Below are 72,089 nucleotides of genomic sequence, written 5' to 3'. Positions count from 1 at the left end.
CCCTCACCCGCGGCGCCGCCATCCCTTTAACTCCATGGCGGGGCCGCCATATTTGTTGGCCACTTGAGAGCAGACGCCCTCGCTACGCTTCAGGGCGCTCGCTGCAGTTTGCTCTTGTTTTCGCGCCGAAATCGCTCTTTGGTAGCATTTATAGGATTTCTAGAGCCCCGTTTTACCAACAGGCACTGAGTGATAGTGTTTTGTTTTATATTTTTGTCTACAAGGGGATATTTGCGGGGCGGATGCCGCTGGCGCATACGCACAGCGCGGTTTTTGTTTACGTGTGCGGCATTCTGTAACACCTCAGGATAGCTCGTGAATGCGAAAGGATCGAGCGTGGACATTTCAAACTGCTCTGTTACGGTAGTTCCGTTCTTGCATTCGCGTGACTGTGGTCGTGCAATCACTGCACAGAGGTCTTGCGCACGGTTCGCGGCAGTATACAGTGCGCTTCATTCGCAAATGCCGTAGTTCGAGCGCTGCGCTGGCATCCTTGCACTCGCCTTTCTTGCGATAATTGTGTATCCTCAGCGGCGTTCACTCTGCGCCCGCTTTTACTAACGACCTACAGCCTACCTTAATTACGCGCAGTTTAGAGTGCTTTGCCGTTTTTGTAGAAATGTTTCCTTCACCTTCATGTCGTTATAGGCTGCTGTGAGTAGACTAAAAACATACACATGCTGTTGTGCGTGTGTGCACGTACAGCGACGTGAAAAGCCCCTGCTTCCCCGACTTCGCAGCCGGATACACTAAACTACTCGCGGCCGTACGTTCATGTGCGAACCTAGTGAAAAACGCAGACTTGTAATTCTGGGAATACGCGCCAGAGAAGACTGCGATCAATCGATCGGGTAAACTGAAATTACAGTCCCTCTAGGTACAAATTATGTAACTAGTTACTGCAGTTAATTAATCATGCAATACGTTTTTTCACCGGGCGCGGTCGTTTACAGCCGTTATTAATGGAGGCGCCAGGACAGAATTTTGTGCTGGGATATATTCTGGCAGATTTGTACATTGCACTAACACAGGGATACACCCGAAAGAAATTCGAAAGAGGACCAATGTCACGATGATTATCAAGAGAAAACAATAAATCACAAAAATGAATTGGTGCCAGCAAATAGATATTTTATTGGAACAAACGTCCGTAATGACGTCGTACAGGTGGCTTGTGCTGCTGACGTGGCTTCCCGTGAGAAAAAATGTTGGGAGTGGCATTTGGGTTTAGTTTTTTTAACACCAAGCTTCTCCAATATCCGTTGCTCAAATTGATCCGTGAAATAATCCTATTGAGAAGGGAAAAGAAATGTCGCCACCGAGTTTGAGATGCGCCACAAACACTCCGCAAATATAGGCAATAATGCATTGCAGAAGGGAGTTAGTGACTGTTCTACCGTAGCATGGTCAAATTCGTGTTCGCGCATCTGCTCAGTGCCGCGTCCGCTCAACTCGCTACACTAAACCCGTTTAGCAAGCGCTTTGCTGGACAAAAATACGTCTGCTGAAAATAATATAGTCGCCCAGTGTGTTTTGGTTCAAATCGCAATGACTGGATACGCTGCGCCATTGACTACTAAGATGAAGTAAGCGCGCACACTGCAAATGTACGGCATCACGTGTAATGCAAACGTAAGTCGTAATTAACGTTCCTCTGTGCATACACGGAAGAAAGGGCGTACAGCCGTTACGGTGCGAATATGCATTTGAAGTGCTCATTCAAACGTGCGCGAATTTAATAAAGCGATAACAGAAATTGCGCATCAAACGTACGTCAACGGCGCGGTCACTATATTAGCTGACCTTAAATTGTTTTACCTAGCCGCAATTTTTTTTTCTCGCAACAGCCTCAATTTGCGCCGCACCGACCAAGCCCATATTACGCAGCAAATCACTCCGATGTCATAACAACGGGATTATAATACCACCCGGGTAGCTAACACACAAAACATGACTTCACGCCAAAAAGAGCGTACACGCACTCGGAACGCACACGATACATGGTCAGACGCAAGCTGCCGTCGTCCAAAACAAGCATGAATTCAGGTGAACAATTCTCGCGTCACGAAACCCTTACGACAACTGACTGAACATGCTACGCCGCTGATATTGATGCTGGAAGTTAAGCGCGCACATGACAAATACACGGCCTCTTATCCAAACCAAAGCTTACGACTGGACGAACTCGGCGCTGCGCGCAATGCCTACTCAGAACAAAGCGTGGACGACGGTCGCGAAGGGAATACGCATTTTTTCGTAAGTGACCGCTCAAGCTCGCGCAGAATTTAACAGAGCAAGAACAAGCATTCAGAAACTTACCTCGCAAAAGAGTGATGGTAGCGTCGGCCTGAAGTATGCCCGTTCAAATCTATGCAACCAAACTTTTCTCCTTTCTGCGCCGCGTTTCCCGGACGGAATAACGAAGTCTTGTGCCCTGCCTGACGATATTCGCGCTGCCTAAGGCACAACACATCGACACCGAGAAGCAACCTAAAACGACACCGGTGCGACATTTTTTCGAAGCGAGCAGCTAATTCCGGTACTGAAGCACGGTGGCAACGGTGGCTCGGAAGCCAGCAATGGCGTCGCAGCGGCGGCGTTGCGCAATGTCCCAGCCGGCGAGGCATCGGCGAGGCGACCCGGCGGCGGAGCAAAAAAAAACATAACCACGTGACTTTTCCCTTGGCCAATGGCGCGCGGCCTTCGCCGGCGAAAAAGAACATGGCAAAAAACGAAGTAAGAGTGGAGCGCGGGCGAGGGCGAAAGGCGGCGAGATCTAAAGATGGCGCTACCTTAGTAATTTTAGGGACCTTAGCCTCGAAGGCGTCGGAGCGCCGCCTGGGAAACGCTAGACAAACTCAACTATTTTGCATAGTTTCCGAGACGCGGCGCTGGCTGGCGGACATGAATGCACGCAGGAAGGCTACGGAGCGGGAAAGGGTAGGAGAGAGCAACAGGAGAGTGGCTGTTTGGCCATTTTTTGCTCACGCGTTAGGCAATGTTTATACAGGCGGCGTTGCACAAGCATGAAGCCTTTTACACCAGTACATATTTCTATACGTGTACCTGCCTTTAGAATTGAAACCATCGAGTTTGAGAGCTGTATTACGTGCATTTTTCTGTTAAGGAATGGTGGTAGCTTTTTAAGGTCAGTATAAAATTTGTATACGAACGTTTTTGATGCCAAAATTTGTCCACCACTTTTGGAGGGGCGTTATGCGCTACACTAGTATGGTCAAGAAAAAGAAATGTACCCGCATTTCCACCAGTTTCAAATATATGTGCCAAAAAGTGCTATAAAGTAGCATTCTGGTCTCGGGGTCTGAACCGTGTAGCGGTTTTCTTGTTGGTTTGAAATGTTTATTCCTAGTAATTATCGGCCTCTTTGGTGCGGTGGTAATAGTTTGCGGAACGAGGAGTTTTACAGATCAGTGTTCGGAATGGTGTAATCCAGGAACGCTTTCTTCGGTCCGTCGGGATACAGAACGAAGACTTCAAATATTTATTTTGAATGCTGTGTTTTAATAGCAGTGACTGCTTGGCATTAGTTTAGCGTTCATTCGCACAAACACGCATCTCTATCAATCCGTTCCTGCCGAAGTAACTGTATGCCACCACTGTGTGCCTAAACTGCAAACTAAGGATATTATGTTGATGTGCTCCTGATTATAGCGAGGGTGACGAGTAAAGAAACATTGCCTGTATTTTTACGCATGAGATAATTAGGGGAGCAGAGACAATTCACAATAGGTTTCTTATCTTTCGCCTCCACGGATGGGAAGCTTCATGCAGTCGCGAGACTTTTTCCGTCTTTGCCGGGTCCGCCAGAGTGCCTTTTAGCTCCATGCCTTTTAGCTCCAAGAGCGGAGAATCCCACCTATTTGTGAGATCTTTGTGACACCTTAAGGGCAGAGGCGGGAAACATCGCTCTGCTGACTATGCCCCGATTCCCTACCTATTTATTGAAATAGTCTGAGCCCTCCTAGGCTTTAGAGGGTATTCACGCTGTAACAGCCGGTATTCAATAGGGTTAACAGTTGGGCTTTCGGGACCTTCTACAACGCCCCAATCGTCTACCAAACAACTTGCGGTGTATCTGCTTGCTTCTTTACTAATAATGGCCAAATCCGATCTAGTTTAACCGTACTCTTAGACAAAATACAGCAAAATTTCGACCAAATAAGTCCGTTTGTTTTCGTGCGCACAAACACGGACTCAATGTTCGTCCCCGCCGATCAATACAGAGTAACTGGAAGCCGAAACGCAATGTGTAATCTCGTTGCCGTGCCATTGATTCCCTGTAAAGGCGCGGGCATTGTCGCTTGGCGAATATTTTTGTGCACTGTTTTATATTTCCAAAACAGGACTCATTGCAATCAGCGCGTGCTTTATATAGTTTCATGCGGAAAATTATAAGAAAAACCCCAACGCCTAATTAAGCGGCATTTAAGTGCAAGGATCGGCGATGTGCCATGGGCAAACGCTTCTATGTGAGGTTATGGTAATACGCTGTTCTGCGTAGGATTGGGGCTATGTAATAACGGCCTATGAAATATATTACGCGCGTCAACAATGAGACAAAGATTAGTGAAAGCAGCAAATGTTCTTCCCCAAGCGTTCATCCATTTCCAGTCAATCTTTGCTCCCCTTCCCTCCGATGCTTCTGGAAAGTCACTTTCCCTAGGTTTCCCCACTGTTACTCTAATACCCTACCTCGACCGCTCAACCCCTCTTCACGTCTCCTTCTTTAGCAATCCCCCAGGCCGGGCGTCACCCCATTCAGGAGCCCGTTATGATTTCTGCCTCTCCCTCACCTCGTCCTTCTCCTGCTGCCCGATGCTACCCTCTCTCTACACTTTTACTCACGCCCGTCATCTCCCCTTTCCACTTCCAGGTCGCGCCATACCCTTCCAATCTCCTTCCCAGTCCCTTCACCCTCCAGCCCAGTCTCCATCGTTCATTTGACAGTTTGTCACCCTTCGTACACTAACCCTCTTCTAATGTTCTTCACCATCGCTTTTTTTCCTTCCCCTACGCTGTGCTGCCTCCTTCACCCCAATATTTCTATTTACACGTTCCTAGTCATTCACCTCCTTTTCGTCTTTCCATTCTTCCAATTCATTCCCTTGCTGATGCGGTACTCCTCTATTGCCTTCCCGCTTTTCTTCGCTCTTTTATTTCACTTTCGTTCTTCCCCTTTTCACTACACATACTCTGTTTCTCTATCTCTCTATGTCTATCTGTTTCTCTATCTTTATTTCTCTATAATTTATTCACCATTTGGTTGTCTGCGTTTCCAGGACATCGCATATATGCTCCGCTTTAATACGTTTAGTCCGCATGTTGAGGAGGCGGAGAGGCGGCGCGTTGCGGTCCCTTGTGTTTTATTGGTGGGGCGCGTCTACTTTCATCTTGAGCGCGCGTACAGCCTCAGCCCTCCGCCTCCCGCAATGCGAATGCACCCAGGCTCTCGCTCACTCAGTTAACCTCTTCGCTTCTCTCTACTCCAGTGATCGCCTTCCTCTCCCAGCGTCGCCCCATCAGACAAACTGCACACATCGGATATAATCTTCCGCGTTAGAATTTATCCGGCTTACCCTTACCGGATGTGACCGCAAAGTTGGCCCTGAATCCACATCCGCTAGGTCATGTTTGAGAATGGCTGCTAGTCACCTATAGTGATCCGGAACGTTGGTGCAGTTCAGGGTCTACTGCATAGACGTCTGGCTCGAACCTTTACACAAATTTTCGAGTTTGTAGGAGTGTTTTGTTTATGACTTACCTACATTTCCGTAATATGAACATGTCATTGCACCATAAGGAGAGAATTTATTCTTAATACTATGTTATCAAACGCCTTCAAAAATTCGTTATTGTACTGAAAAAATATCTCTCTTTTCCAACGACGTGCCTGCAGGAGCTGCATCAGTCATGCCACTTTCGTAGCTTTATCTGTTTAAGGTAGTAGGGACCACGTTGCACTCGTGCCTGCTCTATCTGTCTCTCTCACACACACACACGCACAGACATTACGCCACATGTTTTTTTTTGCGTCAGCTCTTCTGTGTCTTGGACCCCGGATGTTACGGTCTACAATGTGAATTTTATTAAAATGGGAGTTTTTTTTCGTCTTGATGCTTTCTCGAATCAATATTTTTTATCCATTTTATTGTCACTTCTCTTGTGCAGCCGATGTGAAGTAAGTACCGATGTCTACATTCATAGTTTTCAGTTTGAAGCCCCATTAACACAACACTCAGGTCTGTCGTACTTTTTCGTCAATAAATGGTTTGTGCTTAACTAGGCTAGCGCCAGAGTTATTTCTACTGCGGCTGCACGTAAACTGCAACTTGATCGTGACAGTAGTGCGCAAAAATTCCTTTATACTGCATACTCAATCCCGTGAAATCTTCCCCAGCTTTTCATTTAACAAGCAATCGGCCAGTTGTCATTACATGCTTTCTTGGAGCTGACTTCTTCCTTTTTTCTCTTTCATAAGAGATGGTTGGTTAAAACGCGAAGCTTCGACGTGTCGGAATGGCGGGCTTTATCACGCGAAAAACACAGATTCCACTCTGACCTCGGAAACCCTGTTTTCTAAAGACGCCTACTGTGCCTTTGCTGATTATCATTCTTTTGTAAAACCCAGTGTGTCAACTTGGCTTTCCTGAAGGCCGTTTTTGCGCGATATCGAATCGCATCAGTGAGGCATAGAAACTGTCGCCTTAAAACAAAGCTGCACTTCTATATTACCAAACCCAGCGGCAAGTTGGTAAAAAGCATGCAAAAATGGAAGCTTTTAGAATGTAACAAAACTATGAGCGCGCTTTTACAACTTCGTATCAACACGCCCGTAGCTCCAACCGTTGTTCCAACCTGTTTTCAGGTGTTTTTGCTCCGTCCTAATTCATCATCATAGAGTGAGGAGTCCTAATTCCAGCACAAGTCAACGTATTTATTACATCGAAGCTTTAGTGTCTCACTGATACCGTTGTACGCCAATACGTCCTGCAGGAAATGCAACCTTTTCTGAAGATGATGATGAATTATCGTGTGTTAAGTGGAAGAGGAAAAACGCTGATTGTTCCATTTAACCATGGTCGAAGCGAACGCCAAGCAGGAGGTACAGATTCGCGCCGTATACCCCAAACCCAAACGTTAGGCCTACGCAGTGCCCGCTCCAGAGTTGCTGTCGGTATTATAGAAAAGGGGTGCGTACGCGCAGAGTAGCTCGTGCTCGCAGTGTCGGATTAGTCAACCGAAAATTTCATCACCAGAAATCCTCGTGAAAACCATTCTCCTCGTTGGAAAGAGGAACGATTTATTTTCTAACATGGCCTGAGTCTGATTGTTACGAGCGACGCGAAAACATATCTGCCAGTTGCTTTGGTCTGTCGGAGCAAGAAATCCCTAGACCACTACGTTTTTGAGGGTACGTTGCGTTGAATTGTCCGAAAACGCGACGTAGCTGGATTTCCAGGAAAGGACACAACTTATTCACGGAACTGTGTTGTACTTTCGCAGCAATTTACTCCATCATGTCACATTTTTCTGCATGTGTAAAAGCAGATGTTAGCCAAACTTCACCTTTCTAAGTTTTATTCGCTAACTATCCTGGACAGACCCGCTGCTGAGCCAAAGTAATGTTTACCGTGGAGCTTAGTTAACTTTACCTTCAAAGTTGCTGCTTGGGCGGAGAAAGCAGAAAGGTAATGTTTTTTATTGCCTTGCTTTTCATTTCAGCGACACTCGGAAAAGCGCCAATACGGTAAGACCACCCGCATTGTGCCTGTCACCATTCGTGAATATGCTTAAGCCATTCATGTTTACATCTGTGCCTTCTTCATTGCCAGAAGAGATTTGGTTATAGTATCAACCAAGAAAATTTGAAATTCGGGAAATAGCGAGTTGGTAATTAATAAATACAGCTGTATCTGACGAACTGTACAATTGTTCAATTTTATATGTTATGAACGGCGAACAATGACTTTAAATTTTGTGCTGGTACAAGAGCTCTCATAGTAAAACATGCGGGTGTATGCCACAAAATGAAAAAACAAACTTTTGGAAGTGAGGCTGAGAAAAACCATGGGAGATAATATAGGATCATCTTACATAAAACCACACGATCTACATGCATTGCCGCTGTTGTAACTGTTAGGTGAAAGAACTGAAATATTTGTTTGGGTTCCGTTAGCCATTACGGCAGCACGCGGTCGGAAAAGTGCCTGAATTTGATTTCCTCGTATTTTTAGACTTATTTTATTATTCAGACATGAGCTTGCCCAGGCGCTCGAAAAGTAATGTGGAAGTCATCGCCCGTAGAGGTCTCGTGGTGTTCTTGATCCTTCGCCAGGTGTGTTTTTTTTTTCAAGTTTATTTATATGTACAAGCTGGTCCTGCAAAAAAAGCTCTGACCTGTTAATTCTTCCTCAATTTTGGTTACATAGCCACGACGGCGAGGAGCTGTCGCCGAGACAACTGTTCCAGACGAGCAGGTATTGTACGCTTCATTTCTACTACCCACGTAACCATCTTCTTATCCTGTCAATGCCATAAACACCCTTTACGTATGCACGACCAATAATAAATACCGCGGATAAAGATCTGCAGAATACTTGCTAGTGTTTGAAGACATCAATTGAGACGGGAGGTCAGGAAGACATTGCCACCAGGCATCATTCCAACCTGAATACGAGAGAATTATATGACTTTCGTTCGCCTGTGGCTGTGGGTGTGCTCCGCGTTGATTCGGCCCATTGCCGCAATAAATTTTCGAATGGGAAGATTTTATTTAGGGGCTGCTGCGCCGTAGACCCCGAAAATTCGTTAGGTTGCATTCAAAGATGGTTTAACTTTATAGGTGAGCTGCTCCGATGTCATCTCATGTGGACCGCGATAAATACTTGGGGACATTTAAGGTTACGGCAGCACACAGAAGGGAATTTCGTTTGCAATCGGCGTGCCTGCTTGACGATGCGGTTCGCGAAAAATAATACTGCCACGAACTAGGCATTGGGTTTGTGTGTTTGTTTTATTTTTAGTGCCCGTCGGCGCCCAGCTGTGTTATCTGTGTCCCAAGCGAACCGCGCTTCCCATTCTTTATTTTTATGCCGCACGGGTTATCTCATTCTGATACGGAGAGCGTTTCGCCCTAACGTCACTAGCCTCAAATAATCTTCTTTGATCTACATTGTTCTAGATGTAAATCGACAGTTCGAGAAACACTCGCGCCGAAATATAAAAGCCTGCAGAGCAGACGCGCGGCATTCCGATCGCCGACGCTCGCTTGTGCACGTCACTTTGCTGACTGCTGCTTCGCCACCTGTGTATTCTTTGAGTTGTTAGGGGTGCACAAGTTCGCTGCTATAAACTTGTTTTTCTTGAAGACAACTGCGTCGTCTTTGGCTTCGTGTCAATACGATTACTTACACTACTGTAACGTTATATGTGGGTATAAATTTCTCGGAGAGAACGGGCCTATTATTTACTAAACTACACGCGCAGCGAAAGCAGACAGTATACATGGACGATAACCTCTATCACGTTTATATTTTGTGCATACAATCTTGCCGGGTTCAGCTTAATTGTCGTTTTTGTTTCTATGCTTTGTGCATTAGACTTCCATGCGCAACGGCATAATGTCTACTTTTAAATTTCTGTCATATAAAAATCACCCACTTTGTAAGATTGAGGGCCTGGTACCACATTTCTGGCAGCTGGTAGTGCTGCTCGGGTGGCCGTTCCCGCAAAATAAGGAGCCGTTTTAGGTGTACAGACCTCATACATTGCTGTGCTCCTTAGCAGCCCCCTTGAAAACCTCTGAAGCCACCGTAGAATACGTTGGTGTTGTCCGGCACTTGGTTGTGAATAACGCGACAGCTGCAAGCCGTTGCCGAAGCAGCCCCGTCATCCGCGTCGATGTTGGCGCACGCGTTAATTTTAGAGCCTTCTTCGGGGCGAAAATGAAGTTTTCTGAAGCGAATCTGTAAACCTCCTATTTGCCTCGAATACTTTTGGTTGTTTAATTTCTGAACAATTGCAAAAAAACTTTTGACTCAGTTCCGCAGCGACTTTCAATGACACCGTCGATGGCGTAAAGTATACCTTTAGCTTCCCTTTCCCCGCTTTCACTTTCTTGCGCTCGAGTGTGAGGGCCCAGGCTCTTTGACTAATCAGTACTCTGTACGTTGGCGGCCCATGATGCGGCCCAGGCTTCATGTCCAGACTCTACATAAAACTGCTACTTGTTGCTCTGCTTGTTGGCTTTTTAAGGGTTCCAGAAATTTTTATACTATATAATTAATGGCAACTGTTATCTTTTAATTGTTGTGGTGCATGCTACAGTAATTTTTCAGCAGTCATCTTTTTGAAAAATCTCTTGACAAACGTATCATAGGCAATAAAGAGAAAAGTATTTGGTAACGAGAATATTCAGTTGTATTCGATTTTAGTATTCGGAGCCGCTCATCGGTGAAATAATTAGTATTCCCATATTTTACAGTGTTCCTGTGTTTAGGCTATGTTTAAATACCTGCATTCCTTGTAATGAAAGAATGCGAAGCTTGCAAAAAAGGTGCTTACGATATTCAGCCGGAAGAGTTATTCCTCGGGTCTTATTAATGCAAAGGATAATTCGGCGTGGCGCCTATGTCTGCAGGACGGGCTCCTCACTGAGCTCGAAGACTATATGGAAACAGAACGGGTGCAACCATCGGACACAAGCGGGGGAGAGCGGTTCGCGCGGTCCACTAACCGCTCGTTTGGCAGCCAACCCGCGGGCGACCCAAACGGTTACCACGCTACTACCTGACTCTGTGGAGAAACATTGTAGCACCATTTTTCTTGATATTCCTTTTTCTATAAAGACGGAATTTTATTTGAGAATAAAATTGTATCGAATGGTTTTCTTAATTGGGTGTTGGAGTATCGTTCAGAAAAGTTCTGCCTGAAACGCTAAAGGTTGTTCTATTTAATCTGGACTTGCTCTTCGCAGACTGAGTATTTTTTTCATAGATTCACTGCGTAGCAAGGCAATGGACTGTTCATATTAGGGACAAGCAATCAATAAACGCTGTTTCTGCTGTGACGGCATTGCCATCTTTCGAACATTATACGGCTTGGTTATGCAAACGGGTATATTTATAGTGATTGGTGGACCTCGGCTGAACGCTGTCTGAGGAATGCGTAGGTTTTATGCATTGTATAGTTGTACTCAAAAAATAGCCCCAGCAATCAATCCCATTTACCTGTGTACTTCAATGAAGACATCTGCCACGGAATCGTAGGCAAATAAAAAACGAGCAATGATCAGCGAAGGTGGTCTGAATTTTACCTTCAGGTGTTCGAGTTTGGGGAGCCTTTCCTCAAAGTATTTTTTCCCGTTGGCTAAAGAAATGTTTCGCTCAATTCTGGATTCCCGCCCCAAAAGTCTCCTCTTGTAGCGCCAGGGGACCACAACAATGATTGAAGCCTCGGCCAGAGAAAATTGCAACTGGCTCCCTTGTCGCGTTGCGCACTTCACTCTCAGCCTTCAGCATCCTCCCTCATGCGTGAACCATAAAGTGATTCCGGCACGCCTAAAAGGTGCGATGGATATAAATCATGGTCATCGTCTTCATCATCATCATCAGCCTCCTCAGGTCCACTGCAGGACGAAGGTGTCTCCTGTTGACCTCCGACAACTCCTGTCCGGCACTGCTTGCGTCCATTCATTGCCTCCGAGTTCTATTATTTCCTCCCTCCGTCCAGTTATTGGCCTTCTCCTTCTCTTAAGCAATAGAGAGTTTTAGCAGAGCGGGCCAGCGGCCAGCGGATCGGAGCGGACGAGCGCAGCGCCAGCGGAACGACGCGTGAAAAAAAAAAAAAGTTTTAGCCATGGAGGAAAAAAAAGCTTTTTTTTCTTCAATGGTTTTAGCTGAGCAATCGGCTGCCGCCTCCAGCGAAGCGTTGTACTGCGCCATCTGTCCGTTCACAATTGAACTACCCTGATAGGAATAAAAACAAAAGTTTATTTTTAGATGCTAAAACCACAAAAAAACACGAATTTTATGTTTCAGTACATATTATTTTACTTTATTTGTTAGTTGGATTTTTTAGCGAGGACATTAAACTAAGAAAACGTGCTCCACCAACGCCAGCTGAAGCCGAAGCTCCAAGCCAGCTTTTTGTTGCCGCGAATTTTAACACACAGTTTTTGGGCTTGCCGCTGCAACTTGCTGCAGACAACCGCTTTCCACGATGCCCAAAAGCAATCTTGAGGACTCCCTGCTCTTGACTCGGCTGAAATGGTCGGACATAGTCGACGCCGTGTGTTTAGAAGTACTGGGCGAGACACGGCGTGACCCGCTGTGCATGGGCGGTCTTTTGAACATTGACGCGTTCGACAGTGGCCTCTTTCGGACGTACTCTCGTTTCGAAAAGGACGACATACCGAGGCTGCAGAGAGCATTGTGCATACCTACAGTGCTAACAACTCCTCAGCGAGTGTCAGCTCCCGGCGACGAGGCCCTTTGCATCGCGCTTAGAAGGTTAGCGTACCCTAACCAGCTACGCGATCTTGAGCACCTGTCCGCCCGACAGAGCTCCACGATATCGTCGTTGACGAACGAGGTGACGAACGTGATAGCTGCGTGGTGTACATGGGATAGCACCAACCCCCCAAACACAAAACGTTAACGCAATACACCCACCCCCTATGCGACGCATTTACTCGAGTCCCCCTCGCGGGGAGATGGGCCCATTTTTTTATTAATATTAATTTGAGGTTTAACGCACCGACGGTACGCAGCCCATGCGGCGCGCCATAGTGGAAGGCTCCGGGTTAGTTTTGACCACCTGGGGATCGTTAACATGGGCCGAAATCTCAAAACACACGGCCGTTTTCGCCTCCATCAGAAAAGCGACTGTCGCAGTCGGGAATCGAACCCACATCCTTAGGCTCAGCTGTAGAACGCCTTTGCTACTGAGTAACCGTGGCAGGTATCGTACTAAATTCACGCTACTGGTTCATCACACTGTAAATGACATGTGCAGAGTCAGAAACGCTAAAGCTGTGACAAATACTAAACCAAAAAGTATCATAATTTTCCTCTTTTGTTATCAATAAAGGAGCGGAACGAGCTGCCCGAGTGATTGTGACGATAAATAACCCGTATGCATTCCAGTCTGCACTTCGCACATTTCTTGATGTCTAAAATGTCAACTGATAATTCTTGTGCGCAGTGTTTTTTTAATATTAGTGTAATATTTCCACCCAACTGCTTTGTGTCATGTGTTTCTTTGAATTGAGATATGTACTGCTAATGTTAAATGCACCGTGTATTATCTTCCCGACTTTTTTTTCGAAATGTATCTTTTACTCAGATGTGCCCGACTGTGGTGTGCGGTCCTTGTTACGCGTATTGACGCATACCTTGTATAAAGTTATCCCCCCATGTAATGCCTCTCGGGTACTCAAATAAAATACTGTTTCGCTTGCAAGGCATTTTGATTTCGTTCAGTGTTACCAGTGATTCTGCTATACTGGGCTAGTTGCCAGAACATTACTGGCAGTCTCTAATTAACCATGCTTGTACTGAAAGGTTTCTCTGTGCAGTACCAAATGTTTGTCCAGCGCGTAGGTAATCAATCATATACTCGGTCCTTGAGCCACCCGCTCTCAAAATTTACGTTTCCCCCATGGCAGTGGTCCATGACGCATATCTTTAAAAAGAAAGTCTTTATTCAAGAATTGCATAGCGTATGAGAGGACGGTGTTGTCAGGTTACCACTGGAGGTGGGATTCTTAGGCATTACAACACAAAAGAAACAAGTAACGAAGGCAAGAAAGACCACAGTCTATCATTAAAATTTGCTTTTTCCTACATGACGACCGCTATGTACAACTCTAGCAATTTTCCAATATTCAATGATATCAGGATTATTTAGGCAACACGTCTCAACACTGCCAAATACAATTGGATACATTTAAAGACCACTTTCCAGAGCTGTTTAGCAGCCAAACACCTATTTAATAGAAGTGTATGTTTCCACCCCGTCGGCAATGTGTACCTTAAAGCATAAGTAAATGCAGGCGTGCAGTTATGTTTCCCTGTCGGCTCCTCTATAAAGGAACGATCTGCTAACAAAGGCGTCTTCGAGTCTGAAGTTTTACGTCCAAAATAGGCAGATTTGAGTTACTTCTACAAAAGATTATGCGTCTGCACATTTGAAAAAATCTGTTTGGAGAGCACGCAGAATTTAGTTTAAAAAAGACTGCAAAAACTGTGGAAAAAAATCGAAAAGGGCCACCATCCCCAGAATTTGAGGATTCAAAGTTATGCCACTTTTAACTGAGTGTGACTGTCCAATTCAACGTGCTGGTAGTGGTTGTTCTGGAGTTTAATAAACTAGGCCACTAGGTTGAACCGCATACAGTTTTAAGCTGAAAAAGCCTCCCTGTAACATAAAACTTTAGTTGAAAGCGAAACTTTAGGGCTAAGTAGCGTTCATATAGCCACCGATTCTGAAAGTAGGCATTCATAGGCCCTAAAAAAACCATAAACACCCTTCTGATATTCTTCCGAATCCAAGTGGGGCGATAGGAGCGCAAGGAACAAAACAGGCATTTCCCCAAAAATGCGACCTCTAGGTAAAACTAGGTAAAATTCCTACAGAATACCGGTCTGGTGTGATAAGCACTACGCTAGCGGCGGGGCTATTTTCCCCCTCCAATTTCTGGGGTATTTATGTCAATGTAATTTTTTCCTGTGCTTGGGGAGTATATATATACATATATATATATATATATATATATATATATATATATATATATATATATATATATATATATATATATATATATATATATATATATATATATATATATATATATATATATATATATATAAATATATATACACACAAAAATGGTTTCGACCACGGTAAAAAAAGAGAACAGATTTAATACCGTTTCGGCCGAGGGACCGGCCTAAGGCCTGACGAACGCCGGTCCCTCGGCCGAGACGTTATTAAATCTGTTCTCTTTTTTTACCGTGGTCGAAACCATTTTTTGTATATTCTACCAGCGTCCAGGAAAACTTTGTTCCTGTATATATATATATATATATATATATATATAGATATATATATATTGTAAGCGCGAATCTTAAATGTTCTGTCATCAGGCTATAGCTCAGTATCATCACTCGCAACAAGATCACTCGCAAGGATGTTTATCCGATGCCGCGCATCGATGACGCACTCGACACCTTGCAAGGGGCACAATTCTTTTCTAGTCTCGATCTTCGATCGGGATACTGGCAGATCCCCATGCACGAAGCCGACAAAGAGAAGACAGCTTTCGCAACATCCGATGGCCTCTACGAATTTAATGTAATGCCATTCGGGCTTTGCAATGCTCCCGCTACATTTGAAAGAATGATAGACAATGTCCTTCGTGGCTTTAAATGGAAAACGTGTCTCTGTTACCTGGACGACATTGTCATCTTTTCCTTCTCATTTGCCGAGCACCTTCAACGCCTGGGCCAAGTATTAACTTGCCTCAGCGAGGCCGGTCCCCAACTCAATGCAAAAAAATGTCACTTTGCAACCACGTCCATCAAAGTATTGGGGCACGTTGTGAGCAAGGATGGCATTCGCCCCGATCCAGATAAAACGAGAGCCGTAATAAATTTTCCCCGACCTCTTCGTCTGAAAGAACTTCGCAGTTTTCTTGGATTGGCTTCATAATTCCGTCAATGCATTTGGAACTTTTCGGCAATAGCTTCACCCTTGAACAAGCTCTTAGGTTATGGCACACCGTTTACCTGGTCTAAAGAATGCGAAACAGCGTTTCTGGAGCTCAAACAGGCTGTTACTTCTGCACCCGTACTTAGCCATTTTAATGACAACGCTTCGACTATACTCCACACCAACGCCAGTGGACATGGTCTTGGTGCTGTGCTCCTGCAACGCAATGCATCATCTTTGGAGCACGTGGTTGCCTACGCCAACCGGACGTTGACGCCAGCAGAGCGTAACTACGTGATAACCGAGCAGGAGTGCCTGGCTGTAGTTTGGTCCGTTCAAAAGTTTCGACCATACTTGTATGGTCGTCACTTCACCGTTGTAACGGATCCCCATGCACTCTACTGCCTATCCTCCCTCACGAATGTAACCGGACGCCTTGGCCGCTGGATACTTAAGCTGCAAGAGTACGATTTTGACGTGGTGTACAAATCTGGCAAAAAGCACTAGGATGCCGATGCACTTTCACGCTGTCCGCTGTTGTCGACAGAGGAAAGTTGTCAAGCGCCACCTCCGACAGAGCCAGCTATTACTATTGCCTCCACCGAGCCCGTCAGCCCGGCGTTACCTTCTAATCTTCTCTCCTCACAACGAGCTGACACATACTGCCGCAGATTTATTGACCTCCTAGACGGTTCAACCCAACCTCTCAACAGCCGTTCGCGTCGACAACTCAACAGATTTAAACTCATGAATGGCGGCTGCCTTTACCACGTCAACTATCATCCTACTGGCGACAAATGGGTCCCTGTGGTTCCGCGTTCCCTTCGGCAAGAGATATTACGAACTTTTCACGACGATGCCACCGCTGGTCATCTTGCCTACATTAAGACATACAGTCGCATAAAAAGCCGCTTCTTTTGGCCCGGACTTTCAACAAGTGTCGCCAAGTGTCAACAAGTGTCACTCGTCTGTAAAAATACAGGCCGTCTTAATTCAGTCTAGTTTCTGCAGCACATACGACCGGCAACAAAGAGAATCCTTCTTTATACATAAATTTCGGACGTTTGCCCAAGGAATAAATGAGACCAAAGGGAGATTGAGTTGCTTTCGAAACTGCCGTAACCACCCTGAGATGTTTTGAGGGAGGGCGAAACAAATAATCATCCCATAGTTTTTTCTCTTTTTTTTTCCTCCCCCTTTTTTGTCTCATTTAAGTTCGTAGAGCACATCCTTCGCCCCTAAGGGGAACGGCGTTGTGCCGGCATCGGTGAGACGAGGGGGTCGGTGGGGGGGGCGGAAGCGGGAGGGCGGGTGACGGTGCGGGACGGTTGGCGTGGCGACTGCCCCTCCGGCGGCGGTGAGGTGATAAATCCTTCTCCGCCTGTGGTTCTTTCCAAGGCGTAAATCGTTTTCTACTCAAACTTTCCGGACCATTTCACTCAGACGGACCCGTACGAGCCTCCGCGCATTGGGGACTCACTGATGCTTTTTTTCAAGGCTATCCACGAATGTTTTGTTTCCCGATCAGCTTCCTTCGGGCACCTGCGGCCATGTGGTTCTTGTCTCTGTCTAACGACGGTCTCAAGCCGCCATTAACAAATGCCTCTTTTTCGTTCTTTTTTACCATTCATCACCAGTAGGCAGAGGTTGGCATGCTTCTCTGCCGTCCACAGACTTTTCGTTCAGGCTTTCGAGCTTCGACTCTCCAAATTTCATGTATCTCTCTATCTTTCCGTACGCAGACGCAGCACGCCGTTTTCTCTGCAGACACACATTGGTTGAACTTTATGCGTCTGCTTTCCGTCTATCAATGCCGCAACTGTGCTTCCTTCCCATTTACAACTTTCCTCTTTCCCTTCCTCTTTTCTTGCTTTTTCCCACCTTCTGTAGTATAGTTACAACATGTTATTCTTACTCTCCCCCTCTGTTACTCTCCCCGAGAGCTCTCATTGACGAGGGTGAGGAGAAAGGGAAGCCCTCGGAGGCAAAGTGTGTATAAGCGTTTTTCTGTCTATTCTAAAATAACCACTGAAGAAGAAAGGTTCTCCTTTCGAAACTGTTGGGAACAATAAAACCCTTGTTCTGTGTTTCAGTGTTTTCCAAGTGTCTGCACCCAAGTTTTGCCCTATATATATATATATATATATATATATATATATATATATATATATATATATATATATATATATATATATATATATATATATATATATACCGTGCCCTCGCCCTTGCTACATTTTCTGTATATATATAACTCTGAAACGAACCTATTTGGCACTCTGAAGAAAGGGAGTCCTCTCCCTGAAACGTCAGTAAACGTATTTCTGTTTTCTACGTCTTTCTCGTTGGTCTCTGTCTCTACTAACCTTATATATATATATATATATGTATATATATATATATATATATATATATATATATATATATATATATATATATATATATATATATATATATATATATATATATATATATATATATATATATATATATATATGAGTGATGTTATCTCGGCAGGATCACAGGACCATCAGGGGGTGTCATGATATCTTTAAAATTAGACGGAGCTGGGCGGTACGCGTCAAATGGATTATACGATAGCAAAATCATGGAAGCGGAAAACACAACAGTTTGGCAGTTCTGGCCCAAGGGCCCGGAATTCACGGGTGACAGCAGCGGCGACCGAGGTCCGACAGCGAAACTGCGGCGGAACAGCAGCGGTCGGCGGTAGCGACAGCGCTCCATCCGCGCCTGACGTCCAGACACGCAGGACTTTGTTGATACCCCATTCGTGGAGGCTGTACCTGGTGAAGGGCAGTGGCGTCGGCCTTGTACACGGCAGTCCGGTCGACAGCCGCAGTGGTTTAGTCCCTCGAACCAGGCGTCCGAGGGGGAATGGAATTCCACGACCGATCTTTTAGATGCGACGGCATCTCATTCTCTCGCCTTGTCCCTGCATATGGCGTCGTCGGCGTTGTTGTCGGCGTCCGCCCTTCACCCATTCTCTTCGCCGCGTGAGCTGCGCTCTCCGCCAATCACTCCATCTCCTCTCCGATAGCGAACACTCTCTCGCGAGGGGCCAGTGGCGTAGCCAGGGGGGGGGGCTGACCGGGCTTCAGCCCCCCCCGAAATTTTTCCGACTGTCGCCGTGCTGCCTGTATGCCTGGTACGTCGCCTGTGAACAAAGCTGCATATCCTTCGAAAGTGCCACTCATAGAAGCATTCAAGACTCAATGTCTGCCCTACCCAAGGGTGTTTACACAAAACCACGGCCGGGCTCGACTCTTTTTCCGCGCTGCGGAAAGGGAGTCGAGTCCGGCCGTGACAAAACGATGCGCCTGAGGGGTGCGAACCGAAGAGTCATGATCGCGAAGGGGCAGCCCCAAAAGCCACGACGCCTTCGGGTAAGCTCAGCGCACGGGACGCCAAAGGCATGCGTTGTGTCCCTTTGTGCGAGGCATGTGGCAACACAGAGAATAATTGGCCGGCTGAGTCGTTCTCAGCAGAGGAGATTAACGCCGGCCATTGATGGTTCAAGACTGGTACGATGCAGGCCCGAAAGGGAACAGTCGATCTTTGTATATTAAGCAGAACAACGTGCAAGCGGCGGTGGCTGACCACGGCTGCTCCATCTCCTAGAAAGGGGGAGATCAAGCGGCAGTGGGCACACATTCAAGACTCGTGCAAGGTAACTGAAGAATGCCATGGGGATACGTAATGAATGAAACATGCAGTTTAGCTGGATGAATGTCGTGCGCGGGCAGGGGACTTTGCGAATGAGACACAAAGCAAGGTATGCCCCTCTTCCTCGCGTCAGCCCTTCATTCTTCCTTTTTCACGTTTCTGTCGAGGCCGGGAGGGTATTGTTGGAGTGGGCTCAAAATTGCGCGCACTGAGTGTCCCCTTCCGACGGCGATGTTGCGACAATCAATTTCACCCCTGCGATTAGGCAGCTTTGTTCGGCGGTATTCTCCCCTAACCTAGGAATCTGGAGAACAGCGGGTCGACAAAAAAGGCGCGCGGGGGCTCCCCGAGCTAGTCCCAGACTTTATCCTAAATGTGAAGGCACGACGGTCACCAGCCCTGACACAGGCAGACGGCGTCGCGGCAGTAACAACGATCAGATGGCCATATTTTACCTTGATCACAACTAAAACCCCTCCATTGCGTCCACGGCCGCTTTTTCCCTGGACGGCGGCTGCCAGAGCAGTGTATATTCAGGGGCCTGAAACACAACGGCAATATGAACGCCCCTGGTTTTGAGAAGCTCATGTTCCAAGTGCCAACACCCAAAAGAGGCCTCGAATTGTAAGTCATTTTCTTCCGGTGATTAATCCTTGCATGATCACTGATGTCTTTTGGCGATGGAGGTTGCATTGTACGTTAAGTTGTGTAGTGCAGATCAGTTATGCATTCTTTGATATTTAAATAATCATTTCCTTATATTTACATGATGCCACAGTACATTGCGTCTGCGACCTAGAAACGTGTATCTCGTTTTATTTCGAATGCAGTATTTGCGTTTGAATTGGTCGTTGAAAGCGCCCACGGTGGAGCGGATACGTGATTTTTAATGAGGGAAAACATATATTCAACCCCTGTAAACGCCTAAATATTTTATTATGCACGACGTTGGAGAGGGTTACTCAGAGTGTATCGGGACAGCGTTAGTATGAGTACATGAAGAGGGAAAAATATATTTGTTTTGGCTGCAGTTTTAATAGTTTGGTTTTACTAGGACGAAACTTCATGTGAGGTAGCCGCTGTCGCATTGTGTGCGCGTTATCGGGACTTTTGTTACGCGTTTCATATCTACGCGTGAATCCACTGCTACACCCAATTTTAAACCCATAGCAGCGTGCACAGCGCAAGTGAAGGACCTTCTTACTGGTGGCGAAGAAACGAACGTGCCTTTCTGGTAGAATTTTCCTTTAACTCTTCCTGGCCTTCTTTGAAGCTCTGTGGACGCAGGAGTATCGTTCTTTCAAGGCTCGATCGGTCGTGCAAGACAACAGAATTCCCTAATTAAATAAACGGGCTACAGACCGCAGGCCCTCTCAAGAGCACCAGCACACCCCCGCCCTCGTCCTCCCCTCCACCCCCCGCCCCCCTACATACGAGTGCGCGCTGTTGTCTTTCTTCCTGAATCCACAACTGCTACGTATACATTCTAAAATGTTGCATGAAGGACATTTTGAGCAATCGTCAGCATTTCTCAAGTAACCGAAATTACCGAGGAATTATCACGGTAAACAACTTTGCAATTTTTAGCCAATCTATCCTGTCGTAGCCTGAAACCATGCTTCCGTTTCAACATCACGGTCGCTGTCAACCAAGGAAATAGTTTAACTGTGTCATTACTGTCCGCTTCATGCTGAAGCATGGTAGACTTTGGGCTTTCTGTATGCGGGGCCATGCCAATAAGCATGTTTTCTTGGTGCACTCCGGAAAACAAAATGCTGACTTGTTTCGGGCATAGCACCATGCCTGAAGGTCATACTGGCTCTGCACAGCTTCCCAATCCTCCATTTTCTGGTGGACCAAGGAGATTCCCAACATAATTTCCATTTCCCGCATCTCTAACGAAAACTGCAAAACTCAAGTGCGCCCTATACATTCCGAAGCCGCCCATGCTCACGCACTGATACTTTTTATCGTTTATCTTTAAAACCGGCAGTGTGTACTCCGCTGAAAAATGGCAGTGCACGCGTCAGCTACAAAAGTATGTCCTTTCATTAAAGTTTGAAACCTAAATGGTAGGACCGCATTATAACTCTTTCCTCAGATCTCACGACAAAATTCAAAACGGCAATATTTTGCTCAGATTGCACAGAACATGCCTCACCGCAAAGTATATTCATACATCGTCGTCTTTGCGCGCGTTACTATTTTTTCTTGCTAAATATAAAGTTCGATACAGCATCGAATAGTGAACTTTGCAGTGACTTGCTCTACCTCATCTGGGAGTGGTAACTAAATGGGGTGGCTGCTCCAGAAAAGTTACTGGATAGTACGCCCCTTCAGGCAGACTATAGGGCATTCATGCACGAAGCATTGAAAAATTGACAGGTAATAATGCAACTATTTGAGAACACCAAACTCATTACAGCAGACTCTACATTTGGGCTGTGCCGAAATGCAAACCAGATTCATTATGTTACAAAGCACAAGCTTCTCATGTGCGCCCGGAGACCTGATAGAAGCTACTAAATGGACTGCGTTGAGACTCAAAACAGAAGCGCAAATTTAAACTGGCATGACTTAACAAATACCGATGGCTGAATTATTCCGCTTTGCGTGTGGACTAATCCTGCCATGTTCGTGTAATTTTCGCCCTTAACAGCGCTGTTATTGCGCGTGATGTCTGTGTGCTTAAGGTTGATATTTGTTAAAATTATAATTGCGAGATATATAACGCTTCTTGTATGCATAATTCATAGCTTCTCGTTTTTTTAAAGGTGAGACCTGCGCTACACATAACGCAAGCGCAAAGATTCCATGTATACTGCACAAAATGAGCTCCATTGGCCTTACACTGGCCGCTACTGTACGGGCGTTGAATGCAAAAAAAAATTGTTTTGCATTTTGAACAAAAACAACTAAATAAAAAATCTAATTCTTACGGCCTACGTCATTTTATTGTGGATGTCACACTCATCATACTCCACACGTTGAAATAGAGCAAGTAATTGCATGAAACTATGGCCGTTTAATGTAATGCCTGCACAAGGTTCCCGTGCGTGCAATGTGCGCCCCGTACAAGGAGGTTAACCTCCTTGGTCCCGTATCACGGGCAGAGATTTGTATCACGCGGTCTGCGGATTTCCACCCAGTTTACAACTTCAGCTGGCACAAATACAATCATAATAAACACCAATTTCATGAGAGAACCTTAAAGGGCCTTTTAAAGACAAAATACAACCTTGTTCAATTGAATAGCAACTAGCCTTTGGTAACTCGCACAGCTCCATTCCAATCACAGGCGTTTTTTCAGCCGAAGCAATGCAACAAATGTCGAAAATCTTCAAATTTAGCGCTGCAGTGAAGTAATATCGGCAGGATTGGTATATATATAGGCGGGCACTAAAACGTAGTTATGAGTGTGTTAACTGCACGTTTGAATTCAAAAGATAAGATCAATGGAGGCCCCTCTACAATCGCGCAATCATTTTCCTTGGCGGTGACTTAAGTCGTTGGGCGCCAATCGTACAAACAAGATCCTGAACTGTCACAGTGAAATATCCACCGGAAAGTGGGCGGGGATTCGCCATTGCTTCAAACGTTTAATTTAATATATCGAATATTCCTTTGAAGTTTGCGATAAAACTGGTATTATTGTTGTCGGGACAAGGCAGACTTTTTAATGAACCAAACATGTATTTTATCTTCATAGCCTTCAAGGGCGCTTGCAAACTACCGCGCTTTTTTTTCTTTAGGGGGGGGGGGGCGGTGAACAACCTTAGCCCCCCCCCGAACAAAAATCCTGGCTACGCGCCTGCGAGGGGCATTAGATTGGATTCCAATGAATTTGCTTGGCTTGGCTTGGCTTGGATGGGATAGGATTTGGATTGGATTGGATTAAAGTGGATTGTGTTGGATTGTGTAGCGTCATAGCCGCGGCAGACGCACTGGCGCCGGCTCGTCCCCTCACCGTTATGCGCGCTATGAAACGCGGTGGCTGCGCCGCTCCGCTCCATCGTTCCAGCGCCGTTCCTCCGCTGTGCAACGCTGCAACGTGAACCCCTTATGCGTCGCATGTACACAGGGGTTCCCGCGAGGGGAGGTGGGAGTTTTTTCTTTCCTGCTCGAGCCCCCCGACCTCTTTTCATCATCCTATTCCCCACACACTGAATTGGCTCTCTTCTGTCCTATCTTCAGCACTTTGTACTATGGGCTATGTCCCAAAGACGAAAGCAAAAGCCGACCTAAGGCAAGACAGCGTTTATTCAGGCGAACTTTTACCAAGCAGCCAATTGAACCAACCCTCCAATGATTATTATGATCGCGCGAGGCCAGGAATCGATGTTGACACCACACGATGCGTAGGTGAAACGATGCTGATTATAGAGTGCTTGAACGCAATAGCGCGAATGACAAATCAAGCAATCAGTCTAGAGACAGTGCTCACACTAGTTTCCTCTGCGGCCAACCGAACCAAGGAACTCCGATGATGATTGTGATCGTGCCAGGACAGGGATGTGGTAATGACAACAAACGATGCGTGGGTGAGACTATACCGCTGATAGGGTGCTTGGACACAATAGAGAGAATGACCACTCAAGCAATCAGTGTAAAGAAAGAACTCACAATATAGTATACATAAGAAAAAAATTATCTGTGCAAGCTAGCGACCACAATTCTTGGCATCGTTTCAGCAAAAGAATTGCCTTCGTCAGGTGAAGGCAAGGCTCTTGCTGAAACGGTGGCGACAATTATGCTCGCTACCTTGTTCGAAGTTTTCTTTACTTTTGTTCCCTACCTTCTTCCAAGTTTTATTGCTGCCTATATATATATATATTATATTGAAGAGGTGTTTATTGGCAGGGAATGGTAGCGTTTCAGGTGACTGTATTCAGGTAGGTACTGAGAGGACTAGCCGGAGCGATGATCACGATGCAGCGAGCTATCAGAGATCGTGGCGCGTTCTCAACGAGGCCGGTGCTATATCCTCGTCGTCTTCGCAGTCCCCATTCACTACATGCCTATTATTGCCCATGGCCACCGTATCAGAGCATACCCTCACGGGGCACAGTGCGTGCTAGCAGTGTCTGACAGTATAGTCTAAATGGGCGAATCTTTTGTACTACAACATATATATATATATATTTATATATATATCTATATATAAAAAGAGAGAGAGATAGCAAGAGAGTTCGACGTTACTGCGAACAGCCCGTTGAACATAGTGCAAAGTTCCGCTGCGAATTTGCGAATTCAAACGATTTATTCTCTTATTTTCATTTCGGCGACAGATACCAAGCCGAGTTCAGAGTAGAAGTATGACAGTTGAAGACATATGTAGATTTGCCACAGCAACGAGAATAGGTCGTTTTGACACACAAGCGGCGCCACAAGTGCTATCGCCGCAGTTAAGACGGGCTTAATGCATAATCTTTGTTTTCTTAGTTTGCTATGGGAAGAGCGGATTCTGCCTCCATTTTTTCTGAATATTTACGGTGCACCTTCAAGTTTGTATGGACCAACCAACACTATCGCTTTTACACTTCCCACCAAGCAACGGTGGGAAGGTGGCTAGACCGCGTGGCCACTGAGTGCACGACAGAAAATTTACAGGGCCGCAAAGTAACTACAGTAGAAATTCATTCGATTATTTTTTAGGTGATCATGATGACAATAGTCACAACTTCTGTATCGGCGCGTCGGTTGTCTACAAGTGACTCGTGGGATTTTTTCGAAAAATTAGTACGCTTTTCAGGTTTCATCGACTTACTTCTACCGACCCCTTACTTCCTCCACAGCTGTTTTAATTTTCAAACCAGGCTCGCACGTTTTCCTGCCTTTGCACATTTCCATCCCTTCCACGCGGTTCTGACATTCTCATACGTTTTATAACCCCTGCTGCGCCCTCACCTCTTCCGTACTTCTCTTGCACCACCGCTGCAGCCGCCTCTTCGTCACCTTAATGGCCTTGAGGTTAAGGCTCCCCCTTATCTCAAATCCCAAGGCCTCAGTTAACGCCATGTCCTCTTCGTCCCACCGTTGTTATATATATATATATATATATATATATATATATATATATATATATATATATATATATATATATATATATATATATATATATATATGCAGTCCACGACAATATTCCAGACCGCTTCCGATACCTGGCAAAAGATAACCACTTTCATACCGTTGCCCGCAGTTACGCAGGTGTGCTCGTGTTCTAGCGAACACCACCACTGCTTCAAAGAGCAGTGGGCTGGCTCACGTGTCGCGATAGAAATCTTTCTTCCTTAGTTCCAACTTTTCTGTTTTGTAGGTCTCCAGAGTTTTTTGTTTCGTTTTCTTTATCTTCGCCCAGTTCGCCGGCGCCACTGCCTTTACCTGTTTTTTTTGTTAACAGTTGCGTATACCGCACTTCCACATACGGACTTCGCGCATCGTTTGGTCTGATGTCTGGCCCTCCGTCGCCAACACGGGTCCGTGCCCGTCATATACGGGTACCTTAATACTTTCGCACCCCAATTTTCGCCCTTCGTGTCTCGTGGCCTCTCTTGAAATTTCATCTGGCTCTGTGCCTCCGTTGCCTCAACCTACGACCAGCACATGTGTTCCTGCACTGCTCCGTTCGTACTTTTGTTAGGGCCTTACATGAAGTCTATCCTGCGCCCTCTAATTTACTTCTAGGCTCGTTTGGATGTCTGATTTCATGCACAGAACCAAAGTTTTGAAACTCAATGCTCGCATCCTTGTGTCTTTACAAATTCCCCTCACCATCCCCCTATCTGTTGTACCTCCAGAGTTTTTTGTCTTCTGCTTCCTTACAGAAGCGATACTAACAAGGTGAGGGTCAAGGTTGGGGATGTAATCTGCTCATTCGTTTATCCCCACTCCTGATAATTTTACCTGTGTTATTTGTACTTGTTCAAATAATACCGATTTGTGTTTCGTGCTATCATTAAAAATAAAACGTGACTTACACCTCCCGCTTCTACGTCTACTCGGTTGCGTATGCAATTCGAGTAGACTAGTCACACAAAGGCACCATTTTGAATATAAACAGACTGAAAATAAGAGTTTGTGCGTGCGTGAATCTATCTTTCCTAAGTGAGACTGCTATCAACGATTAAGAAAAATGCCATTTGCTCGTTTGTTTCGCGAATATACTGTGTTTGATATAAGTCGTCTACTAAAACGTTTCGCTGGTCACCCAACTACACAGAGTGGAATAGGTCATGGTTTCTTTTTATGGATTACCGCCGGTGCGGGGGGTCGGGAGGTTGCCCCCGGAGGAGCTGTTTTACCGCATGATGTTGGCTGTTATATACTCCGTCTTTTTTCGGCCGCAAATGTAGGGTATGCAGAGCCATGGGCTCCTACGTTTATTCACGTTTGCCTTCTTGCTAAAGGCCGCTTCGATTGCCAGGGATGAAACGCCGTAATCGCGGACTGAGTCGTATTGTCATCGATCACACCTAAGGTAGTTTCGCATCTGTTCACTACTTTCCTTTCCATTTTCTACGTTCAGCTTTACCTACGAGTCCCAATAGAAGCTCAGGGGACGTTATTTCCCGGCTTACTCTTTATTATCATCATCGTCATCGGTACAGGCGCACGCAGCGCGCGCGGAAGAAGAATCATTAGTCTTTCAGCGCCGGCTCTGAAGATGCAGCTGTCCACCACGTCCAAGAGGCGCCGCAATTCGCGCAACTCGACGGCCAGCCGGGTATCGTATTTAATTGCTTATACGAGCGTCGCATCCATGTCGGAACGCGTTAGCCCTGCGCATGCGGCGCCACAGTACGCGGTAACCCTTTCAGTAATTTCATCAGCCTCTTCCTTCCGAAGGGGAGCCACCGATTACTTTCCTCGTTTAGTATCAGTGTCAGGGTTGCCAGTTCCGCTTGTTTGCCGCCTTGTTTGGTCTTAGTCACGTTTTACCTGAAAATCTCGTTATTCTGATGCTGCAGACGGCCACTAGCCCAGCACTCAGCAAGAAATCCGAAAAAAGCATGGGTTCAAGTGTGAAATTTCACAAGTACAATTGGAGAAAGCGGCGTTTTCGTCGTTGTCAGCCTTGCACTTCACCAACGCTGACGTCGAGCTCAAGTTGTCGCACATGAACGTCGTGATGTCCGCTATCGAAGCAATGAAGAATCTCACATTGAGCGGCATAGTGCACATAAATTATGGCCTTCAGCTTCAAGGTGGTGCTAGAGAAAATTTCAGCTGCTCACGAAGATGGTTCGTTTTTTCAAGTGGAAAAAACATCGATATCGAAGTTCCAGCCGAACACATGCGGCTATGGCTGTGTATGGTCGAGGTGTGAAACGAAAACGCGTTTGGGAATCAACAATTAGGACAGTCACGCACTCTTGTGACTACAATGCTACCAAACCATCGGATCTCGCCTAATGTGCGTTGAATGGTGTGAAGACTACCTAGCACACAACGATATCAATCGTATAGCTGTTGGTGTTTTCGTGATACGAAATATTCATTGTCTTAATTACTTTACAATCACATTTGAGTGGGTTCCTTGTAATATTGGAATTATTGAATCATTTTAGTTAGTTCAAGCATTCATGAAACTCCCTAGTGCTTCAGGGTTCTTCACAAAAGTTGCGCCGCGAAATGTGGGCTTCTTTTGGGACTTTTTTGCTTGCTCGGCCGCATCTGGCCACCTCACTCGGTGTCGTCTAGTTTCGGGTAATATAGGGCCCGAAAGAGGATACGATTTTTCTGTGTCCAGTATCGAGCCTTTTCATTTCATTTCTTGCCGTGTCAAGCCTTTTAACGCTCTTCATATTTCCGTAGGTGGGATCGATACTGTTACTTCAATTTCTTGCCGAAGCCTTGGTGCGGGCGTTTTATAAAAAAAAAATGTAGTTGTGAATGTCGCGTAAACTGGAAGTGGTGTAGCCTGTTGAGGCAACCATTTCAGGCTGATGGTTAGAACTTGCTTAAACTGACCATGAAGACAAAATTGAACTTTTCTTTTTACGGCTAAGCTGTACGTGTCAAACTCCCCCTAGTTTTCGTTTCGGTGAAGCGGTTTTACGCGACCCCGCTTCTCCGCTCCTCATCGCCACCAATGACCTCTTGTTTCACAAGCTTGATACCCTTCGCAAGTTCCGCATTCATCTGATAACAGGTCTAGCCCCGTTATCGGCTGTTCAACTTTTAACTCCCTATACGCCTAGAGCTTCGTGATCGCTGCTCCCCCTGCCGCCGCTTCTCCGCGGCGCTTACGGGATGTCCGCTGCGCAGCTGATAGCGGCTCATGCAATGTTTTCTTTCTCTTTCGCTGCTTTTTGCCTTTCCGCGCCCTGAACATCTTGTTATGGTGATATCTGTAAGGAAATAGTACGTTTAGGGCACTTCAAAAAACAGCTGCGTCCTTATTAGAGTGCTCGAACACCAACAAGTGCTAACCGGGGATGCGGGACTGCGCGCTTGTTCGCCGCCCTTACGGCCGTCGGCGACGTTAGCGGCATATCACCCCTGTCACCTCCGAATATCTAAGGCGTAAGTGAATTCTATTGACGCCTCGTTTAGTCCTAATATTGGCACAGTGAGAGGTTGGCATTGTTTTGCAGCGCGGACAAGGAATTCGGCATGGTTTTGAATGTATACGTCATAGAAAAATATCATTCGGGGAGGTGATTACCAATACCTGACAATAGCTTCTGCCCTTATAGAAATAGAAACCACACAATAGTGTAAAATTAATTCCAAGTCTGTGGGTCGTTAAATATGGGCCCACTCCTGCCTGATAGCATAGACCAACCACGGAAAAATAAATGGTCTGCCAAGTCCGGAAGCAAAGTAATAGCTCGTGCGGGAATGAAAAAACCCAGTACAGCTTCGGAAATCCTAGAGACGTTCTTCCTTACCTTAAGAAAGGTTGAACTCACTGGACCAACTGGATGCGAAATGCACTGATATTTTTCAAGACAGCGAGGGTAAGAAGGGGGGCGCTTTTCTGTCATTGTGTACAGATGCAGAGCGAAATCAAGGAATTACCGTTTTAGTAATCGCACAGAATATGAGCGTTCATGTTTTTTTTTCACTTTAACGAGTAGCTTAAAGCGATTAAAGGTGTCAACAAGCGATTAAAGCGATTAAAGGTGTTAACAAGCGATTAAAGGTGTCGTTGGAAGAGTGTGGCCTCTGATAAGGCCCTCTGATTTCACTTTTGTGCTAAATTCTGCAGGCTCCCCGATTCATTTGATGATGTTTCGAAGAAGCGTTTAGTCACGGCCCTGGATAAAAGCGGGAGATATATGAAAGCCATGACTGCTACAGAAAGCTCACCTCGGGAAAAGATGACCCAGCCGTAAATTATTTGTGCTGACTCCCGAATGTAATTTTGCATTATACAGCGTATTTATTGCGTAGAATGACCATGAAATTTATGCCACATTGGCTTGTTCAGGGTAGTGATCAATATCCGAGATTAGATATAAAGCGTAATTGGTGGGCTGTCAGGTATGAGTGCTCCGCTAGATTATGAAAGCACACGAAACCGATTTAAGTCGTAGTGTATAGCCGTAGCATGAGCACCTGAACGAACGCTGCTTACGGTGGTACTGAGTAAATTTCAGGGCAGTGGAATTACTCAGCTCTATGCATAGGCTGGTTTCGCGACGCCGGGCTGTGACACACACCTGGCGCTTACGCGGACAAAATGTACCACAGTAAGATCGCGTCAGAAGCATTTACACTCTCGTAAATACACCACATTTGCGAACAGAGTGATTTCTCCACATAAATATGTATTTCCAACGCATACAAACAGAAAATATCGGTCGCGAACGTGCCTCAGAAGCAACGGCGACAGTGATGATCGGGTCGGCGACTCCCGCGTATGCTTCCGAAACGGGCCGTTAGAGGGATTTCAGTGGCGCCCCTACAGGCAGCGCTCGAGGCGTAAACACCTTATTATTTCAGATAAGCACAGCCAGCCAGCCTCCTATCAGGGCTGTTGGGAGCACGCGCAGACAATCTGCAAACTTAGTCCCCTAGCACGTTTGAATACGCACGCGCGAATTAGTACAAAATGGTGGTGTCGGAGTGGTTTTTATTGGAAATGTATAATGAACTGTAATGAACTGGCGTTCGCTCTGATGAAAAGAGCGGGAATCGAACTGTTTTCGCAGCAACATTTTCGCCGGTCGCTTTCACGTCACGTCCAAGCACGCACACATCACAGGTTGGCTGTTTATGTGGGGGTGAGTGGGGTGCGCAGGAGGAGGGGTAGAGACATCCACGTGCAGGTGATAACCGGACCGATATGCAACGTCTCAAATATTAGCGGTCAGGAAGCCACCGACTTTGGGTTACATTTTAGCGAAGAAAAATTGGAAATAATGGTTTTCCTTGACACTAGCACTGACGCACTGTAAATCCACAATGACGAATAATCCAGAGTTAAAAAACTAAAAATATTTGGGAGTGTGGATAAAACTACTTAAGAACTCAAAATTGAAAACGAAACGTAGCTATAACAAAGCATAGACCTTTCTCAAATAGGAAGTAGTGAGAGGAATGTAGAAAGGAGTGATGGTTCCGGGTATCATATTTGCGAATGCCGTACTCTGCGTAAAATCAGACGCTCTAGCATGACATGAAGTGAACCGAGAACGGTTGGCCGCTTGGCATTAGTAGCGCATAAAAAAAAAACTAACCGAGCAGTGCAAGGAGATGTGGGCTGGGCATCGTTTGAAGTTCAGAAGCTCCGAGTAAAATATTTTGAGAGGAGCCTGAGAGTAGGTGAAAAGCTAAGGTTTTTAGGTACCTATACTTGAAAAGCGTGGACACGCAGTTGCTAAGGAAGACTAGAAGGCGAACGATGAAATGCGGGAAGAACTGTGGAGAATCCAAAACATCTAAGGGAACCAAAAAAGATGCAAGGAAGACATAAACGAATAAATGGAGTGAAATATTGAAGCTGAAACACCGATATGGGTGTTCCGGGATGCGAAATTGGACATCAGAAATGAAAATTTTAAACAATTCCTAGGGCAGTGCTTTCTTTTTTGAGGCCACAGAAATAAGAGCTTGGTGGGGAACTATTCACAAAATCATGAATGTGCGTGCTCTTCGGAAAAAAAAACAAACTATGTGGCACATAGTGCTGAAATGTGAGGGTATCCCAATCTACACGAGGGAAATATGCGGCTTCAAGAAGCCCTAGGATTTAAGAAGGTAGAACAGAGGGAGTAAACTCCAGGGCTGTCGAGGCAATGAAAAGATTAGAATGCGGGGAATACTGCCAAGTACAGATACCACTTGTAACAGAAAAAAATATTTTGTGCCCAAAGAGTTTTGCCTGCCCTAAGAGCAGCGCTAGTATTAAACGAAGAGTATAAAACATGGGTATATCAGTTTTTTTGGTAAGATGACACGTCATCACCCCGCTAAAAAGAGGATACCACTAGCAATCATCAATCATAATCATCATCATCATCAGCTTGGCTTTATGCCATCGGCGATGATACGCCCGTTGTGCTCGGGGCAGATTTACTCGTGGACGTTTTATGGTCCAATGCGACCTGTCTGCTGTCCTCCGCGGTCTTGCAGTGGCGTTTGTGTGATACATAGACTGTACGATGCTTGCGATGCGAGAGCGTAACGGACAGCCCCATGTTTGTCCGCTAGATTTAGGATCACGTCCTGTCGAGCTGCATTTACCTTATTCATTTAAAAGTAGGCATAATCGCAATTTACTAACAAGAGCGTTATGTTTTGTGCCCTTCTTGGACTACTCCTGCCTTCGGTGGTAATCCTTGTTTACGTAGTGGAAGAGAAACGAAATTTTAAAGAAATAACCCTTGGTACCTAATTCAACTCTATTGCGGCCTCGAAAGGGCATTGGTTTCTCCTAAACAAGACAGAAAATATTAAAAAAGTTTAAATGTCGCGCTACACAATTGAACTAAGAACCTCAAGTGGGAACGGTGAAAATATTTTTCGCCGTGTTAAGTCCTTGTTAGCATTGAAGTTTGCGATCAAACGGGGCGTAAGTCCCCCTACAATAAGACGCTATTGTTTCTTGCAGGTCTCTTTTCTTTGTGGTCTCTAATCACAGAGGATCATCTGAAGCGATGAGGGCTTTAAGAGAGCGAAATAATGCCGCGCGAGCAATTAACATCCTCATGAGTGATACCTACAGCGACTACTGCACGGGGGATAGAGACTGGTTATTGCACAGGATGCGCTGACAATGGCGGTATGGCCACGCAGTTAGGCTACAACCAGCGGTGTTCCCACTCACTTGTCCTGATCTTCTCGTGTTTTTGCACCCTGTGGCCCCTGCTGCTCTTGACGTCTGTGCGTGCATTCACAGAATGCTCAAGGCATGCACTTCCACTGTAGGGGGTATAGGCGCAAAAGTGGAAAAATTTAGACGCATGAAAACGTCCTTCGACATTTAAGTTAAGGGTTGCGAGTTGGAAACTACGATCGTCCGGCTTAACCCCCGAAACGCCTTGCTACCACCTCGCGTTGTTCCATGGCTTTGTACCTTGCAGCTCCACATTCTTCTCTCCGCTATAACTCTGCAAGAGTGTGCCATGAAAAAACTTGCAGCTTGTGTTCTTCTTCATACGGGTGCCGTCTTTGTCTGTTTGTTGCTTGTTGTTTGAGGGAAACGGAGAAGAAGTGCACTGGGAATGTTTTTGAGCTCGGCAAAGAGCTTACCTGAACACGACATACTGCGGCGAAGGGGAAGCAGAGAGGGAGTAAGAGGAGAGCGTTATGGAGATAGACAAAGCGATAAGAAACAATAAAATATGAGGGTAAGCCAGTCCATCTACATCAGTTATTATCGGTGGAGTCCGGGCTACAGCCGCTGTGTGAGGCCGGTTCGTCTGTATTCATGTTCCGTATAATGTCGCGGGGATGGCCATCTGTCGCTACTGCAAAAATATATGAGCTCGCGCCCTGGAACGTCTGGTGCTATAAAACGTCTCCTGCTGTCGAACGCTTTTCAGGCAGTCGTTTTCTCTCCCAGGCGACAAACGACGTCGCCGACGCTGACCTTTTTGCTCAATTGGTCACCTAAAGCTTTTTACCAGTAAAAAATTAGGAGCCATGCTATTTTCGTTGGTTGAATTACTAGCAAAGCTTTTAGTACACGACACAGAGATGACACACAATTCAGGTGAAAGGCATTAAGAATGTTTCGTTTTCGGGTTGACAGCGGTGCTAGAGAAACAACTGTGCATATTCTTGCTTTTCCTCATTACAGAAGCCGGAACAATCGAGTGCGGCTGTGGTCGCAGTCGAGCATTCGAAACCTGCTTCGGAGAAACCAGCTGAGTCCCAGAAATCTTCGTCGACTCAGCGCAAGGCCACCACGGAAAGTGCCACGGAGGACTTTTCGTCCCCGCCGTCCCCCAGTAAATCCCACCAGGTACCGACGACAAAACGCGAGAGTGTTTTCTGCTGTCGTAGAACATATCACGAAAGAAATCATAGCACACATCAGGAAAAGGCCTGAACATGGGCTCGCAATTTCATAAATACCAGCATCAGCATCATCAGCCTGGTTGTGTCCACTGCAGGACAAACCACCGTTGCCCATTTTCTTCGCTTAATTTCAGCTAGAATGCCTTCCACAGGAGTCTGTTCCCTAATACACGCCGCTGCGTTCTTGTCCCTAAGCGTGGCCTTGGGCGGTGTTATTTCCATAGCCCTTCGGCAGATCTAGGTTGCCTTTCAAGTCACTTAGTGAGACCCCAAGTTTGTCCTCCGTACGCCAGTATAGAAGAACGCATAGGAGGTTATGTATGAAATTTTTGATAGACAGAGGAAGCCTAATATTCAGGGTATCAAACTTCGTACCAATACCAGCCGACCTCATGATTATTCAGCAGGTAATTTTCTTTTCCTGACTGGTGGCAGCAATTATGCCTTTACCCAGATAGACATAATCACATACTGTTTCAACGATTCCGTTACTACTTTCAAGCCAAATTCCTTGGTATGCTCATTGAATATAAATATAAGCTTTAATTTTTCGTCTTTGTTGAATCCTTCAACGAAACATTTCGAGCACAACTGGCGAGATAGACAGAGAAAACTTTATTATTTGCAGTGGGTTCAGGGGGTGAGGGTAGCTGCAGCCTCTAGCCTGGCGGTGCCTAACGTAGTCCTGTCCACGAGGGAGAGTTTTGTCCCCCGGTCAAAGCTACTCAGCACTCTCTCCCACTGCTCGTCGGAGAAAATGACAATGAAAGGGTCATTCGGGCAGATTTACCTGAAGATGGGTACAGTGGAGCGTTCGCCGCAGGCAGGAGAATTGGGGCAGGGTAAGCGGAAGGGTGGAAGGGGGGAGGTACCACTCGGCAAGAGGTAGAGAGTCTGGAGAAGCCGCCATGTGCGTTCGTGCACGAGGGTGAGCTAAAAATGGCCAGGAGGGTATTTGCAGCGTGCGAGGCAGTAATAACTGACAAGGTTGAGGGAAGTTGTAAATCTGTTCTTGGCAGATCTGGTTCCATGGTATGGAGCGAGGCTGGGACTCGCTCCGATTGTAAGTTTCGCAGCGACGATGTGGGCTGCCTCATTTCCCCCCGAGGCCGGCTGGGCCAGGGCCGATATAAGTTCTACCGAGGAGGTTGGGAAATTTTGAGCCACAACTTTGAGGGCGTGTGAAGAAATATTACCACCAGAAAAATTTACAACGGCCGCTTTAAAATCTCAAATTATAATTGCGGGGTCGGCCTGTGCGACAGCTTTAGCACTATTGCCGCCTAATCCCCCTCTCCGGAACGACGCGTGTTCACCATGAGGGAGTTGATGGGTGGGGTATCGGGACTGTTGAAAACGTCTATCGCATATGCCTCATGGTGGCAGTATACAGAAGCGAAGCGTGATGTGCACTTTTGAACAGGTTTGAATGAACAAAGCAACGTTGTCTCCATACATATGGTGGGTCAGATATTCCCTATTTATTTGCACACCTGTTTTCCTCTACTTAAGCATTCTGAACAAGGCCTCTAGACAGGCTGTAAATATATTCGGCGATATTTTCCCTTTTCAGGACACCATTTTACATAGGAAACTAACCATTAGGTGATGTAGCCGTATAGTTCCTGTCTATTCGTCGTATATATCACTGAAAAGCACAATATATGGCAAGTCCATTGCGAAATCACGTAACGCTTTATTTACTGCTGAAGAGGGCACTGTGACCAATGCTTTTTCATAATCTATCAATGCCATCTACAGCGGTGTATTTTACTCTGCGCATTTCCCTTGTAGCAGCCCGGAATGTCAGCTGCTGAAGGAGGCGAGAAAACAGACGTGGAGCTGGTTTGTAGTTTCAATGCAAGACTATTTATTTTCATGAGATGCGAACGCCGAGAGCTTCACCCGACGAGGGAAAGAAGGGGAACCCCACGTCCTTGAAAAAAGAGAGAGGAAAACGGTCCCCCAAGTGTGTAGACGCCAACGGCACCAGGACTAATGCCGGGAATTGGCCGGACAACATCTTAAGCTTTCCCCGAAAGGCAGCCTTTGAATAGGACGAGGGAATGACCCCTACAAAAGGCGTACTGCCGACCAGCCGGGGGCAGACCGGAGAGAAAGGAAAAGCCCCGTTTTGCGGGAGCCGCTTGCGCTGGGGAGCCGAAGGGCTTCCGCTACAACCTATTACCTGGTTGATAGCGTGATTATGGCCCGACGTTGAGAAACCTTTAATAAAATCGGCATGTTCTCGTGGCTGTAGAAGGGCTAAAATCGAGCTTAAGTGATTGTGAATTGGCTTTGTAAATATCGCGTAGGTAATCCAGAGCAGCCTGATGGGTCTGTAATTTTTATTGTAGCCAGCTGAGAGCAGGCCAATGGGTCTGCCATTTTCAAACTCTTTGGAATGAGCAATCTCATTTAGAAGAACCCAATTCCCGCTGGTCTGCTGCTTTGGCACGGTCAAAGTTATCAGCCACTAAGACAGTACGTCTGGAAGCTTTCTTAGCACAATGTCCCCACTACAACGTAGTGAGACCGGTGGACCAGCAGGATGACAGAGTGGAAACACCAGAAGGCGAGACTAGAATATGATGAAGGCCCTTAACTAGATCGAGACGAAAAAAGGAACTTGGGAGGCAAGGAATGGGCTCGAGGAGCCTCCGAAAAGAGCGAGAGAAGGTCAGTGGGAGAGGTATTCGTACCGCAATGGACCTAAATGATGATGAAGTGGAAAGAAATTCCACAAGATTCAAGCTTGCAGTATTCAGATCGATCTATTGAGAATTATTAGGGAAGAAACCTAAAGCTTCGTCGTATACCTTAATTGCTCCGGTTGTTATTGTTCTTTTGAATACATTGAACTGTCTTAAAGATTTCACTTGACCTTCCGCAATACCTTTCCATCACATGACTTTCCGGAATAACCATTAGGAGCCCTTACAAGGAATGTATGATCCACAAGGTACATAACGTCAAAGCAGACTGAAGTATTCTCATTGTTGCCCGCCTTCAGTAATGGTGCTATGGAACGAATCATCGAGATAGAGGGGGGAGGGCAATAATATGAGGGTTCGCCCAAGAGCGAATTCCTTTTGCTTCCTAAAGCCCTTGTGAACAAAGCAATGAAGTGCATGCGAGCTACCTTGACCCGCCAGATCGGGCGAGCCTTCAGCCTCGCCTAGAGTAAGGTTCGCAACCACCCTTAGTTCTCACTATGGCTGAGAAAATGCCAATACAGCGTGACATGACATACGTAGCGAGGCGCAGGGATTGACTGGAGACAATGCTTGCACGAAGCTGCAGTGTTTCTTGTCTGTGGTTCGAAGGAAAAGGAAACGAAGTGAACTGGGGATATTTTGAGCTAGGCCGGGAGCTCACCTTCTCACAACTCAGTGCGTTGGAGGGCAAGTAGATGGGGAGTGAAGGGATAGAGCAGAGTGCTAAAGACATAGAGAAAGCCGGCATGGAGAACCTTCTATTCCCGAAACGTCATCTGGCAACCCAACAGGAAGTCTTCGCCCATCTGATACGTTATCTGTTGACGAGTGGACTTACACAGCGGCTGTAGGCCTCACTGCCGTTATAATGACTGATGTGCCCGAACTGACGTGACCTTATCTTTAAACGTTTTTTCTCAGCTGCAGATGCAAGCAGCGGGACACTCTTCGGGCCATGGTCAAGTCAAGCCGCGGGCGGATGCCTTTCCAAAAGCCCCGTTGCAATCGTCAGCCTTATTAATGTCGGAATCCCTGGCAAAACAAATCCGCATTACGTTCAACACACAAGACAGCCGCCTACCAGCCAAACCGGAACCGAAGCCAGAGATGATAATGAGCCGGGAGCCAAGGCGCACGGAACCTACCGTGCGGGCGCAGCTTCATAAAACGCCCGTTAGCCAGGCTGCTGGGACGGCTGCGACTGAGGCAGTGTCACATAGTTCACATGCTTGGGCACCGCCTCCGGAACCCGCGCCCAGCAGAGCGGACAGTGGCTTGAACAAGCCTGTCGCCAAGGGATTAGCCTATTTCTGGGGCAAATACTTCTTGCTGCCAAGAAAGCCCACCGCTGTGCCGGAATGCCGATGCCAGGAACGAAAGAAACTCAGCGAAACTCCAGCAACAGGTATGGCGATTACTTCAATCTAAGCAACCGAAAAAAGTTCAACAAGCCTTTTTGTAACTACAACGATGTTTGAAATGCTCAACTTTCTCACGCGATATTCGTCGGGTTGGTGTGCTTTCAAACCATCACCCGCGTTTTGACCATCGATGTCGTTCGACGAAGTGGCGCTTGAAAGTTTCCTACTTGCTTTAGGTGCCTGCTTCGAAACCGCTTCAACCATGTCGGAATGCGACAATCGGACCGACGTCGGTGTCATAACGTGAGAGGCGCAGGTTCGATTCTGAACATGGGGAGTGTTTTTTCTTCGTGAGCTGTTTGATGTGCCTTCGCTTACCTTCATCATTACCTAATGAAACTAATTGCGTAAAGTCGGCTTTCCCGGAGCGCGTTTTTGTTACTTGACGTTGGCGATCCCTGACGGATAAAGAGGTTCGCTTTAAAAGTTTTTGTAGTTGGTGAAAGAAATCCCCTGTCGATTGCAGTCTTGTACTGCGAGCACATTTCTATAGCACGCTTGCAGATTTCACGTGTTATTGAAAACCCTAAACGGCAACAGGGCTACGGCAACCACGGCAACCACGTGTAAAGCTGAGACATTTATGAAGCATCATTGCTAGAAGTTCGGGACACGAATAAATGAAGAATATTTGCACCACTGGAAAATTACGAAATACATCATTTTGTTCTTTGTTGAGCAAATCGTAGAAGGACCTTTCAGAATCTTTCAGGAACTGCCCTCAGAACGTTTGGCGGTACGGTGAAGCATAACTAAGGATAAATATATGATAATCATAGGAGATATGTCTAAATCCATTTCTTAAACCTCGGTGATGAAATAGTGGAAGAGGTTGGTGAACATACGCATCTTGGATAAGCCGTCAGTGCTGGTCCAAACCATGAGGAAGACATCAGGAGCAGACTTAGTATAGGCATTGTTGCACTCAGCGAATCTTTCGAAATATAGAACAGTTGGGTACTCCTGTAATTACTAGTGAAGATATACCATGCCTGGTGATTCACGGTGATAAAATAGAAAACAAATAACTGAGAACTAATAATACCACTCAAAAACATCTTTTGTGAGGCTTAAAAATCAAAATATATGAAGCCTGGTACCAGCAAGACTGAGGATTAGAAAACACCTTGAATAAGAGAGCAAACTCACGTGGAAGGCCTCATGGGTCAATTTAGAGGGACGATAAAACTTTGCCCGTGCATCTAGTGTAGAGAATCAGCAATCCAGGTAATAGAGTACGTACCGGGCAAAGACAATAGAAGTTGGAAAGCACACTAACTAGACAAAGAACCTAAATAAAAAAATTGGCTCTAATCCACGCTGTGAAGGTGGTTGGAAAGCAACGCTATAAATGACACCCACAACAACTGCCCATGCGACGTCACTTGAATTCACACACGTGGCTCTACAAAGCGTGAAACCAGAGATTCTGTCTGCCACTATCTAGAATTCGAAGGCGCTGCGTCGCGAAAGCAAAAGTGTCGGCCATGGCCGGGCTACAACGGTGGACGCCATGGCTGTTTTCCTGACGTGCGTCGGCTGAAACGAAACGGCGAGGAGCATCATTAGAAGGGTGAGACAGCGGAACCGAGCCATCCTGATGTACTAGCTCGGGGCTACATCTCCACGCGACACAAGCGTGGACAACGAAATAATTCGGCATGGGAGCTTAGTGATTCCCATTTATACGGATTTAAACTAGTTAGTTCAGAGAGTTTGAGAATTGCGAAAAAGCTGATGCTCTCGTAATTGCTATTATCAGTTTCAGTTGCTTCTTTGGCCTTTTGTAATAACTGTTAAAACACAACTGAGTTGGTATTCACACATCCAGAAGACGGAGTCCCATTCGTTGCAAGCAGTGAGGAAAAGGTAGTGCTTTTTTAGCGGCCAGGTGTGGGTATGTGGTCTATACATTTTGTTTTCATGCCCTACAAACCAGTCAATAACACATAATTGCGGTGTGACCACTTAATTCTATCGTGTCCGGGTTACCCAGCAGGTGCTGTCTGACAATTTAATTAGGACGTGCGAAGGAAGCGCGCAATGAAAGCGAAGCGGCGCCTAAACAGGCCCAAAACAATCGTCACTAAAGCACACGACAAAGCCGGGTCGCACCGATGCGCCCGCCGGCGTGAGCGCGCGGGGAACGCTGGGTAAATTACCCGCGCCATTTAAACTGTGCCACAAGAGTGAAAACCGCCCTTCTCTCTGCAGCCGCGTTGTACCGCACGCCCCGAAATAACCGTTCGCTGGTAGAGGTAGAAAGATTTACTTTATGAATTCAGGCTCATTGTTCAAGCTCACAAGTTGACCCCTTCATCATTGCACAAAATAATGACCCTCCAATCATTTTTTTTACGGTGCCCGAGAGAACAAGCAAAATGCAGGAGGGGTACTAAGACAGCTTCAAAGAACTCTTTGCCCTGCTCAGCTGGTGTACCCTCAGGCCGGAAGGCGACGCTCGGGACCAGCGAAGCGGGCGGAGTGACTTCAGAGCCGACCGTGATGCTGGACGTGCACCCGTACGTGCGCTACCCGCTCCTGGTGATGAACCTGCTCATCTGGGTGGTCGGCCTCATCATCCTCCTCGTGGGCGCCTACGCCTACCTGGACACCTGGGCAGGGGTAGGACAGGCCACGCCCACAGCACCCTCTTACAGCTTCTACAGGTAGGCAACCTCCAGGTCTTTGTGCATGGATTTTCTCTGTTGCCACTGTGCAACATTAGAATAGGTTGAGTGCCTACTAAATGCTACTAAACCATTTGATCTTGTGTTTGAAGGGCAAACACGGGTACGCCAATCGTAATGCCGCAAAAACAGCAGGCGTCAATAAATGTGGACTGCAAGTTGTGAGCCAAAGTTTACTGTACCGACAATTTGTCCTGCCTAGTTTGCTCTTCTGAACATAGTTGCGGCTGAGCTTTTAGCAACATAGTGGAGATGCAAGAACGGGCAAAAGCCCATCCTGGGAGGTATGAGAAGCCAGAAGTGAGAACAGTGAAAGATATCTCAAGATTCAAGGTTCTCAACCCCCTGAAACAGCCTAGTTTTCGGCAGACCCAGCCGTTGTCCCATCGCTCGTCTTTGATAATATTTTGACAGCAGCATTCATGTTCCCGCTATCATAGACTTCCGTGCAGAAGCATCGTCGCAGCTGGAACCGCTATATTACAAACTCCATTGTAGCGCACGAGGAATGACTTAAAGCTTCAGCCTTTTACATTATGTGATTTAGACTAGAATTGAACAAAACGTCATGGTTTATTCCGCGGTTTCAAGCCGTATGACGAGCAAAAGTGAGGTTACAGAGAATTGAGAAGAGAAGGAGGAGCTCCTAACATAAATCGTGCCGCTATTCGTGTTGGGAGACTTTCATTATCCAGGAAATCATCGGTTGACACCAATGCCTTTCCCAAGCCAAGCTTTATCCATTAACCAACGATTTCTCAACTTAAGTGTGCAATTTTATCTAACTCAAATGATTTTGAAACAACCTAGAATTACAGCTGCAGCTGCTACAATACTAGATTTAGTGCTCACAACTTTCTCCGACCTATCTTATGAGATTACGCATATGCAAAAATTAAGCGATCATGTCCTACTGAATTTTTCGATAAATTTACTGCTGCAGAAGAATACTAGGCGAACCAAAGTACTAAGTAATTACAGCAACGCCGATCTCACAAGAATAAATCGGGAACTAGACGCATTTTAAGTAAATTTTTAAACGGCCATGATAAGCATACTGTTGAGTCTAGTTGGACCCTTTTCGATAATCAAGTAAACACCTCACCAATCATTTTATACCTGTTCGAGAAATTTCTTATAACCCTAAGGCCCCTTGTTATAATCACAATAACAGGCGTTTATCGAAAAAAAAATATTAGATAAGAGCTTCGACAGTCACTGCCATTGGTCACAACACCATTCACCAGCTGAAGAATATGTGTCTGCAATTAAGAACGCAAAAATGAACTTACTGACTAACACTTTACCGGACATCCTGCATAATAATCCTAGAAAATTTTGGAGCGTAATAAACCCACACGAGAAGACAACAATAGCCTTGATTGATTCAAACAATGACCCGATACGGGAACGTGAGTGTGCCAGTGCACTAAACAATGCATTCTCCAGTTCTTTTTCACGCACATCAACCTGTGATACGCCAGAATTTCGCTGTTATGATTAATCCCGATGCGCCTTTTGCTCATAGAACCCAATGGAATTTGTAAAATTATTGACAGCATCAAAATATTGTCCGCTTTTGGTATTGACTGTATTAATCCAAAGTTCGTCCAAAGTACTAAACAGTGTTGTAATATTATGTTATCTAAAATTCTTCAACTGACATTAGCCGTGGGGGAATTGCCGTCGGACTGGAAAATACGGAAGGTGGTTGCAGCATTTAAATCAGGGGACAGACATTCACCTTTCATCTATCGACCCATATCAATCACCAGCGTTCCGTGCAACATACGTGAGCACATAATTCGTTCTAACATAGCAAACTTCTTGTATCTAGAAGGATCAACATTTGGGCGAGTTGGTACTGGTTATGTATCATCTTGACGAAACAGCGCAAAAAAACGGGGACACTAGAAGAGAAAGACGACAGGAAAGAGAAAGACGACAGAAAGATACAGCGTCGTCCTGTCGTCTTTCTCTTCTAGTGTCCCCGTTTTTTTGCGCTGTTTCGTCAAGATGATTCTTGTATCTAATTCATTTTTTATGCAGCCCAACATGGTTTTCAAAAGACAGTTTCATGCGAGACTCAACTACTACTATTCATTCACAAACTGCATAGTGTTCTTGACCGTAGTTGTTTTGCCGATTGCATCTTTTTAGATTTCGTGAAATAATTCGATAATGTTTCACACCGATTACTTCTAGTAAAATTAAGAAATTTGGGTCTTGATACTAATACATTAAAATGGGTTGAAAGTTTCCTCACTAACCACAAACAATTTGTAGCTGCTAACGAGAGAAGCTCTTCATTTCAGCCTGTGCTATCGGGTGTCCCCAAAGGCACAGTATTAGGACCAATACTTTTTCTCATCTACAATTCTTCTGTATTTATACCCCAGTGCATTTATTCGCAGGCCACTGTATCGTTTTCCGTGAAATAACCACATTTAATGATGCGCATGCACTACAGGATGACATTAACGCTATCTCTTCCTGGGGTCGTAAGAGGTCGATGACCTTAAACGTTAACAAGTGTAAATTCATGCGAATCTGTCGTGCCGCAACTAACATATTTTCGTATCACTTAAACGGCACCCCTCTGCAATCTGTTTCATGTTAGAAACATTTAGGCCTCTATATTACATGCGACCTATCAGGGAAAATTGATATAGAATTCATCACCAACAAAGCTAACCGCTTGCTAGGTTATTTAGAACGCAACTTTCATTCCGCCCAGTCGTCCGTAAAACTTCATTTTTACAAAAGCATCATACGCTCACAAGTTCAATACGCACCATCAATATGTGATCCTTCCACGGAAACTCGCACTCATTTACTGGAAATGGTTCAGAACAACTCGGCACGTTTTATTAACTCATACTACCACCGGGCAGCGAGCGTAACCGCAATGAAAAACAATTTGGGCCTTCCACTTCTAAGTTCACGTCGCAAAATCCAATATATATGTCTTTTTCATAAACTTTTTTCCCACGGCACTTTACGAGATTGTTTAATCACTTCGCCATCATATTTATCATCGCGTATGGATCACACGCGCAAAGTCGGCGTCATTGGTTGCACTATTAAGGCGTCTTTTAATTCGTTCATCACCCGTACATCCAATGACTTTTTTTTCCACCTTCCACGATACATTGTTGAAATTAACGATGTCAATTTATTTCCCTCTGCGTTGTGCAGTGTTGCTTTATTAAGCCTTGTTTTGAGCACAGACAATTTCTTACCCGTGATAGGTATTTCAGTTAGTGTACTACTCCCGAACTGTATATGTGTACAAGTTTGTATGTCTGTAGAAATGTGTTAAGTATTTTCTTCTGCTTTGCTCGAGCCAGCTTGGTAAACTTTTTAAAACATCGGCTTGTTTTCATGCTTTTTTCTCTTAAAAGCACTCCCCTCTGTAATGTATTACCCTGAGAGTACGAATAAATAAATAAATTACTCAACGTCATCATGTCTTGTCAAAGGAGAATCGTAGCATGGAACTTTCACACAGGGAGTCTACCCATCCGGCAAAATTCGGAATTTTTGAAATCGCTGGCAGCGCTCGAGTCGGGCATACAGTTGCCACAGAAACTAGATGAAGGTAATGTTCCTTTGCAGTGTAAGCGTTCTAGCTATCACTAAAGAACAAGAATAGCGAAAGGCCCATTGGGGACCAAAGGCTAGTGCTTCTTGGTCTAGCGGATGGCCGAAGAAAGCAAGGCATGCAGGAGCGCAGAATAACTACAGAGGGCACTGAGGGCGCTCTCACAAAAAACATTTCAAGAAACGTTGGCCAGAGGAAGCTTCGCTCTGTAATGCGATGAACTGGATGTCCAAACAAAACTTGTCATCACTGAATCATACTGACGGGAACGATGAAACATACGAGCACAAATGGAAGCACGCAATGGAGAAAGTGCGAACGTTCGGGACGTCAACACGCCTTCTCATTGCCGTCATTCCTGTTTTCCTGATTTGGACAGAAAGCGCGATAGCGTTTACCCATTCGGGAACTGCCATGGCATCCAGTCCTTTATCACTGGAGGAGAAGTACGATGTTCAGGACGAGGGCACTTTACTTTTTAGAGGGATAACTCTACTGCGGCATGTCTCCGCATTGGGTCACAATGACCTTTAGCCACCGAAGCGCAAATGTGGCTGATGGGACGTCACGCCACCCGATCCTCTGCGGAGAGGCGTCGCATCTGCGCTTGCTCGATGCCTCTCATTGTGGTAGCGCGTCACCAGGCCAGCGTTTAACGGGGTCGCCAGTGTTTGTCCCTCAGCCTCGTTGTCTCTGCGCCCGCTTCAGAGACACCACCGTGTGCAGAGAACGCACTGTAACATTTACAAGCCTAATATGCATGAAACTCTGTGAATATAGTCTCTGCCAAACAGACCTTTCGCTCATGATAACCAGGTCTAGACATATTACGCCTGGCCCATTTTTAATAGCAGAGCTGCTTACGCTTCAGCTTGGTCCGTTCTCGCGAAGAAAAAAAATTCAGGTAAGCCGCACTCGCGCGCAACACTCGAATGGCGAAGCTGTTGTAGCAGATTATTTGGGGATAAAAGAACAACATGTGATCGGGCTAGTTGGTATTACGTAACGTTCCTCATGGCGCACAAAAAAACGCGGACACAGAAGACAGGCACAATCGCAAGTGCAGGCGTTGTACGGCTGACCACGAGGACGCGAGTTCGATTCCGGGCTGCGGGGGAAGCTTTTTTGATCTAGGCGAAAAGCTAAACATCCGTGTGTTCGAGATTTCTGCGCACGTTTAAGATCAGCAACTGGTCAAAATTAATCTTCTCCCTCCACTACGGCGCCCCTCATTGCTTGTGAAGCGTCGGTGTGTTAACCCCACAATCAATCAACCAACAATAAAGTTGTTTTGGTATTGTTGTGGAGCCGTGGCTGACGTCGGCGGTACCACTTTTCAATAAACCTACTGACGAGTAGTGCAAGGCGCAGCTTTCACGAATAATGTAAGCTACGGCAATTTTTGCCTCAAATATTCCAGACATTTTCTTTGCGCTGGAAAATGTGAACATGAATCAGATGCGGCAGCAGTTTTGGAACTTTCCAACGGTTTTGAGTGTACATGTGGTTCATGCTCATCAGTTTTTCTTTTTGATTATTGGCCGAGCGGGGTATAGGGAGACTCAACATTTATAGATACTTTTTCAGTTTCGTATCTCCCCGCCGCGGCCATGGATAGAATGCGCCGTCTCCCCACCGCGGCGCTGGGGTTGCGAGTTGCGCTAGGAAAGCGAGCGTCGTCTGCTAGCGGGGAGCGTTCCGCTCTGCATCTCCGGTATTCAGCACTTCTGGCTGCGTACTTCAAAAGACAACTGTTCGCGGACGGCGAATATACGCGTGCTCCAGTAGGCTGAGTAATTGCGTTTCTCTACAGGTTTCTTGCTTTCGTTTGCTTTTGTTTTTTTTACCCCTGTGCGCGAACCTTGCCCTTCCAGTGCGTTCAGTTTGTGACGCTATTAAACAGTGCTGCTTTCATCTAGGATTTCGTTGACTCCGTCAATATGTCTTTGATGAGCCTGGCTTTCCGAAATGCCAACGTGCTCCGCAACTGGCTGTACGAGCAGATACAGAAGCAACACCCAGAACCGTCACTTCTTAGCGCCGCGATCGGATCCATATTTCCCCGCGCGGTCAAAGAGCTAATCAAAACGCGCAAGTTATGTGGACTTCATTTTCTTGAAAAGCACGTTGAAAAGACGTATAGGTATCATTAACGTAAAGTCGTCGAGATCGACCAGGCTCACACTTCTGGCTGCGTACTTCAAAAGACAACTGTTCGTGGACGTTTCATCATTTTGTTGCGGCCATTTTAGTTCGAGATCTATTTGAAACGGCCGTTTTTATGCAAGGGATTTGAAGCGGTGGCTAAAATATCAAGAAGGACGAAGGACAGCGTTTTAAATGAACGTGCAGTTTCGAAACTGAACAAGTATCTATACACGCTGGGGAGACTAACCAAATTTTTTTCAGTATTAATCTTCTAAAATTGTGGGTAAGGTTACTTACACTTTTCTCTAACAAAACCCCGCGTGCATGCCAAGCTGGCGCAAACGTGGACCGGTCCACTTATATAGAATGAACTGAGCACATCCCCTATCGGTGCATTTTGTGGATGTAGAGACGTGGCTGGTCAACTATGTCGCATTTAAGGTCTTATGAGTGCATTCTTGTTTATACCTGTTCCTCAAGGCTGGAGACATCTCATAAATATTGTTTGTGTATATTGACGCAATTAAGGTTGCGCCCATTATTGTATCGTTCCCGTTTCTTTCTTCCGCCAGTACGTTCCTGATCAAGATGGAGCTGACGGTGATGCTATTCGGCCTGGTCACCATGTCGCTGACCTTCTGCGGCTGCGTGGGTGCGCTGCGCGAGAACACGTGCCTGCTGAACGTGTACTCGTCCTTCATCACCGCCCTGCTGCTGCTCAACCTGATCGCGGGCCTTGTCGTCTTCTTATTGCCGTCACAGATCGAGAAGCTCCTCGCCAAGACCTTCTCCATCGATGTCATCGTCCACTACCGCGACTCGTCGGACTTCCAGAGTCTCATGGATAGCATCCAGGTTGGCTATACACTCTGAGCTTGGTTACGCCGGGTGCCTTTTCGGGGAACCTTGAGATAGAAAATGGTACATGCCCCTTGTTCGTTGTGACGCCGCCATCTCGTTGTCAGCATTTCATTTTTGACTCTTACATAATCACATTATGCTCAACGTTCATCTCGTGTTTTTCAGTGGATTATACGTACAAAGTATGGAAGCATTGACACTGCGTTCCTCGCCACAAACTCTCGTTCAGTCTATTCTTCAACGTATAGCCAGAGTCCGTCACATGAAAAGCATTGACGGACTCTGGTATAGCTGACAGAACAGCAAGTTAGTTGTACTACTTACTTCAACCTTGAAACATAGGAATCTTGAAACGTCATAAAAGAGCAGTTTACCACAAAACAAAGAGATGAGTGGCGGTCGCTGGTGAATTCGTCGGTTTCTTAAGGTGTATACGACATACACAATGCAATGTTCCCCCTGCTCTCAATAGGAGAAACTATTTTTAGGTTTCGTGTGGGTGAAAGAGCAGGAAGATTTTTTGCTCCGAAAGCAGAATGGGTGCCAACAAGCTTTTAGTAGAACTGTCTACAATGCACAGAAGTCTTCACAACTCCTTGCGTGTCAGCAAGAAGCAAATGTACTTGATGCCTCAACACCAACGCCTAAAAACTTGTAACGGTGGTACTGGACTTTAAACGTACAATTAGCGCAGCGTGCGCCTTTACTTCAGGTAACAGTAGACATGGCGGATAATCAATACGCCAAGATTAATGCAAAAATCAATAAGTTGCATAATGACCAATATCTGTATTCAACGCTTTTTATCCTTCCTAAGAACTTAATAAACCAATATTGATCTCTTTCTTCTTTCTCTGTTCCTACGATGGCTGCCTCGCAGGCGTGCACCGAGTTCGCTAATCGATTTCCCTGGTGACGTCACGAACTCGACTGTCCAATTTCGTTGCGCCTGTTAAAAACAGCAAAAATACAAACACATCCGGACATCTGTGTAACAGGGGTACTACGTAAGCGCCAGTCACTTGTGGCTGTCTGTGCGCTGTCAAAATGTACAATAAATGACAAGAGCTCTGCGAGATTGTTTTCTCACTTGTGCATTCGCAGTTCTACTAGACTCTACGTCTCGCAGTGGGAGCTTGACAACAAATACGGGTAGAACAATTGGATTGAAAATGCTCAGGCATCTCATAATCTCGCCGGGTCAAGCACGGAAGGACGCCTTTTTAATGAGCCGCCAGACTATTGGGAAGGAGAGAAATTCCTCTTCAGGAAAATTCCTCTGTGATGAGCAAACTATTTCACCCGTTGCAAGTTTCAAACCACCCACTTAATCTAGTTACTGAGAGATAATCATCATCCCCATCGTACATTTAGGTCAATTGAGCGGTGTTGCTTTAAAGAAAACTTTCGTTGCTTTAAAGCATAATAACAGTTCATTTGCAGCAAAATCGTTAAACCAAGTAAAGGAAGTAGCGACGAATATTGATTGTTTTTTTCTACGGCGATAGATGCAAATATGTTAGCAGGAGTAGTAGAGCTTCTCTTCAAGTGTTTGCAGCTAAAGGGAACTTAGTGAATGTCAAAAGTAACTAATCAGCTTCGAGAAATATATTTTTAATGCAGCTGTAAAGACATAACCGCCGCAATACAGACAGAATTGGACATGGTTTTATGTAAATGTGCAGCCACTAATTCTTGGCAAACACACTGCATACGGAGCCCTAGATGATGTAATTTAATAGGTAAACATTTGTTACAAGCGTTAATTTATTCGTAATCAGTGGTGTTTTTTGTGAAAAAGTAAGTGTGCCGAGTTAAAATTTGTAGTCCTAAAATAGCAGCATGGTTAAGAAGTCGGTGTGAACTAAAGTTAAATCGAGACTTGCACTCATTAACCTTCGTGTTGTAATGCTGAAAAAACTGCCCGCTTGCTAGCCGCGTACTTTAGGGGGCGGATGCGATACCGCGCAATCATGGCCTTGCTTTTCACGACCATCGCAGATGGGAATGCGATGCTGTGGCATTTCCAGGCTCAGCTTCCGCGACTGGAACGCCAACATGTACTTCAACTGTTCCCGCACAAACCCGAGCATCGAGCGCTGTTCGGTTCCATTCTCTTGCTGCAAGCGGATCAGTTCCAACCAGGTGAGCATTAATAATGGGGCCCATCATATAGTCAGGAGTGGCTGACACGATATTACTACGTCGGGCGGATTATCTGAGTTCACGAGTCCACCGTGCTTCTTTGTCTCAATAGTGTCCTGTTAAAGTTAACTTCTTGCGAAGGGGAAAGAAAGCAGTAAGAGTATGAGACGGTGCACGTTCAAAAAGCGCCTCCAAGTCACGAACAGTAAATTTCTCCTGTCACTCGGAGGTCCACATGCTGCAGCTAATACTGGGCTATAAAGCAGGCTGCAAGAGAACTCGACATATTGTTTAAGAGCCCGTGTGAACCTGTGATCTGCGCCGAAATCTGGACACATGGCGTTTTTTTTTTTAGTTTTCGCCTCCACCTGAACACAGTCGGAATTCAGGGAACGGAACTCTCTACCTCGGGAACACAAAAGCAAAGGCTTAGGAACTGAAGAACCCTAGAAAATAGGCAGCCGTGTAACTTAAACATTAGTACTCCACCAATGCGATACCGGGATGCTAACTATTGCTGTATAAACAAGAGGTTTCATAAAGTTCTCTGAAAGAAAACGTTTATCAGCTTGAGCAACAGCAGAAACGCAAATATAGGAATGCAACGCCTCACTCCAGAACAAAAAAAAATTGCGCCAATCCACCAAGTGAATGTGGTTGGAAAGCAAAGCTGTAAACGGCACCCATAACGATTACCCATGCGACACCACTTTAATTCACTCACATCGCTCCACAAATAGTAAAACCAGAGAGAAGTTAAATGCACTTAACCACACCATTTATTACTTCAAAGAGATATTCTTGGTAAGGTTAAATCAATGTATGATGCATGAACGGTGTTTGGTTGAATTGTATTAGTGTAGCACAAGAGTGGAAACTTTTTTTATGAAATTAAAGTAAGCTCCAACCCGGTGTTAGACGAGCTGACTTCACCGTCTCTGCGCCGTGGACGGAGGCGACGAGATTTGCGACACAGAAGGAGAGGAAGGAGGAAGAAATACTTGTGTTCAAAATTCTGAACGGCCCAGAGTGCAGCCCTGGGGAGTGATTCCTTCTTCTTTGGGGCCCATATGCACTGCGCGCGGCCTGTGTTCCGTCCACCCGGTGAAGCTTGGTAGGTAGAGAGGGGCTGGGCAGCAACATCTCTCATTGCTCTTGTTGGGTAGTTGACAGAAAGAGAGGAGGGTGCTCAGGGCTAAAGTCGCACACCCCAATTACGGGGCGGAGTGTTCCTACTTCTGAGCAAAATATACATTCAGCGTCGTAGCGATTCGGATGCATTAGGTGAAGAAGCGTAGGCTGTGGGAAGGAGCCCCGATTATATGAGTCGTAGTGTAGTTTGTTGTTCTCTGGAAACGTCAGGGTAAGGCAAAGGTACGGTCTGCCTCAGAAGGCGATAATGCTGGGTTATCTCCCTGAACGTGACAAGCGGGTGACTGTCCTCGTGCAGCTCCATAGCACGGGAGGTAAAAGCGCAGGCTTGTTGGGTGGGTGTATTCGTTGCCCTCTATTGAAGCGTGAGGGGGGGGGGTCCAGATGAGCTGAAAGGAACCGTTTAGGGAGTGGTTTTTTAGCACGCACAGTGCAGGTCAGGACACCCAACCGACTGGTAATTCCGGTAGGCTTGCTGGAAATCGGCGACTACCCTCCGAACCCCTGGTTGAGTGAGAGCCAAAGTGATGGCTGCCTCTTCTGCTGCCGTCATTTCTTGGGTCCTAAGCGAGGTACACGCAAGGATGTTGGTTCTGGAGGTAGCCACGATGATGGCGTATTGCTGCCCTCGATATTTGCAGGCGTCTGTGTAGATAACTGCGTGATCCCTACCGAGGGCGGCGTTTAGCGCTTGAGCCCGCGCTTTTCGGTGACCCTCGTCATGTGAGGGGTTCATATTTCTAAGCAAAGGGAGCATCTTTAGTTTTAGTCGCCAAGAGTCTGGGAGTACGTCAAGCGGAGTGACATTCTGGGCTGCCCAGCCAATCTGGTGAAGCATGCGGTTACCCACCGAAGTTCTGAGTCGGACCTTCTGGTTTGAAGTATGGCCCTCTATCAGCTCTTCCACCGTGTTGTGGAGCCCCGTGCTAAGCAGCCTCTGTGTGGACGCACTCATGAGAAGACCAATGGCCTGCTCTACCGCCTTTCTAATCATTATATAAAGCATCTCTATGTCTTCCTTGTCGAGAGGAAGACATTGGGTTGACGTAAGTTACTCTCGAGGGGGCAAAATTTTCAAATAATCGAAAGGTACCGGATTCCTTTAGGCCTCGCTTCTTGGTGGCAACTCGCCTGATCATGTGTATGATTTGATTAATGCTGTTTTTGAGGCGATGCAAGGAGACGTCACTCTTGGTGTTAGCCTCGAGATGTAGGCCCAGGATCTTGATGCTGGGGCTTGGAGTGATGGTCTGGCCATCAAGGAGTATTTGAATGTATTCCTTGATTTGGCGTGAGGGTGGACGACAAGGAGCTGTGATTTTTTACGTGAACACTGGAGGCCACAGGCTTTAGCACATTGCCGCCCTAGAAGTGATATGCCATGCATTGGTGTGAGCTTTCTTAATTTTTGTAACTCTTAGCACATGAGCCGGTAGACGGGCGTGACAGGGCCGCTAGACAGGCCCGCTAGAACGGCGTGAGTGGTCGCGTGATGCTTTCACGTGGCATTCAGCGAGAACGAAGTGGGTAAACCCGTAGATGTACTTGGTGAGTACACCACCTGTCTTCCCTGTCCTCTCGTGGGCTCGTAGCTAAATCGGTAAGACAACGGGCTCTCGATTTGTCAGTCTATTAGTTCCAGGTTCGATTCCCGGCGGTGCCAGTAAATTCTTTTATTTGTTCGCTGGAGTTTGCAGGTGACACCAACGGTCGCGAAAAAACCCTTGGGGGGTAGAGGTAAAAAGCTTTGCTTTAAAAGCGAGCGTAGTGGAGGGGGAAGTATACGCACCTACAGCACTACTCTAGTAACAAAATGAGCTTGGCGGGATAATTAAATTAGAGCCGTTCCACTCAACGTGAAAGCTGTCGGAAGTGCAGAGCGGTGATTCTCCAAAATGTGCTCTGGCGCCGTTATCGGCTCACGGCTACCACCCATCGCGCTCTTCAAATCCCTATCTCAAACCTCTCTTGATGAATAGAACGGAAGGTTGTCCGACGCAATTAAAATTTCCCACCTTCGCACTGCTCGCGCCCCTCCTAACTGGTACAGGGCGAGCGGGATCTCGCACGGGTCGTTACGTTACTGCGCAGTTTGTAACTCGTCATTTTTGGCCGCCACTTCTTTTGATTTCTACCGTAAACATTATAGTAAGCAAGAATTCTAATCCACTGTAGTAAACACTAACCTAACGGGCGTTCCTAACTAAATGAACGTGAGGGCTGGAGGTTATATACCCAGGTTTTTGATTCAAATGTACCTGCAAATATTTTTGTGCCGAACGACGAGGAGATGTATGACAAGCACCCGTGGTTCAGGAGTTTCGTGCGGTTATCACTATATAAACCACTTGTTTTCCGAAGAATCTTATCGGGTCCTTTTCGCCGCTTCATTTTGGGGCTCTCTTTGGGTCTGCTACGTCGCTACGCCACCTTTTTTCGGTGGTGGCTAGACAGCGCGACAGCGAACGAGATACGGCGACAAGGCGACCCCTGAATTGCTCTGCGCTTAAAACGGCCCTGAAGGCAGACTGCTAACTATAGGGTGACGTTGAAACGTTTTCGCGCAGGATGGATACGGATGACGAGAAATGGGAGCAACTAGAACTCTTCGGGCCACCTTCGTTCTGCTGTCGACATCAGCAGACTGATGAGGACGATTATTTAACATCTTCATCATGCTGTTCTCAGTGCAGATACAATAAAGAAAATTTTCCATCACCCGTCTGAAGCCCTTAAGGCAGTTTACCTCGCGTAACACTTCACATCATTTCAGCCTTAGCTTTTTGGAAAGGTAACAATAAAGAAAGCTTTATTGTCGGCCGGCGGAGAAGCTTCTGCATTTAGGTCATACTGGTTTCCAATGTAGTGCCGTGCTGTCCCAGTCTTAAAATATCGGTTTCATCTATTTGGCTATTAATATTAACATTCCAATGATAAGCCATGTGTGCCCAAGAATCTCTTAAAATGCGGGCACGAATTTGAGAGTGTGCCTCATATTCCGGCATAAACAAATTAATAATGAGTCTCTTTGGAGTGAACAGCTCTGTTAAAGCCACATTCCCGAGTAAAACGTTTCGTAATTAGGTCCAATAACTGAGGAAAGGAAGTGTATAAATTATACTTCAACGTGATCGTCGTGGAAGAAATACCTAACAGCGCGCATTTAACGTGCAGCGTTTCTCAGAGCGAAGTTGTATATTTATTTATTTACCCTCAAGGTCAAAGGACTAGGATACCACGTTCTCGCACAACGGGCGGCGATTTACTCAGCTACAAAGATTCAGAAATGAAAAAAATCACTAAAAGACGACGGTCATAGCGCCTTGAAAAGTTTGGTATCACTCTGTTTATATCGCCTCTGAAAAAAGCCTCCAGGGATGCAATTTCTATTCAGAGGTGAAGCCGACTTGAAGGGGATTGGTGTAAGCATGGTATGGGAGTATGCATGCTCCATGTTGCAGACCAACTTTATACTAGTCTCCCATTGCCGCATATTTCGAGAGCATGGTGAGGTGGTGGTGATTTATTAAGAAAGCAGGGCCGAGAAAAGAACTGGAGATATTGTTGAACTCAGCGGGGAGTTATCCCTCATACGACCCAGTCTAGGGAAGAGAAAAGTGGGTTCAAAAAATAAGAAGACAGAAAGAGAGGGAAGAAGGAGGCGAGTGGGGTAGTCTATGTACCGTTCGTCTCGTCCAAGGCTCGACGGCTACAAACGATGCACTAGTCCCATAACAACAAGGAAGTTGAGGAGGTGCTGGAAGACTTCCCGTCGAAAGGCGTCCGAACAAGTTGGGAACAGGAAGTTTTCCAGCTTGTGGCTTGGTGAACCGAGTCGCTGGACGGCGGCCCGGAGTTCCTCCCTCGCGGTGTCATGCGGGTGGCAAGAGCACTGTAATTGCTCGAGCGTCTCGGGCTCTGGGCAGTCGGCGCAGGTGAGGGATGCCCGGAGGCCCTGGTGGTGCAGGCCGGCTCCCACGTTGCAGCAATCAAGCCGCAGGTGAAACAGGAGCGACCGGGCGTCTCTGCTGATGCGTCCTGGCAGGACCCGTGGGGTTCCACCACTGACCACTCGGGCATCTGGATACAGGGCCTCTAGCTCCCGGACCAGCATAGTCCTTGCCGCGTCAAATGGCACCACGTCCCGGGAGGCTGAAACCCCTGCCTGGTGAGCAGCACTCTTGGACAGGGCGTCTGCTACCTCGTTGCCCATGATGTCCACGTAGGATGGCAGCCAGTGAAGTCGCAGTGGACACACCTGGGCCTCCTCCGCATGAAGCTTGGCCGCCAGTGGCCGCTCTGAGTAGCAGCTGGAGCTACATGGCTGGTGAGCAGCTCGCAAACGGAGGAGGGCAGACCGAGAGTCAATCAGGATGATGGCCACTCGGACCTGGGTCCCCAGCTGTAGAAGGAGGTCCGCGGCCAAGTGGAGTCCAGGCAGCTCTTCGGGGGTGGATAAGGCCGGGGAGGGAAAGCTGCACACCTGGCTGGTGCCAATTTCCAGGGCCGTGCTGGCGGCTCCGGCTCTGCCCGTCGACTGGTTCACGGAACCATCCGTCTACACCTGCAGACGCCCGCTAGCCTCGTCCTGCAGCAGGGCGGCCACCTCCTTGTAGATGGCCTGGGGTGGAGTGGACCTTTTGCTACGCACGCCCGGCAATGTGGAGGCGATGCGTAGAGCCTGTCCCGTGCCTGGGGGTTGTGGCTCCAGGAGAGCCGCTGCGGCAACGCGATATGGCTCTCGTAGGTACTGAGCAGCATGCCCATCCGAGAATTGGGCCGGCTGCGGTAGCGCTGGAAGAGTGCCGCGCCATCCGATGTGTCCTGCAGGCGATGGATGTGGTGCAGCCCGACCTTCAGGGTCCGCATGTGGATAGTCCAGGGTCCTGCCTCTGTGTACGTCGCCGCCACCGTATATGTGCTCGGAAGGCCAAGGAAAAACCGAATAGCCCGGCGCTGATCAACCTAGAGCCTCTCCCACCGGCGCGGCTTGAGTTGCACCAGAGGCAGAGCATAGAGGACAGCGGGCGACGCCATCCCGTGGAACGAAATTGCCCTCGGGACACGCTGCGTTTCTCTCCCTTCTTGGCATCGAAGCCGCTTGAGCGCGGCGAACTAGAGCGATCGCTGTGATTGGCGTGGCCGCATTATAATAAAACGTCATGTCCTCTCACCGAACGTGTGCGTTCCTATTCTCTGACATAGAGATTGGACCACTGTTCTTATAATTCATGGTACCAAATCGCCAGTACAGCTAAACCCAGACATAGCAAATCACCCAACCAGTGCTCCGGCTTCGATGCACCCCCCTGACCTGCGGAAGGAAGCACTCTGATTTTTCAGTGCGTTTACGCATTCCTGGCCGAGTAAACGCCCTCCCCCGCTCCGCTGGCTCAACGGTGAAGCGCCCTAGATTTACACAAAATGCTTAATGTGCGAACTGAACACGTTTATCCGTTATACCAGTGTGAATGACGAGAGTTGGTCGAAGGGAGCTTCAAAAAGCAAAGGAAACACCTGAAAAATAAGCAAAAAAATGCGAGCATGAACTACCCAAATGAACTAATCTGATAAACCACCTTTACAAAATGAACAGAAAAATACAAAAACGCCTAGAAAGCAAACGGAAATACAAATAAAAACAGTGAAAATAGACCAACCGTCTAAGAGCCTGCATTCGAACAAACATTCATATCTGCCACAATTAATCGTTATAGTAGCGTAAATGGATATAACTAGCCGAAGAGAAATATAAGAAAGCAACACATACGAAAACTACCAACCAGGTAAAAATGCATTACCGGAGACAATTATATGTATCCTATACACCGCCCACGCAGAAAGGAGACATTTCGTTGGAGAAACGTTCATTAAGCCTGCAGTAAAGCGCGCACGCGCGCTCCAGACGTCGCCAACGTCATCTTCTTAGAGGGTGCTCTGCGAGGATCCTCGCTCTCCGTTTCCGGCTCGCGAGGTCCCTGCCTAGCAAGCGCCTAATCCTGAGTTAGCTTCGCTTGGATGTTTGGCGCAGCCCCATAGCATGTGCTCGAATGTGGCCGCTTCTCGGCGGCACGCCCGGCACTTGACGTCGGCATGTGATTCTAGATACATTTTATGCAGTATTGCTGGGCTCGCAAGCGTTCTAGTTTGCAATTGCCTGAACAGGACGGCCTGCGACCACAGTGCCCACCGACTCCTGGATGTACGAAAGTACGAGGCCCCATTTGTCGTAGTTGACTTCTCTGGCAATATTTGGTACTGCATGAGCCTCCAATATGCATGAATAAACAAGTGCAAGTTGGAGCCATTCTCTTGGCATAGACTCACAAAGGACATTATACAGTTTTCCAGAGGCAGAATACCAAGCGCTTCGGTAAGATATTTCCATCCTTAACGCAGAGAGTTAACAATGTCAAGTGGGCAGCCGGATGCACTGGTCTGAACGCGTACGAAGCACTACGCAAGAAGCACATGAACTCACATACCGTTCTCCTTGGGCGCACGTCTACCACACTGCCTACTTCGTAAAACGCTAAAAACGAATCCCCATCCTATGGCCGTGAACGCTACCACGGGATGTCAATGCCGAAGAATCAAAAACCCTATGGACGAAAAACCAACACAGTCATCTGAAAATACATGCGCGTTAAGGTGTTAGGTAAGAACATCAGACATCAACTTAAACTTTGCTAAAATAAGGGAACCATCCGCTGCCTTGCACGCAACCTAGCCATGTCCAAGGGTATGGCCAGGGGAGAACAACTCCAAGATGACATATTCCCCATCTTCGAAGCATGGGAGGCCGATTTGACAAGCTCGTTACCTGAAGATCAGCGCCAGCTGATGCAGAGGGCAAGAGGAGGAGCTGTTGCATCTGGTGGCGTAGACTCAGGTTCCACCGTTGAGCCCCCTGCCATCTGTTTACCCCATTTTCGTAAACCACAACTATTTCTTCCTCAACAACAATCTTCTCTCTCTTTCTCTCCCACTCTCTCTCTCTCTTCGAAGAAAGCAAAATTGTTCAGCCTGGCCTACATATCACGGAATAAACAATTTGATCCCATGCCACCTGCTGACATTTTTTCCCTCTTCTCCTCGTCCTCTACCGCAACATGAGGCGTTCGATCTCTTTTGGATGAAAAAATTAATTCATTCATACACGGACGCTGATTGCTCCTCCTCGCTCACACTGACCAACACTTCGCATTCGCAACCTTCACGCTCACATTTTAAGCCACAGAAGCGCAGAGAGCCTTTGTCTCTCCTGGGACACGGCAATTAAAAACCCTGGTTGCTAGTCTTTCTCTTTTCAATACCCTTGCGTGCTCGTGAAGCATAGATCGGAAATTCAGCAGTTGCGTACGGAAACGCTCCATATGAGTCGAAGTGTTGCTATCGTTCCTTACATCTTAGGGTACAAAGGTAGATGTCTCTGCAACTTTTCTTTTTTCCAAGTGGCTGCACATGTTATTGTTCCCCGCCGCTGCTTACTCCCTACCCCTAGGTTCATTCGGGTGGCCGAGTTCTTAGGTTGACGGTTTCACTGCGTTAAGCTCCCGTGTTCGGTTAATATGACCTCCCTGACCACATTTTTTTTTCTTGAGGCGCGCACTAGCAACACGTGACCGTGGGCTCCGTGTCCATCCCCACTTTCCCTAAAACTACACGGCCTAGCATTTTCCCCCTCTCTACTTCGCCGGTGACGGAAGTTTTGTGTTAACGAACCGCATGGACAGAGCTCAAGCTTCAACAGGTCTGGTGTTAAACATCCGAGAAAGCCAAACGACATATAAATAAAGTGCTCGATAAAAGGGACCAACCGCGCGTAGTGACCTGCATTTGCGCAAAGCGCATAATTTGCGGACTTTTGATTATACAGTCGTTACAATTGTGTAAGTAGGCATACTGGGGAAATAGAGTTGTGAAAAAGCAAGAAAAACAAAATATCTCAAAATATTATAATATAAAATAACCAAATCAACATATATATATCCTATACACGCCCTCGCCAAACAAAGGCAAATAAAAAAGGGCAGAAAGAGCAGAGCAAAAGACCAACAAAATATCGTTGAAAGTTACCAAAACGGCTCTCCATCTGTACTTTCACGAAAGCGCATTACTGGCAAACCTAAATCATTTATTCGTTATAATAGCATAAATGAATATAGTCAAATCTCGTTACTACGAACCCCACATTGACGAATTTCTAAAATTTACGCATATTTCAGGAATCCCCACCCGGTTGCTTATATTTTTAATGTAAAAATGTTTCAGAACTACGAATTTCAATATAGCGCATAATTCAAAGTAACGCACGTAATTCATTTTTCGCGTTATAATCGAGGAACATCGGTATTACGAATTTGGCTAAAAGTAACAGCGCCGTACCACTTGCGTGATAGAGAAACCGTGGTTTCTCTGGGTGTTCCCCGAGTGCAGTAGCTATCATCCCCATATCAATTGCGAACAGCTAGCGCCATCACATAGCTGTGGTTAATATGCAGTAGCTAGCAGGCGCGGTTGTCTCTCTTTTTCTCTCGTTGTGTTAGCCGGCGTTTGTGTATCTGTCAATCTTCGCGCTTATCATGTGTTCACGCAGGTATTTCTTTGTTGTGGGTGATTTTGCTGCGAAGGTCGTGCGATATCTAAAGATAAGTTCAGCTAGCGCCAAAGTTAAGAAGCGACAGCAGGCACGTAGTGACATTAGGTTTGGCATTATGGCATTAGTTGGCGTTATGGCATTTGTAAAATGGCATTAGTTTTGGATTTGAAGAAAAATGCATAACGGACGAATTTAACCAGTTTAATCGTTATAATGGCATAAATGGAGCTAATTCTGCCACATAAATAACAAATAAGAAATAAAAGGTTTTAAAATTGACCTAACAAAAGCAAAAATATTCGTCATATGCGTACTCCTTAGGAAACGAAAGAAATAATAAGGAAGACCTAAAAAAGGCAAAATGAAGCACAAATGAAACACAAGCTACATTGGGTTATTAAGAACTTTATGTGTATGTAGACATATCATGTGTACATAGACATCCACGCGTTCATGCTTATATAACTAACGTGACGAGTCAGAGAGGACGTGTTAAGAACAAGTATTGTCACACCACGGAAAAAATGTATTCAAATCTTTGATGCCTGCGTAAGTCAACTGAGTAAAAACATATTGTGAAACATAGATTTCAAGAGAACCTTATATGAAGACGTATAAGCACTTGTTAAATGGTAGAACCTGCGGTGAATTTACGCGAAGGAAATCATGAAGACCGAAAGGTGGACAGGGACCCTAATTGAGCTCAGCAGGCATGATAGGAAAGTCTGGAGTGTGTACATTTTTAAAAAGTAGCATGAGGTTCAGAGGTTTGCTTATAGCACATTCTAAACACGATGCATGTGCGATCGCGAACAAGGCTTTTCGCAGTTTATGGAAAGTCACAAATCTGGATCGCCCTTTGAAACAGGTGCTCACGCGAACAGAGCACTGCGGCCTTGAACGCAGTCATTTCTTCAATGGTATATATGATAGGGGCCGAGTACAATTTTATCTGACGTATGGATTATTTGCAAGATATGGTGACCGGGGTAGGAGATTCCTCTCAAGACGAAGGCAGTTTGAACCTCTCGGGCGTAACTGGGTCCTCGCCGTGAGCATGTTTCTGTACAAACCACTGGCTAAGAGGGAGAAGCAGGCACCGTCGGAGAGGACGGTGCCAGCTCGGCCAAGGGCGGGTGCTGGGCGGTTGACTAGTTGTAGCACTTATAATACTGCACGGAGCTACATAAATAACCATGTGCCCTTCGCTGGCTCTTTACGGCAACTTGCGGTCCCTCGATTGCCATTCGGCTAGATTCCAACTGGTACTACACCTATCGAGATAGGCATGCGTTGTTGTGTTGGCAGAAAGCGATGGTCAGCGCAGTTGCCATTTCCTCTGCTGTGCAGCGTCGAAGAGAGGGCTTCACCAGCTCGCCAAGAAGATTAGCACGGCGATTCTGGGCTGATAATGTGTTTCATTACATTGTCGAAAAAGATGAGATGCTTTTTATACTAACGCTGGTCACTGTGGATAATAACGGCAAGACACCACGCTCGGTTCATGTGAAAACTGCTTAGAAGTTTATTCCGGAATTTTTGCAGCGCCATTCGAACATTGAATGACTTTTTTTATCGGCCCTTCTACTCCCTTGGCGCAGGTGGTGAGTCTGTCGTGCGGCCGCAACGTGCTGAACATGACCGACTACGACGCCTGGTTTCAGGTGTATACCAGAAACTGCCTGGACGCTGCGCACCGCTTCGTGCGCGAAAACGTCACCATCATCACGGGCGTCTGCCTCGTCTTCGTCATCCTGCTGGCCTTCGTGCAGATGGTGACGCAAGCGCTTGTGGACGAGATAATCACCATCCGGCGAATATACGACAAGTACTACGAGCGAGCCTCCTTTCTCCGTGCGGCGGCTCAGCAGGACGCCGCGCCCTCGGCCAACTAGCTTCGTGCCCTTGGCCACATGCAATGGGAAGGGCACACCGTGCGGAGGTTTACGAGCTGCTCCTTCGTGGGGCAAAAACAGACTGTTTACTGCAGCGAATATGGGACACTTTCAGTCGACGTCACTTTTAGATGGAACATTTTGTGCTGACCTAAATGTTTCGCCAAGTTAGCTACTGCGATGATATGGATTTCTAGTTCCGTCGTTGCGTTAGTTGCGTGGATCTTTTCCGTTTGATCATCCTGTTCATCTTTAGGATTGGAAAAGGTGTATAATTAAAGTGAAAGTAAACATTGTTAGCCCAGGGACTTCTAAGGGCATACGTGTAATACACTGCTGTGTGGAGGCTGAGTTGAAATGTGTGCGCGATATGTGGTACTGTCTTCAAACGAGTACGGAAGGCAGGGAGATTTAGGGGGCATGCTACTAAGCTTTGACCAAGAAGCGGCCATTTTGATAGCTATAGTACCGCGAATTACGCGACGAATAAACTTTCACGTACAATTTCTGTTCGCTTTGTAAGCGCAATAAATTTGAGATATCCTTGTTTGCCCAGAACCCGATCAGCGTCTGTAATTTTTCTATTGGACATGCCGTAGGAGGTTTCTGCAGTGCACTTGATACCGGTGTGAGCCTTCTTACCTTCCGTTGTTTTTACATCACAATTCGTCGACATCCATGGTGCCATAGAGATACCCAAGTTGACGATGGGCTGCTTATTTGACCTCAAAATGACTAAAAGCCCCCAAGACACGCTTTACTTAAGACTGAACAAAACACCCAGAAGGTGTGCCGGAGTGCATTTTATCACTGAATATGCACTATGCCTTCCTCCGGGCAAGAACTCGTCTTACAAATCAACAAGTTGTCATGCCCTATGTCGTCGCTTGTTAATTCTAACCGACGCCAGGACGCTCATTATTCCCCGCTACTACTGGAAAACGCGCATCTGGGAACACTTGTTCGAGAGCAAACTCTTTACAGAAACCATTCCAAAAAAATGTTCAGCGTATCTGCTCTTTTTCGTTGCAAATGTTGACTAAAGAAGATAGTCTTTATCGACTTTTGCCAAGTAAATGCCGCCCTTCGCTTTCCCGTGCAACTATCATGTTGTTCCTCTTGCGGCGCGCTCCTCCCAAGGTAAAGACGACAAAGGTTTGCTTAAATAATTTTAAATGTTCAGCGTTCCACTGCTCCAGGCCGGGTGTCTCGATGCCAACGCTGCCGTACGGCGGAGACACGCGTGAATCGAGGTGCCCTACTTCAACATTGATAGAACTACGTTGCCCTACTCCACGTGCGTTCCAAGCAGAACGTGGAACCTATCTCGTTGAACCTTTCGTAACTGTCGCCGGTTCATTTCTTAAACCGGCGCCAGAAGCTATAGTGGCGCGGGCGATAGCAGGCGACTCCAAAGTGTATTTTTATTCTGCAGTTGATAAAGCATTTAGGTTCGCAAAAATTAAGCATGTATAATTTTTATAAAGGAACACTGCAAATTACACTTCTGTATTATTTTTTGTTCTATATTTGTGTAATGTATTGTTCTTCTTCAACAATGATGACAAGTATAAACATTACACCGGACTTAGACAGGCAGATTTAGCTGTGAGTATATAAGACAATTAGGTTTTTTTTCGGTGGCTGAATCACACAGACAGACAGACAGACATAACAGACGGACCAAAAGTTCTGGGTTTAGGCTGCCCAAGAAAGGCTATCGTCTTTAATATCCCAGGACGTGATATATGTGGATGATGCCAATTACGACTATCGCTACGCCATTACCCTTGCTGTATATCGAAACAAAAGGGTGATTTAACCCGTTTCAACACGGCTATCAAATCACGAACGTAAATTTAGGAGGAGGAGGGCATTGCCCTGACAACCATGGTGTCCTCGAGGTATAAAATTAGCGTTGAGCGACTTCAAGTCGGCCATTTGAAGTTTGTGTAGAGCGGTATGTCGTCCGAAATGCTCAAAACTCCGCTGGCCGTGTTCTTCGGAGATAGAGTGGGAGGAGACCAACCTTTTCAATGTTGGCGGCGCAGTCTCAATGAGTTCATCAATCCAGTGCTCGATGAAGATCCATAAGGCGGAAGGTGACGAACTTCCGGACACCGTGCCAATTATTGAGGGGGAGATCCAGCTTTGGCGCTGTACTCACAATTTCTGTAGCCGAAGGTTTTCTTTGTCGAAGCACCACCAGACGTCAATTGTGCCCACCAGAGATGCAGGGCAGTGTTTCTAGTAATGCTGGGGCCCGTTTATGTATGTCAGATGGTGTGAGTGAGGGCGAAGAGATTGAAGTCATCGGTCAGAAAGGCAAGGGAGCCACAGGATGCACGATATGAATAACAGCAGCTGTGCAGCGCAGCGGTAAATTCACCCGAAGTCAGATGGGTGTCCGTTTTTATCTACTACAAGGTCATCATGCAAAGAGGAGAAGCCGTGAAGTTTTTTTTGCATGGGCACCAGGAGAAGTGCTGGATGCGAAGACTGGGTTCTGATTTAGTACATAGGGACAGAAGCTATTCCCCGAGTGTGTGCTTGGAGTTTTTCTGGGACTCCCATGGACAACAGGCAAATCGTATTGAAAGAAAGGTCAACCGAATCAAAGTTATATGTGCGGGGTGATATCCAGTATATCAGTACAGGAGCAGTTGAGACCCGCGACTTTTGGGAAATCGCCCAACAGTTGTCATCGAGTACAGGTGATGAAAGGGGTGAGGCTGTGTTACGAGCGTAAGGGTTGGATGGCCCGTAAAGGCTGGTTAATGTTTTGGAGATACATTCGGCGCATGATATATATATATATATATATATATATATATATATATATATATATATATATATATATATATATATATATATATATATATATATATATTAGGGTGGGTGGTCCAGACGGGAGGGAGAAGTTAGATTTTCCATGCAAAGGTTTTCTGTTTCGTGTCCACACAAACCGTCACTTGAACTCGCGTTTCCTTGTCAGTTCCAGGAAAAAGAGGAGTTTCAAGGTTTCAAGGTAGGGCATAGGTGGTCGTTCAGATTGATTTGTTCGTTCCTGTTATTTAAAACCTGCCTATTTTGACGGCTTTTTTGTGCCATCTACAGCGAAACGTACCTTTTTTGCCTGCTTTCAAACTGCACGGCAACAGCACTTTTACCAGCTTCTCCTGTAGGCGCACGGTGATAGTGTTCTATCTCGTGGCATCGAACAGGTTCACCCACTGCGTCACCGCTTTTCTCACCAAGTCAGCTATGTTTTCGCCGCCCGCTGCTGGGATACGCCGAGATGTTGGACTGGTACCGTGCCGGTCGCCAGACCATGCCACCGCCTCATCCAAGACTCACGCGAGAGCAGGCAGTGCGGTTTAGGCAGCTGCAAACCAACTCTGTGCTCACGCCGGCGCTGGCGCGCTACGTGTGCCCGGAGGTGTTTGACAGTGAGCAGTGCAGTGTGTGTGGAAGTGCAACAGCGACTCTTACCCACATTCTCTGGGACTGCACTACGGACCTGTGTCCACCCGGGTCACACCCGGGGGGCTTACCGACGGACGTGGTGTGGGCTATCCAGTCAAGAGACTATTAAGTGCAGTTGCAGGTAGTCCAGCGGGTCGAGGCGGCTCTCGCCCGGCAATCCCGAGGGCGGGCTGATGCCGCGCGGGACCGAGGGATGCGAGCCCTGGGGACCGCCGGCGGTCCGGCCGGCCCGAGTGGAGGTCGGGGGGACACCGCGCCTTGACGACAGGCCTAGAATAGTCGGGCTGTGGGCGATCCTGCGTGGTCCGCCTGCAGCCTCCGTAGGATTTTTGATCCAATAAAGTCGATTTCTCTCTCTCTCTCTCGCCGTCTGTTTCAACCAGCCCTTCTATTTCGATGTTCGAACCACACGAATACTTCTCGCACTGCACGAGCCTCTGATGAAGCTCCAGTATTCAGTTATCGCATTTAGGACGCTATTTCTTCATTGTACCCCTCTCCTATTGTGAAGCAGCTAACTTCTGTATGTCTTCAAAGGCTATGTTGCAGAATGTTATGCTCTTCTTAAGCTATTTATTTCTGTTGGAAGCTCACGAATCTCATTTCCACACTCATTTTACTTCCCAAGCTGGTTTGTAGACATCTTGTTAGCAAGTATTAACCCAAGGTAAAAACACCAAAATCATAGTTCCGGCAACTGCGAATGCGCAAAATAAACCTGATACCATGCAAGATCTAGGTATTTGAATACACCAACCTGCGATGCAAAAGACACTGGTTCAGGCGGCTGTCGGTATGCTGTCACAGCGGCCGTATTGGCACTAATGTTAACGGAAGCTCAAGGAAGTGGTGGAGGAATGATGTTTTGTGGAGCAGTGAATAGAATAGGAGGACTTGGGTAATGCCAATGAATTGCTCAAAAGAATTTCAGTGTTCGAGGCGAACATGGCGCTGTTTTGGGGTCGTCTTTACTCTCTCTCACTCTCTGTCTCTCTAGATGGCGAGGCTTGTCAAACAAGCCTGCGAGATCACTTTTTTAACCTCCGCCTTCTTGCTACACCAGTGTCCGGTCAGCAGCAGCATCGCTGATCAGCGAAATAAATGTTGCTAATTCCAAGGCGTCAGCAGTAAACTCTCCATTGTAGATGTCAATACATACGAGTACACCGCACTCACGCCGATAAATTTATAACTTTCTTTTACGGAGGAAACGAGGTATAAAGTACAGCAGCGCGTAGAAGCAATTTATATAAAATCTTTTGATTGAGTACAACCCGGCACAGCGATAGAAACACTGAATCTTTTATATTCGCACTTCAGCCTGTATTGTAGCGGGCCGGCAACCCGTAAAGCTGGGATATTTGATTGATTGATTGATTGATTGATTGATTGATTGATTGATTGATTGATTGATTGATTGATTGATTGATTGATTGATTGATTGATTGATTGATTGATTGATTGATTGATTGATTGATTGAAATATTTAGCGCACCGACTCTGCACAAACGTGCGCCGAAATCTCGAACACACTGGCGGTTTCACTTTTCGCCCCCATCAGAAGACGCATCCCCACGGCACGGAATTAAACTCGCGTCGTTAGGCCCAGCAGCACAGCACCTTACCCACTGAGCCACCACCGCGAGTTTTCCTCTGTCCTACCTACTCAAACTGGGTAAAGTAAACAATCCGTATTCTTGAATAGGAGAGAATTACATTTGGGCTCTTGGGGAGGAGAATATTCCTGAAATATACGGGTGCGGTAGTTCGGCATATGATCAGTCGGAATGGCGTCGGACATGGAGACACCATCCCTCGGAAGTAGCATCCTGTCTAGAGGGGGGATTTATGGATGTCTGGCTCACTTGAAAATTTTGTCCAACATCGTCTAATGGCCGTATTAACTGAATTGAAAAAAGATGAACGAATGTTTCTTCACAAAGTGAACTCGGAAGGATTTGTCGTAAAGTAAAATATAGATATAAATTCGAATTACAGTAGGATACCCAGAGCGACTTCACTTTAAGCCACGTATCAAGTATTGGAACAAAGGATGAATGAAGCTATCTCGGACAAATTCGCGGTGCTCATGTAAATCACGGATAGCGTATCAGGTAAGACATTAATGCCGGCTTACGTGCCAGACCTATGGAGTATTACACAGTGGACTTCTCGGCCCATAACAATACACACTGACACTCGTTGCACTTGTGGGGTACTCGCATATTGCCCAAGAGGTTGGTAACTTACTAAACACCTCGGAACAAAACTTATCTCAAATCAACAAACCATGGGGAGAGGGATGGCAGGAGTTACGAAGAACAAAAAGAGGTATCTTTGATTACGAACTCGGGCGAAATTATCTTAGCTAACACTGACAGACAGAAGTTATTTTAAGCCCGACAACGAACGCGGCCTCCTGACAATCGCTGCACCACCTGGCCTAAAAAGAACTAAGCCTGCGTGCCCAACGGTGCAGGGCTGACGTCACAGCAGAGCTGTACTCGTCTCGCTATATACACTAAACCCAACGAGCGCCATAGAAGCCACTCAGAACCATTTACCCTGTATATAATATATATATATATATATATATATATATATATATATATATTTCTGGAGGTCGTGGGTTCGGATCCCACCTGGCGGGCATTTTTTCTTCACTTTCTTTCTTTCTTTCCAAATTCTTAATCTGTTTCAATGATCTACCACATCCTCCCCTTTGCTTTCCGAGGTTTTCTCGACTGCTAACCCTTATTTCTATATATATATATATATATATATATATATATATATATATATATATACTTGAGAAAATGGTAGACGAACGATTAAAAACAAAAACAGTGGTTTACTGACGTTTCGACTGTGGGACCAGTCTTCATCTAGAGTAATACGTTACTCTAGATGAAGACTGGTCCCGCAGTCGAAACGTCAGTGAACCACTGTTTTTGTTTTTAATCGTGCGTCTACCATTTTCTCAAGTATTTTTTCTGGCTCCTCGAGAAGTTTTCTTTTACTGCTTATATATATATATATATATATATATATATATATATATATATATATATATATATATATATATAGCGAATCAGAACAGGAAAATGTCTGCCGAGGAGCTCCTGTTGTAGGCAGCGCCTCTGGCGAGCGTTGCTTACCAGATGGCTTCGCAAGTGTTCTTTGTTAAATTGTTCTGCGTTTATTTATTTATTTCTTTATTTATTTATTGGTACCCTGAGGACCATATGGTATTACAGAGGGGAGTGGTTATAAACAGAAACAGAACAGAAGTAGTGCATTATATGATAAAAAATTTCTTCCTTATACAACGTTAGCTAAGGCATTATTAAATAATTGCTGATCTTCGATGTTGTCTGTAAGGGCGGGAAGGTGGTTCCATTCAATGGATGTGCGAGGTGTATATGACTGAAAGGAACTGTTGGTTCGGCATGATGGCACTGCTACTTTGTGAACGTGATCTAAACGAGGAGTTGTATACTGTTGAGGCAAAATGAGCTCATCAGTTAGGATTGTATGGTGAAATATTTTATGAAACAGGCTGAGGTGAAAGATTTTGCGTCGAGAGAGAGAGAGAGATATTGTTTATTTTGAAACCTGTGTCCAAAGCACTGCTTGGCTTCCTTGTTAGGTTACAGGGACTATAGTTCTGGCTACAGTCCTGGCTGTCTATAGTCCTGTCGTGTTTTTGATGTGGTTCTCAAGCGTGGTCCAAAAGAGCTCTTCAAGCTCTTTGGCGGTGTGACCCATGCCTCCCAGCACGTAGGGCGCTTTGTGGCAGGAATTGGTTGCAGGGAAGATCTCAGGGTGCTTTTTATGTTTGGGCATGTTTAGAGGGTGTGTTAATTGTTGGGGTATTGTCGCAGTGTGAGCATTTTGTTGTGCCTGGAAGCCCGTCTACCTAGTGTTGTAGGTGTTGTGTTGGTAGCGTGCCGGTTTGTGCTCGTCGAATGAGGACAGCGTCAGGGTGGGCGAATTTTCATGGGTGGGGGAGGGTGGTTCTCTGGTCTCTGACGTCCCGTAAGTACTTTCTACGAGTTTGGTGCATTTTTCGGCTGGGCTCTTATGTGTCATAGAAGTGAGGCCAGGGTATCGGGGTTCCCAGATCATAGAGAGGTATGAGGCATGGGCCTGGGCCTTCTCATTCTCCTTTACACCTGCGTGTCTAGGGACCCTATCAAAGAAGTATGAAGCTCGGGATGGTTACGTGTGATGCTGGCGAGTGTGCAGCGCATGGGGGGGGGTACATGCTATTCTCTCGTAGACTGCGAATTTCCGATTTCTTGTCCATGATGATAACCTGTTTTGTTTGATCTTGGTGTGCCTCTATTGCGTTGATAATAGCCTGAAGCTCCAGAGATGTCGATGAGGGTGCGTAGGCGTAATGGGCTACTTTGGAGAGGACGTCGCTATGAAAAGCTGTGGTTCCGATTTTCGTGTCTTTGTTGTACGCTGCGTCGGTGTAAATTACCGTAGTTTTTGGGGAAAATGTCTTCTTGTTGTAGCGGTTTGCCTGTCAGCGCGGCGACGTGCCTTGTCTTGACTCATATTTTTGGGTAGGGGCTTCAAGGTTATTTTGAGATGCTAAAGATTACAAGTTAGGACTAGATTTCATTGCTTTTATGCTGGCTGTTCGATCATAGTAAGTACAAAACGTACGGAGTGGTTCTGGATCATTTCTAGTGAATGTATTAGGTTATGTTGAGCTGGATCCCAGAAGAAGGCGGCGTACTACAGTTTCGGCCAAATTTGTGATTTATAAAAAAGGAGTTTTAAGGAGGAAGGGGCTCTATAAAAATTACGGCGCGAATAACCCAACATCCTGATAGCATTAATAATGACGTAATCAATGTAAAAACCCCTGGCCAGATTGCCTTAAATAGAATAATTTTCTTTTTATTTTATGGTGCAATGTTTTATAATACACCTTAACTGATTTGAGATTGGTTTAAAAACATTTAGGGGACGCTAGTTGCAACAGGAGTTCTCTGGGTAACGCTTACGCTGCATAAATGTTTTCATCGCAAAAAGGACCCGCGCCCTCCATTACTTTGCCTGCTCCACGGTACACCTCAATCCTCTAGTACATTGTACTGGGGAGCTTGCCTTGGCGTACCTGCTGCGGGAAAGCAATCTCTGTTGGCATGCGCTTAAGCCCGTCATATATATTTCTGCACAGACGATACGCCTGGGCGTGCAAGAATGCTGCTCCAGAGCGTGGATGGCACAGTGACGGGAGCACAATGTTTTTTTTTCTGCCCGGTGCAAACGCTCTGCCACTGACTGGAGCTCTAGCATTGGGCGTGGGGCACCGCCTTGCGGCGGAACTTGCGCCTCCATGAATTCCACGTTACAGTAGTGTATAAATCTGGCAGGAAACACTCCGACGCCGACTACCTGTCTCGCGCCCCCGTCGATCCCACCACTACAAGACTCCGATGAAGACAGCGCGTACTTCGGAGTCGTAACGGAGAGTGACCTAGCCGCCCAGCAGCGTGCCGACCCCGACTTGCGCGTCATGATCGACTACCTCGAAGGACGCAATGTCGCCATAACTAGGGCGTTCAAGCGGAACTTGCCAGCATTCAGCCTCAAAAACTCCGTCCTCGTGAAGAAGAATTTCAGCACCGGAACGAGAACGATATATCTACTTGCCATCCCCGCAGAGCTCCGTGACAAAATTATGGTAGCGTGCCACGACGACCCGTCTTCCGGACATCTCGTCACAGCTCGCACTATTGCAAAAATCAAGGCGAAGTACTTCTGGCCCCGCCTTACCATCCGATGTCACCCACTACGTTCGGAGTTGCCGTGACTGCCAGCGACAAAAAACGCCGCCGACAAGACCCAACGGCTTTCTGCAACCGATCGCCGTCCCGCCGAGGCCTTCTCAACCGATTGGAATGGACCTTCTAGGCCCGTTCCCTACGTCGCAATCACAGAAGAAGTGGATTGTTGTAGGGACAAACTACATGAAGCGCTACACAGATACCGCCGCTCTTCCAAGGGTGACTGCACAAGAAGTCGCAAAGTTCTTCATAAAGCAAGTTGTGCTGCGACATGAAGCCACTGAAGTCCTAATCACGGACCGCGGAACGGCCTTCACTGCGGAGCTTATGCAAGGAATCTTACGCTACAGCAACACGGATCACCGAAGGACGACGGCGTATCACCCCCAAACGAACGGACTAACGGAACGACTGAACAAGACGATCGCAGATATCCGGTCAATGTACGTCGACGTTGAACATAAGACTTGGGACGAGGTGCTCCCGTATGTCACGTTTGCGTACAACACGGCTATCCAGGGAACTACGCAAATGACGCCGTTCGAGCTTGTCTATGGAAGACTGCCAACTACGATGCTTGACGCCATGCTTCCGCATGTAGAAGACGACGACCTCAACCCCTACGTCGAAGGATGCCTTCAGCGTGCGGAGGAGGCCCGCCTGATCGCTCGAGTTCGTACAACGGACCAGCAGCTGGTGGATGCCGGGCACTACAACCTCCGACGCCGAGACGTCGAGTACTACCCAGGGGACCGTGTTTGGGTTTGGACTCCCATCCGACGACGCGGACTCAGTGAGAACCTTCTTCGACGGTATTTGGGACCCTAACAGATTCTACGACGTGTCGGCCAACTTACCTGCGACGTGATCCGTGTGGTGATTCCGGAGCATCACGACGACGCACGCCGCCCGAAATCGTCCACGTGGTTCGCTTGAAACCTTACTATGCAAGATGACGGACATTTTTGTTGTTTGTTCGGAATGTCTTTTATTTTAGCATCGGGTCGATGCACTCTTAGAGGGAGGGGGGGGGTAATGCCGCGAACCATGTATGGGTTTGTTTATTTATTGTTTGTTTGTTTGTTGTTTGGTTTCACTGCCTTGTTTATTTATTGTTTGTTTGTTTATTGTTTGTTTTTACTGCCGGGCCACGCTGTGTTTTCTGCGTTCTAAGCAAAGCGTGTCTTCCATTCGTTATTTTTATGCCGCACGGACTATCACATTCAAATAAGCAGTCTGTTTCACCCTAATGTCGCTAGCCCACAATAATCTTGTGTGATCTACAATGTTTTGGATGTGAATCGACGGTTGCAGAAACACTTGCGCCCAAAAGATAAAAGCCTGCAGAGCAGACGCCGCGGCATTCCATTCGACGACACTCGCCTGCGCAAGTCCCGTTGTTGACCGCTGCTTCGCCGCCGCTGTATTCTTTTGAGTTGTTAGGGGAGCACAATTTCGCTCCAATAAACGTGCTGTTTCTTCACGACAGCTGCGTCGTCTTGGGTGCGTGACAGTATAAACGTAAAAGTTCCCGAAAGTCGGAAAGTTTTGAACGCAAGCCACGTGCGTTCCACTGAAAAATTGTACAGTCCTTGAGATGGGTGTTTATGGACACTATCGGAAATGGAGACGGCGGCTGAGTCGTCATTGTTGACATATGCCATCTCGCTGTT

The 72,089-nt window shown here is 46.4% G+C and overlaps 1 protein-coding gene across 1 annotated transcript; it reads left to right on the top strand.

The window, feature by feature from the left end:
• Positions 1 to 40,531: 40,531 nt before the first annotated feature.
• Positions 40,532 to 61,541, top strand: LOC144146734 (tetraspanin-33-like). The gene is made up of 4 exons (XM_077678662.1): positions 40,532 to 40,695; positions 47,041 to 47,323; positions 49,331 to 49,474; positions 60,830 to 61,541. The coding sequence occupies exons 1-4, from the start codon at positions 40,532 to 40,534 to the stop codon at positions 61,121 to 61,123; spliced, it is 885 nt and encodes a 294-aa protein (XP_077534788.1). The 3' UTR covers positions 61,124 to 61,541.
• The last annotated feature ends 10,548 nt before the right edge of the window (positions 61,542 to 72,089 follow it).

This window comes from Haemaphysalis longicornis, unplaced genomic scaffold (genome assembly GCF_048455015.1).
Source record: "Haemaphysalis longicornis isolate Haplotype H1 unplaced genomic scaffold, Haemaphysalis longicornis Haplotype H1 scaffold_7, whole genome shotgun sequence".
NCBI classification, from domain to species: domain Eukaryota; kingdom Metazoa; phylum Arthropoda; class Arachnida; order Ixodida; family Ixodidae; genus Haemaphysalis; species Haemaphysalis longicornis.
Note: the sequence above shows the minus strand (reverse complement) of the source record. Positions and strands in the feature narration are given on the sequence as shown.

Bases quoted from the DNA above. Each gene is read 5' to 3' on its own strand.
- LOC144146734 (XM_077678662.1), top strand. From the start codon at position 40,532: ATGCTGGACGTGCACCCGTACGTGCGCTACCCGCTCCTGGTGATGAAC. The intron at 40,696-47,040 runs GTAGGCAACCTC...TTCTTCCGCCAG, and splicing joins CCCTCTTACAGCTTCTACAG to TACGTTCCTGATCAAGATGG. The intron at 47,324-49,330 runs GTTGGCTATACA...CGACCATCGCAG, and splicing joins GTCTCATGGATAGCATCCAG to ATGGGAATGCGATGCTGTGG.